General features: G+C 40.5%; 1 protein-coding gene and 1 long non-coding RNA gene across 2 annotated transcripts; both read left to right on the plus strand.

Annotated features, from left to right (window-relative positions):
• Nucleotides 1-484: 484 nt before the first annotated feature.
• LOC128789879 (mucin-5B) lies at nt 485-42,361 on the plus strand. Its single transcript, XM_053946137.1, has 48 exons — nt 485-566; nt 2,236-2,491; nt 3,920-4,034; nt 5,372-5,459; nt 6,355-6,488; nt 7,012-7,237; nt 8,016-8,141; nt 8,856-8,973; nt 10,187-10,325; nt 10,917-11,018; nt 11,220-11,289; nt 11,507-11,644; nt 12,230-12,394; nt 13,285-13,379; nt 14,881-15,007; nt 18,029-18,281; nt 19,244-19,296; nt 19,680-19,780; nt 20,082-20,233; nt 21,941-22,079; nt 22,795-22,905; nt 23,329-23,508; nt 23,903-24,139; nt 25,012-25,168; nt 25,382-25,510; nt 25,931-26,015; nt 26,217-26,254; nt 27,312-27,467; nt 28,343-28,408; nt 28,734-28,826; nt 29,474-29,715; nt 30,232-30,409; nt 30,704-30,954; nt 31,380-31,563; nt 32,096-32,288; nt 32,941-33,119; nt 33,600-33,669; nt 33,824-33,945; nt 34,316-34,347; nt 34,787-34,964; nt 35,569-35,673; nt 36,304-36,344; nt 36,908-37,030; nt 38,265-38,360; nt 39,693-39,821; nt 40,695-40,734; nt 41,410-41,533; nt 42,090-42,361. The coding sequence occupies exons 1-48, from the start codon at nt 485-487 to the stop codon at nt 42,262-42,264; spliced, it is 6,393 nt and encodes a 2,130-aa protein (XP_053802112.1). The 3' UTR covers nt 42,265-42,361.
• A 4,154-nt stretch (nt 42,362-46,515) lies between these two features.
• LOC128789916 (uncharacterized) lies at nt 46,516-52,332 on the plus strand. Its single transcript, XR_008431578.1, has 5 exons — nt 46,516-46,842; nt 46,922-47,009; nt 47,525-47,588; nt 50,561-50,633; nt 52,179-52,332. It is a non-coding gene; the product is annotated as an uncharacterized LOC128789916 (long non-coding RNA).
• The last annotated feature ends 19,757 nt before the right edge of the window (nt 52,333-72,089 follow it).

Below are 72,089 nucleotides of genomic sequence, written 5' to 3' on the forward strand. Positions count from 1 at the left end.
CTGACCTGATAATACTTTTTGCTCTGTTTAGAAGTCACCATTAAAGCTGGTAGAGGCAACAAACATATTTCTTGTGATGGGGGATTCTGCTGATATGCAAGACAGAGAAAAACTCTGAAAGAGGTCAGTGATTGCTCCTAACTGATCAGATGTTATAAAAAATAAAAACTATTGATGCCAAAGAAATAATAATTGTAGGAGGAGGGTGAGGGGACTTACTTTCAAAGGAGGAAAGTAGAAACAGACAGCTCTCTGTCTCCATAAAGCAAGAAAGAACTGGATACCTGTCCTGTCTGAAAGAGAGGAGGTTTCTGGGTGCTAATAATGAATGACTGAAAGAAAATTTAATGAAGCTCCACCTTTCAGGGACCCTGCCATCAGTGTTTTGTTCTCATGCCAACCTCCTGGACTATAAAAAATCTGCCTATAAGCCAAGAAAAAACACTTCCCTGAAAGGATTTTCAAGTTACGACTTCATGGCAAGATGGAAATAAAAAACGGGAGATCATTTTGGATCTTCTGCCTAATTTGGAGTTTTTGCAAGGGCAAAGAACCAGTTCAGATAGGTAAGAAAATAATCTAATTCTTGCATTACTTGCTCTCATATGGCTCTCCATAGGTGAGAAATAGAGTTGACAAATGAAAATGTGTAATATATTCACGGAAGAGCTTTAGACATACCAGATACTGTTAAACATTGTACACTTTTATCCTGATTGTCAACCATTTAGGTATTTATTTTCTTCTTTCATTACTAGGTAGTATGTCAACTGTTTTATATCCTAAGTGACTAAACTTAAAGAGGAGACTCTCTGAATGCAGTTTGCACCAAAAAACAAATTAAAAAAATGGTGACACCCTTTTCAACACATTTCACACATATTCTTCCTAAAAGAAGTATTTACCATATCACCAGCTAGGCTTGACTGACCAGTATGAAATGCTGCGTTAGCAGGAATCACATTTTTTTGTGGTCTGCTGCACTGCTGCCTCCTGGTTTGATTTTTAATGTCTTATACTTTTCCCAGCTGCTTAATACACAGCTGATGTACCAGTTATTGCTGCCTTAGTAATTCCAGCAATTTCACTTCCAGGATAGCCAAACTGTCTCATTTGCCCTCGCAACTCTGTGGAAAAGTGCTAAATTGCCCTACTCCACTTCAGTGCTGCAACCACCTATGACAGTAGCAGTCCCTTTAAAAAGCTTTTTCTGCAAGGACTGACTGGGTGCTTGAGTTTGGGCTGCACATTTATAACATAAGGATCTGAATTTCTCAGTTCTCCCCTGCTGATTCTTAGGCAGGAATATTTAATAAGATTTTAGAGTTCACTGAGTAAATGAGTAACTGTTTTTGATTTGATCTATGGTGGATGTTGCTGTGTTGATAGTCCTAAACATGCTACCTGAACAACACAAAGAAATTTTATTTGTCATTCCTTTATTTGTCATTCTTTCTGAAGAAATGTTGAAAGCATTTTGTAGCAGGCATGTAGAATTTAATTCAAGGTGATTCATGTTTTCTTTGTGAAGTTCAGTGGGGTGAAAATTGCTTTCTGAAGTAAAGTCTTACATGCACTTAGACTATGTATCTATACCTTTAACAGAGGTACAGCTTAGAGGTCCAAAACATGAGTTTTGGTTGAGAAGGAAAACCAAATTTCTCTTAGTCAACAGCTGAGGCTGGTAGCAGCCTCAACCACTGAGATCTGCAGCTGCCACTTTGCTGTAAATTCACGCCACCTGTGAGATCTCCTGGAAAGCACTCAACACAAAGTCTTGCCTGAGTTAAATGAGATTTAGACATCCAGAATGGGATTCTCCTCACTTCACTTTAGATATCTACAGTGCAAATATGTCTATAGCATTAATATAGACACAGCCTTTCTAGACAATGGAGAGATGCATGTGGTTTACAGCATCTTCTTGCTAGGCATATATGTAAGATGAGGAAGCTGAACCTCTTCAGCTTTTCACTGTTAACTTCTGCTTTTCACTCTTAACGTCAAAGGAGATTGGGTTAATCTGCTCACGTTGCAGGTATCTCTGTACTTCAAAAGTCATGGACTTCAAAAGTTCAGCGAGATGAAATTGCTTCCCAAAGGCTAGTATCTTCCAGGAGTTATCATTTTTGCCTTTGAAAATCTGCCCCTTTAATGTTTTTCAGCAAAAAAAGGACAAGCACCTACCTCATATGGGGTGAATTTCTAAGCTCCCCTCCTATGATTTTTTTTTAGTCCAGGTCTCTACTCTCAGTAGGAGTGAATGTGTCACCTGGGGCAATTTCCACTTCCATACATTTGACCATGTAAAGTTTACTTTTCCTGGAACCTGCACATATGTCTTTGCTTCACACTGCAATGACAGCTACCAGGACTTTAACATTCAGATCAGGCGCAGTGCCAAGAACAGTTTCCTGATCTACTTCACTGTCACCATTGATGGAGTGGTCCTGGAGGTGAAGGAGACGGGAATCACAGTGAACGGGAAGAAGTGAGTAAAGACTGAAATATTGTTTTTAGCTGCATTTTTATCGCTACATGTTAGGTGGTCTGACTGGAAAGCAATGGCTGTGTATGAGATGTTCATAGCTTTTGGAACAGGGTATTGTGAAGAGTCCCCCCATAGGGTTTGAGAAGGCAAGAAGCATTTAAACTAAACTACACAGTCCAGGGACCAACAAGTTTAGTAGAAAGCAATATGTATATTATAAAACCAGATGATGTTTTGAGGTTTAAAAAGATGTTTTAAGGTTTCCTTAATGTTGCTTTGATTAGAGAGGGAGGGATAGAGGAAAGTACATAACCCCCAACACTTTATATAAGTTTAGATATGTAGAAGCTTGGTGGTTTTTTCTTTTTTCTCAAAATATTATTTCTGTGGTACTAACCCTACTGTTTTATATTGCTGTTCAGGAACAGATGGTTATTTTAGGGATAGTTTTCCATTTACAGATAGATTAGTCTAGAAAATTGCTCTGCTTTGCAGATCACAACTTGCCCAGGGATCTTCTTATAAGAAAAGAATTTTTAGAAGTCAAAATCCACACCTTTAATTCCAATTCAAAGTGAAGCACAAAGGAAACTGCAAAGAGAAGGGTAAAAATATTCCCGAAGTAAAAATCATATGCAACAATAGCTGAAAGTTGGACACAATATTAAGGGCAGTCCTCATGAGAAGTGCAGAGTCCTGGTCCCAGCAAAAAATTATGAAGGGCCTAGGCAACCTTTGACTCTGGGAAAACCCCTCATAATTTTGTTGAAGAGAAAATTGTAAGCATATGGGCTGTCTTGACAGGCTTCTAGAAACAACCAAATATAGAATAGCACCACTGTGTTGTAATTATAGCACTGAAGCCCATATGTGTCTTCTAAATCAAAGAGGCAAAAAAATCGCCTCTCTCCTAGCCATTTTCTCAACTTCTAAGTTTTTAGACTGTTGCAAACAGAATGGTAATTGTCTTGGTAAGATGGAAAATAATGTAGGTTTGAGTTGCATGAGTACATCCATAACAGAGAACAGAGAGGAGAACAGAGTTGTTTGTGAATCCCAAATATCAAGGAGGTCCTGGAAGGATGATGACAACCTGCAGTGTCCTTATGTGGAGGGTTATTTTCCCAATATTTTCATCTTGCTCTTTATAAACTTTTGGGTTAAGTCCTTGGGTTTGGCTGCTTTCTATCAGCTGAGTGGCTGATGTAGTATTGACACAAGACCAAAATGCATTGTGTAATGGATTAAGGTTGGTAAAAGGACACAGTGGACAATGTAATACATTGTATGGACAAAGTCTGACCTTGCAAAGAGTGTTCCCATGTCTTATTTAGTTCCTTTTAACTCTAGTTTTCCTTCCTATATATCTGTAAGGATTTCATCAGTCTTTTTTTCACTGCAATCTGTTTTGTCCCCTCAAATTTCCAGGATTGCCATGCCTTTCAGCTTGAAGAGCATTCTGATTGAGGACACCTGTACTTACTTCCAAGTCACTTCCAAGCTGGGCCTGACACTCAAGTGGAACTGGGCTGACACTCTCCTAGTATGAACAGTCAGTTAGTTGTTTTCCTCCTGGTGAACCTCATCAGTAATGAAAAGCAGGGCTGGATGCAGGCACTGTGTTGATATATGAGATTATGGGAGGGAGGTATCACTCTATCCATAACCAGATAGAGAAATACCAAATTGGGCAATAGTTTCACAGGCCAGGGGCATGGGAGCACAACCCCATGGTATTTCCAGCTAATTTAATTTGACAAAAGGGTTAATCCTGGATACAGCACATCTACAGTTATTTCCTTGCTCCATGGGGCACTGGCAGCAACAGCCCTCCAGCTCCGCCTTGCTACTCTGTCTCGTGCCCATCTTGTATGGGAAACTGATACGTGTGACCAGTCCAGACCTTGGCTTCTTTCATTCCAAAGTGATGCTATGTGGGAATTTTCCTCTAAACATCTACCCTGGAATATCCTCTTCTGTACCAGTGCATTTACACTTTTGTGTGTGAACACTTATCCTTCACAATCAGGACTGAGATTAACTAACTGGAGATTGTGTGTCATGTTTTGTCATTCAGAGAGATAGAGAAAGGGTAAAAAGGGAATACAGAGAAAAAATATCAGAAAGTTATCAGGTGATATTGAAATTCTGATTTATTGAAGTATCTGCTTTCCCCCTTCCTGTGTACTAATTAATATCTAAAGTTTTAAAGGCAGTATTTGTACATTACTGCAGAGTGGACACAACAGTAGGAAAAGCACTGCCTTTTTTGGGTGGACCTGAGTGGCACCAGTACTGTTCCCCGAGCATGTAGGAGTGATAAGGTGCAATAGTTTTATGAAGCAAGACAATAGTGTGCTAACCTGGCTGTTTATTTCCTCTAAGCATGGGGAAAACAAGTAATACTTGGCAGACCCACGCCTAGAAGTGCTATAAAATTTTCCATCACCCTATGGACTAGAAAACCCATTATACATGGCTAAAAGTTAGTCAGAAGCTGCTTCTTTACAGCATCCAGCATTAGAGCATAGTTTTCTGACCTGTTCAGAGAGGAGCTGGGGTACCCTGCAAGATGTACCAAATGTTTTTATACCAGTTTCTCTATACTGGGAGACACTGGTGCAGGGATTAATCCAGTATTCAACATGCTTCAGTTACCTCTTTAGTGGGCAGGAATGACAATTGCTGGAGGATTCTCTTCACATTTGAATTCAGCCTGTCTGCAGATAAGTTTTATGAGAGATTTGTACCAGAAAAGGAGATTGCTACAAATTGGGAATGGGCATTTCTGCCATTGCACTTTTCTGTTGTGAATCACTTTGCAACAAGTGCTGCTGGTATGGGGAAAAGCCTTTAAACTCTGTGTTTCCTCTTTTGTAGCTGGACCTGGAAGAAACATATAAAGAGAAAATATGTGGTCTATGTGGGAACTATGATGGCAATGAGAAGAATGATTTGATTTTGGATGGTAGGTCATAAATACAACATATTCCACCCAGAACAGACCTCCTTATACATGACATGAAACTTGATATCTGTTTCCTCTGAGCAGACTTTCAGATTTCCTGACAGGCACATGAACATTTCCATATACAGGAGATGTATTTTAAGAGGTTCTGAGATATTTGAGATTTTCTGCTCTTTTCATATTTATAAGAGTCTCCAACCTCTTTGACCAAAATTAATTGCTTGGCTATCATGCAGCAGTATTGCCAGGTTCCCCACTGACAATAACATACTTTCAGGAAATGCATGAGTGCATTTTCTGTTCTTCTTTTTTTAATCATTCTCTTTGTGATTATTTTTACCTCTATAATGAAATGAAAGCATCAGGGAAAACATAAAATATCTTTGAAGAAACTGTGTGCCATCCACTGACACCTTTAGATATTGCAAATAGCTGAGCCTCTAATCCTGCAGCAGGTTCTATGGATGGAAAGAAACCCTCATCCTGGGATATCAGCTGCAGGACTGAATCCAAAGTTGTAGCAACATCCCTTTATGTAATACCTGTATGACTGTTATACATGTTAACAGAAAACTCTGTAAGATCAAACACACCCAAACAAAGAGAAGTCTTTAGAAATGATCCGAAGTAACAGAAAGTTCAAGATTCTTACATGATTTTAAATTCCTGGGCTGACAGCAGGCCTTGATACAAGTGTGCCAGATTCCTGACTCTAGCCCAACAAAAGGTCATATCAGGTTGTCATCCTCTATAAGATATGGATGCTGGTTAAATTTGGGTATCTCATGAAGTGCATATTGCCTCTGAGCCCAGAGAGTAAGTGCATTTTTATAGCCCATTAACTGACTTAAAGAATTGTGGGAAGTTAATGAAATGCACCTGGGATTTTTTGCAGGGTATAAAATGCATCCAAGACAGTTTGGGAACTTCCACAAAGTAGAGGATCCATCACAAAAGTGTCCTGATGTGAGCCCAGATGACCACACTGGAAGACATCCCAGGAGGAAAGACAATAGATGCAGTACATATGTAAGTGTGTGGGACCAAGAAGTACCAGTCCTCCTGACCTACAGTGTTGAAGAGACTGTTGAAACAAATCTTAATTTCAGAGCATGCACTAAGCTGAATTTTTCAGAACTCTACACATGAATTTGAGCAAAATTATAATATTTATAATCTTATAGCTGAAATAATATCCTGTTATGGTATTAAAGAAATAGTTATTGGGAAAATGCCCAACTGAATGACAGCTTCCAGTCCAAAGCAAAGGACATAGAGCCAGAAAGACTGGATAATCACCTGAGATCCCGTTCAACTTGAATTATTCTGTGACCCTGGAATTGTGTCATCAAAACTTGGGGTGTATCTTCAAAAACCTAAAAGGTGGTAAAATGTCAAGTATTGCTTTTCTTTCCCTCCTGTTTGTTTTGGTTTTTTTTTTGTTTTTTTTTTTTTTTTTTCTTTGTTTTTTTTTTTTTTGTTTTGGTTTTTTTTTGTGTTTTTTTTTTTGTTTTGTTTTGTTTTTTTTTTTGTTTTTGTTTTTTTTTAATAGAAAAAAGGATGCAAGAAACTTATGTCCCGTTTTGGAAACTGCCCCAGAGTGGTTGCCTTTGATGACTACATAGAGACCTGTGCTGAGGATATGTGCCACTGTGCAGTTAATTCTTCTCACTCTGATTTAGTTCCCAGCTGCATATGCAGCACTTTAAATCAGTACTCTCGAGATTGTGTCCTGAGGAAGGGAGACCCTGGGGAATGGAGGACCAAAGAACTCTGCTGTAAGTAACTACAGCTCTGGAGATTTATTTCAGACATTTGCACAAGTATTCTGATCCCAGCAGAGCAAAGCTAGGACCTCTGGCAACTACCATGAATTAATCTGTGAAAATATTTTGACACAAATATTGTTAATGGAAAAACTTCTACAAATTTAACTTGATTTTGCTCCTTAAATTAGAACTATACCTTGATGTTGCCCACCTTCTTCTTACAACTAAGTTTTCTTGAATTCTTTTTTAATTTTACTCTGCACAGTTAACTCATAAAGAGCCTTATTTCAACATGGTGACAACTAGACAGAAGTAGTTACTGAGAAGAGCAATATGTTTGTACTTATCTTACCCTGTGTTTTCATACTCAGTAGTCCAGTTACTGAGCAGAAAATCTCTTTAAATCCAGGGGGAAGACCAAATGGCTGGTGTGGATTGGGATAGCAAATTAATGCCAGAAGAATTGATGCTTCAGGCAATAATAAACTGTTATGACTACCTAAAAGATTCTGGTGTTCTTTGCTTGTATTGTGACTTCCTCCAACCTTGAGCTAGTAAAATAATGTGAAATAGCTCACCTTTCCCAGCAGCACAGTTTTGTCCAAAAGATAAAGTAAAAGTGGCCATAAAACATTCCTTTAAGAGGGTAAACAAACACAACATATCTGGATAGAAGGTCTTGCAAACAAGATATGGAGGAAAGGAGGAAGAAGGATTTGGGTAGTGACACAGCAATTTGAGAGATATTATAAATACATCGTTAACATACTCCGTTTTGGTCTTGCAGATCAGGAATGCCCAAACAACATGGAGTACATGGAATGTGGAAATTCCTGTGCTGACACATGTGCAGATCCAGAAAGGAGCAAGATTTGTAAAGCCCCATGTACGGATGGCTGTTTCTGTCCTCCTGGTAAGGCAGCTCACTTCTGCCAATGATCACACACATCAAGGGACAAAAAGGGAGGTTGTTCCCTTACTTTACCATTTCACACTACAAATACACAGCTGCTTCTAGCATAATTCACCAGCTTTCTTCTTGGAAGAGCCAGATTTCTAAAGATATGAGATCCTGACACTGGAGAAAGGAGGCAAACACTTCTAAGGACTAGACAGGGAAAAAATGGTGCAGATATGGAAAAAGAAGAGGTGTTCTCTAGACAGTAAGAATGCAGGTGAAGATGTCTCATGAGATGCCTCCCTGCTATGACACTAAATCTGGCTGTAGCTTAAGTGACACAAAACATACATGCATTTCCAGGTATGTGCATGCGTAAATTTGCACATGAAATAGTCTAAGATGAGGCTCTGATTTCTGTTAGATTCACTATTAGAAAAGGATGGAGACTGGCTCACACCCTTGCAATCTGGCACTTCATTATCCTGCTCACAGCGAAAAATTTTGTAAAAGGAAATACTTTTTGAGTTTTGCATTGCTTTCATTTGAGTTCTAGTAAGAAATATTACCCATCCATTAACATCTGAAAGGGCCTGGGATACATTAAAAGTATCCTATTCATTTTAAGAAGTGCTGAATACTCTAGAGTTTTTTCCATACTCTAATCTTCCTTGATGGCATTTCCCAGACTTACCAAAGGAATATTAACTAGCCATTGTGTCTGAACAGGAACTATCCTTGATGACCTCAGCAGCAAGAAGTGCATCCCCAGAGACAGCTGCCCTTGTACATTTCAAGGCAAAGTCTACTCATCTGGAGGAACTTACTCCACTCCCTGCCAGAACTGGTACTGTTGTGGTTTTGATTGCACTAACAAGGCAGAAATTTTTATTTCAAAACACTGATAAGTTGCATTCTGTACTTTCCTCCTTTTTTTCTTTTTAATATTTTCCTGTCACTTGTCTTAAATAACAATTCAAAACATTGCTCTGAATTCCAATAGTGTAGGAAAACTTAGAGGTATTCCTCAACCACACAGTTATTACCCACCTTCACTTGAAACTGCTTGTGAAAACTGAACTCAAGGTTTCAGAATGTAGAAAAATGAGACTCTTTACTGATTAATTCAGAAACTTTGGCCACTAGAGTGAGATGAGAAGTCATACCATGTTAATAAGTGGCATTTCCAATAACATCTGGATCTCCACAAGGCTGTTTAAAGGCCAGATCTCAGAAGTCCTGATCCTTGAGAATGATTTGATTTAGAAAAAAACCTGGCAGCTTGAACCCATCTCCATCTGCACTGGTGAAAGGTGATAAGATCTTAGGTATATTACTCTCAAAACAGTTTTATTTCTTACTCTGTATGTACTATCTGGGCTCCTGTGACACAACATCATTTTTTGACCATCAGTTAAAGCTTTACTATAGGGAGGAATTAAATATGGTATGGTACATGGCCAAACATTCTGCAAGCCCCTTTGGATTAGAGAAAATGCTCCTCAAATCCCAGAAATTTTGAGTAATTGAACTTAATGGGCTTTGTGTAGCTCCCATCTTACCACATCCTCATTTACTCCCCTCAAAGCCCAAGCCTATGTGGCTGGACTGTTTTCTTCTTGTGTGCACGGGTGTGACAATTGCTCATTATCTCAGGCCCTCCACAATTAGCTGCTGAAACATCATATCAGTGACTTGCTGAACAGTTGCATCAGTAGCACAAGATGTTGCAAGATCCTGCTTGACGGAGATCTTTCTTTCTTTAAAAAGTCAAGTAAACAATTATGCCCAGAAAACCATCTCTTGTTTTCCCATCTCAGTGTGTCCCTGAGGGAGCCAGTCCAAAGCCCAGTGCAGTTAACTCTCTCACTGATAGGAATTCAACCCTTACACTTTAAGGGCCTAATATAAAGGCTTCCACACACAGGGTTTGAATAAGAAGCCAAGATAATGAGTTAAAAATACAAAGAGGCCACATCTGTGCAGATTAAAATGGTGTAGCACCTTTGTTCCCTTGAAGCTGTATTTATTCTAATGGCTGCTTTTTGGGTTTTGCACAGTACTTGCAAAGGAGGCCACTGGAGCTGTATCTCTCTGCCCTGCTCTGGAAGTTGCCATATAGATGGAGGATTCCATATAACAACATTTGATAATAAGAGGTTCAATTTTCATGGCAACTGTCATTATGTCTTAGCTAAGGTATGAGCAATTTCTCTTTTCACTCCTAAATCTCCTGAGTAGCACGAGGCTTTAAACAGTGCTGGAGTTTTATATGACTTAATTTAATTAAATGGCACCATTCCAGCAAAGCACTTTAACACATGCTCAGTCTTAAACCCCATAAATTTTTGAATTTTGAATGGATTGCAAATCAATTGCTGATGCTTAGCTTCAAAGTTTTGCAGCTTCAACATACTTGTACTTTTTAAAAATTAAATAATTTTCTTAATGGATGTATTAGTGTTGATTCAAGCATTTCTTTTGAAGTTTTCTTCATGTGTGACTGTCGGAAGGAAGTAGATGAACCAAAATTTCTGCGAAAAGACTGAATTATCTGTGAATGCCTGCAAATGAGATCCACACAAGCTGATAGCAAGGGAAAAGAGTGCAAAGGAAAGTCAGTGAAATGATTGATTTTGGCAATGAAATAAACAGTTTGTAGTTAGCTATCAAATATCACAGTTCTTTCATTACTCCTTCTTAGCCTTTCAATGGCATGTTTTTCTCTTCAAGCTCCCAGCCTGTAACATGCTAACGATGTCTGCACATACCTTTCTCATGTCTTCTCAGAACACTGATGACACAGTTGTGGTGATTGGGGAGATCATTCAGTGTGGGACTTCAAGGACAATGACTTGCCTAAAGAATGTATTGGTCACACTAGGAAGAACTGTGAGTAACTGCCTTTAATTAGCAATACATAGGAGGTCATTTCTGTTTTCCCTATATTCTTTGTATGTTTTCTGGACACTGAGTTACACTGACCCCAGAGGTGATGAGGTTTTGAATACACTACTTCTCAGTGCTTAAAGAAGCTTGTCAGGTTGCTCTTGTCTATCTCACTACTGTGGGCTTTTTTCCTTTTCCTTGCAGACTATAAAAATATGTTCCTGTGGAAATATCTACATGAACAATTTCATTGTGAAACTGCCTGTAAAAAAAGGTAAATCCCATTCTTCACATCTTCCACAGAATAGCCTATATCTTTTGCAGAGGAATTCCTGCTCCTTTCTCTGAAAAGAACAGGAGCCTACTCACTGTTAGGTGGATACTAGGTATGGGAATCTTCGTGTTACTGCATGCACTGGCAAATGGAAGTTCCTGTTTACTCAGCTTTGCAAGTGCATACAATATTTTTTCTTTTTCTCTTTCTTCTTTAGATGGCATCACCATCTTCAGACAATCTACATTTTTCATCAAAATATTGAGCTCAGTTGGAGTGCAGATCCGAGTGCAAATGAAACCTGTAATGCAGCTCTCCATAACAGTCGATCATTCTTTTCAGAACCTCACATCTGGTAGGACACATAAGGCTAAACCCTTCAATGTGCTGAAGAAAATCTCTGTGATGTTTAGTGTGTGCAAATCTTTTAGACACCATCTGTTTAAACAGGCCTTCATCAGACACTTGTGAAGTGCAGACTCTATTCTTGGTTTTGCCTGTTTACACCATTTAAGATTTTTGTGCTTCTGCTTCCTGTCTGTGCAATGGGATTACACCCTGTCTTTCTGACCCACTTTGTTTTTCTTTTGCCATTTCCTTTATTTATAAGCCTTTGGGGAAGATCTTTCTGTCTGCCAGTGTTTACTAAAGCACATTTAAGCAGTTCTAATCCCTGTGCTATCACTAAGTGCTACTGCAATGCAGAAAAATAATAAATATACTCTAAACACAGGGTCCTATCAGATTTGTGCGAACATCAGGAAGTCTCTGAAGGAAAATGGATTTGTCTCAGGCAAGGTCCATTACAGAGCTAAGAGTGTTCATCTAGAAGCCATTCCTTTTTTCATGCATCTAGCAATTTTTTATTTTCTTTTGCTTTTTTTTTTTTTTTTTTTTTTTTTTTTTTTTTTTTTTTTTTTTTTTTTGCCTCTCACACAAGGTCTTTGTGGCAATTTCAATAACATCCAGACTGATGACTTCAGAACAGTCACTGGAGCTGTGGAAGATTCAGCTTCTGCTTTTGGTAACTCATGGAAAACTAGAGCCAGCTGTTTTGATGTTGAGGACAGCTTTGAAGATCCTTGTTCAAACAGTGTGGATAAAGGTACCAGGCTTTTAATCCCTGACTTATCAGTCTGAAATAATTTTCACATGATGGATAATCAAAAAAACTTTAGAAATCTCATAAACATCAAAACCCTCTGCCTTTGAGGCTATTAGTAGAGAAAAAATATTGTGTTTTGAAGGTCTTTGAGAGGATAGCTTTGCTTTCAAAACAAAAAGACAGCACTGCTGGAGAAAGAGCCAACACATTCACTGATGACTTGAAAAGCACATACAGCATCAATGACAGTAATTTAAGTTTAAGGCAGAGCACCATTGGTTGCCAATATTTGGGCAAGTTCTTCATCTAGTCTAGGTTGTTACAGCTGTGCTGAAGTCCAGAGGAGGAAGTTACCAACAGTACTGAGTTAAGCAAGCATTGCACTGCACTAGGTATCCTGTCTGATTTTTCACTCTGACTGGATTTGGATATATATAGTATTTGGACTGACTTCTCCTAGGTACTGCCACATATAATTAAAGCTGCAGCCAATGGCTACAGCAATTAGCAGTGGCTAATCATAGCCACACAGCTCACTGATTATTACATGCTTGATATAATTGCTTGACTATAAGGAATTACCTTGCTGTAAAAAATTAAAAAAATTTGATGAAAAACAATGAAAATGGAGATGTTCTGTACATGTTCTGGAAATCCAGCTGCAGTAATAATGTTAATACTTAGCAGGTGAAACCTTTCTTTTATGAAAATGGCTGGTCATCCATCCAACTATAGTTATCCCTTTGATAAGTTAATGACCTGTATTTCCATCCAGCATTACCTAAACACTTCAGGACGTTCTAGTTCAATGTGATACCTGATAAGAATATTGATTCAGACAGTAATGTGGTTTATGTGACTAGGGACAATGATATTTTTTCCCACTTCAGAAAAATTTGCCCAGCACTGGTGTGCTCTTCTGTCCAATACAAGCAGTGTGTTTGCTGCCTGCCATTCTGTTGTAGACCCTTCTGTGTACATCAAGGTAAGGCACTGCTCCAAATGGGTGGTTTAATCTAGTCCAGAGACTGATCCCACATGAAGGTTGTCTGGCCTAGGGGAGTGAAATAGGTTACAGTAGTGACCGGTCACAAAGAAGTTCACTGATGCTGATTAGAAAAGTTATAAAATAAGAGTTTGTGCAAGACGGGCCTTTTTGGCTACAGCCCAATAAATAATTGATTGGCATCACTGGCTTCTGTTGCATGACCCAGAAGCAAAACGAAAAAAATCAGTTCAACATTTCAGTTTCAAAGAATGAAAACTGTTCACTCTTCAACTAACAGAACCAGTGTTTCTGTGTGGAATTGAATTGAGAGTTTTACCAGCCCTATGGATTCCCTCTGACTTGGTTCAAAATTCACATTGAGGGAGAGAATATGAATTTACATTGTTTATATCTCATTTATTACCTTTGAATCTTGTTAGTCTCCTTGAGTTTTGAATGCATGAAGCTGCCCATATGTTCTCTTGGTGTAAAGCTCTATTATGCTGCTGAGAAAGCTGTCTGAGCTAGAGACTTGCCACATTTATGTGGATGGTAAAGAAGTTCCTGTAAAACCACAGAAAGTTCATGCAGGGTGTTTGTGTTTGAGTGATACAACTTACTGAGAAAATACCTGAGCCTGAAATTTTGCCTAGAATGTAATATGTCTTCAAATACCTTGACAAATATGGCTTATGTTTTACCTCTCCCAGAAGAAAATATATATACTTCAGAATTCATGTAAACTATAAATAAAATAGGATTTTGCAATTTTCAGTTAAGGAGAAGTAATAACCAGTTTCTTACAGATGTGTCTGTTACTCCTGCTGATCTCATCAGATTTTAAACCACGATTCGTGAAAGCCTTTTCCACATCATCAGTAATGGCAGGATAAGTCACTGTCTATCCAGTATGATCCTACTGCTCTAGAGTGACTAGCTGTATTTGTGCTCTTTTATACACCCACAGTGTTAAAAGAACTCAAGCTTTAAATTCCAGCTATACTTATATAACTAGTTCTTAAAATGTCATTACATATGAGTGACTGTCTATAAACCATCTTCTGTCATCCACCTGTCATGTCATTGGGTGCATCTCAGCTGCTTACTAGATATGTACACAAAGTGTCAGTCATCACTGTGCAATATTTTCAGATGATATATTTTGACAGGTCCTGGATTGTGCATCCTCACAGGAGGCTGGTAAAGACATTTCTTAGTGCTTTAATGAACTCTAGGTGCCTCTATATTTTTAAATATTCATCTATTAATGAGTGTTAGACATAATGTCATTGCAGTTTCTGTAACTGATTTGCTGTTTCTCAGGTTTGCATAGTATTTCATTAGCATACATTTTCTCTTAGAGATAATAAGTTTCATTGGTAATAATACTTTTTAAAAAATATATTGGTTGACTGCTTTTTTAATTGCTACATGTTTTGCAGTTTCTTCTATAAGCTAGACATAATAATAACCACATCCGTCCTTTTCTGTCCTTTAGAAATGCATGTATGACACCTGTAATGCTGAAAAGAGTGAAGTTGCACTGTGCAGTGTGCTCTCTACTTACTCCAGAGACTGTGCTTCAGCAGGCGTGTCCCTGCAGGGCTGGAGGCAGGGTGTCTGTGGTATGTGAACTGAAATTCCTTGGGCAGGGATATGGGGGAACAGCTTCAGGACAGCCCCATTTGTGGCAGTCAGTGTCTTTTGTCTTTAGTCATCAAGTTAGAGAGCCTTTGAAAAACAGAATAAGCACTTATTCTATAAAATTCAGTTTGTGACTGCTTCATGCTCTTACAATGCATGTCCCTTGTGTAAAATCTTAGGTGAATTCAGTACTCAGAGAAGCAAAATAGTACAAGGCATATTACTCAAAATAAAAACAGGGTTAGTTTTAGTTTAGGTTTAATTAGCAATTAGGTTACTTTTGAACACATGGGCTTCCCCATGTATTTTAAGTCCAATACCTTTTTTGCATTACATTGAGTGCTCTTGTCCCAGACAATACAAAATACATCACTCTCATTAACCACATTTTTCCATGTTACAGTAAAATAATAAATTTTTAAAATAAATATATATTGGTGATATTTGAGAATGTGAAAATCTTTAAAGGCATTTTCAGCTCAGGATTACATAAAAAATGAACAAAAGTTTCTTGGACATAAACATTGTCACCAAATCCTGAGTTCAGAATCCATGTATGTATGTATTTTCCTTTGGCACTGCCAGAATTTATTACAAGATGGCATAAGATCTGAGAATAAAACTCATTATCTTGGATCTTGATTTTTGCTTCAACAATCCCAGGTTGTCATTGATGGTCAGATAGTTCAAGTGAGATTTGCCTCTGTTGACATGAAAATAGATGTATGGGTTTCTTGACTAATTGCAGATCTGAATAGATAACATAACAATGATTATGTTTTTGGATCTTGATGCAGCTATGATCTACTTAATTGCCTGACTTAGGGGCCAGCTGGGATACTTAATAAGGCAAACAATATAACTGGTGTGATGCATTGCCAGAAGCATTTAAAACTGTGATAAGAACAATTTCACAAACCTGTGCTGAAATAATTCAAAGGAACACAGTGTAGTTCACAGTAAATTGCCCAGGAATCCTGCAGACTTATGCACTAGACACAGACACTGTTTATTGAAAGCTTTGCTCCCAACATGGAATTACTGACATTTTTTATGGCAAATCAAGACTGGTTCAAAGCATGGGTTTGGCTGAAATTTGTGTTCTTAAGGTACAGTAAGTAATATTGCCTCAACAGTGCAGTAACCTTGAGAAAAAACAATAATGTTTTAATCAGAACAATCATTTTAGGCCTTATTTAAGAAGTAATAATCTTTTGAGTACATGGCTGTGATAAGAGAATGGTTGTTTATGACTCACTGTCCATGAGTGAGACTAAACGGGCCACAACCTTCACTCTGTGTTCTGTCCCATTGTGGGGGCTGGAAAAACTGTTCCAGCTCCTGAAGCTGCATCCACTCTGCCAAGCTGCAGGCAGCATCCAAAGCAGGTAGTATCCCAAGCAGATGTCCGCACTGCAGTCAGCAGAGTGTGTGAAACAAGCAAATCCTGCTAGGTAAACCCTGGGCATGGGTGTTACACACTCTTTAGCAGAAGCATGAGCCATTACTGGAGTTGCTGGTTGCCCAGCAGATCACTGGGGTGAGCAGTCTTGGCACTGCTTTTCTAGTACTCCCTGTGCAAGCTAGCTTGAAGGTATCTTTGGTATGCTCATGTTCTCTGCTCTCATGCCTCCAGTTGTGATTTGTATCTTAGACATGTGTCACACCTGTGACCATGAACACTACAATCAAATACTTTTCTCTTACCTTTCTTACCTTTCAATCACATACCTTTCTCTTACTTTATCAAAAGTGATCTTATTCCTCTATGAAAATTTAAAGGGAAAAAGTAAATAGCTTATTTTACTGTATTAATAGCTAACAATTGAGACAGATATAAATTTATATTCAACATCTTTATGAATATCTTTTTTATTTGGTGTATTTTGACTTACAAATACCATTTGCTGTATCTTCAAAGAATAAAAAGTAGGAGGATATGCCTTGCCTGACTTACACACAGGATATCGTGTTTGATCCAGCTAGGACCAGAAAACCAACCGGTTTATGGTGGTAGAGGTGCTGGTTTTGAATGTGTACACAAGTGAAGCACACTAACTAATCTAAAAAAGTGTGCCATGGTCATGGACTGGAAAAACATACAGAGCTTTATTTAAGCATGGAACCTATTGTTGGTAAGTTCTTAGCATTGCTGCAAAGCTGATTAGCACAGGTGCCCATGATCAACACCCCTGTACCTTCTAGTGCATCCGTGTGTATCTGAAAAACAGCTGCAGGGTTAAATCTGCAGAAAGAGGCCCAATATGACTAGATCTCCAGTTTTCACTCAATTTCAAAGAAATCTGAATGCTAGACTTTCTTGCAGCCTTAATATGGGTCATGTTTCCTGACCAAATTTAATGTCATCCCTATGGGTCAGTACTGTGGATTTTATGGCAGACCTTTGACAGTGGTGTATACTGTCAGCCTGTGAAAATTAACCAGCTTTTTACTATCTTACCAGATTAGTTGAGCTTTTTAGATTTTGGTATTTACCTGTTGGGTTCAGCTAGAAATCTTAGAAACTGTGGTTTCTCATTTCCCCAGAGGATGACAGCATGAGTTTTCCTCATGACATCTGTGAGAACTGAAAGACCCTTTTCTTGGTAGCATCAATCAATTGGCAGAGTTCCTTGTCACTGCCATTTAATGTTGAAATTTCTCTCTTACAAAATATGGTCATTTCTTAAGTTATCCTCAGCCAAAGAAATCATTAGGAAAGATCAGAAAATAAAATTTTAGCAATTCAGAAGTTACTGGGTTCAGTTCTTGGCATAAGATAGAAATGTAAATTGTGGAAATTACAAAAACTTACACCCTGCTGAGTATTTCAATGTTCAGTGTCATATATGCTATGCAAGTAGATTCTCCCAGAATCCTGGGAGACAAGGTAGTTTGATAAAAGCATGTTTATGGCTACCAGTGTGCTGAAATGCATTCTAAAGTCATAAGAGATGATTGCACAAAGAAGGCCATACATCCCTTTTATTTCTCTTGCAAAGATCCCTCTGAGGAGTGTCCTGAGACTATGGTTTATAACTATAGTGTGAAGTACTGCAACCAGTCTTGCCGCTCACTGGATGAACCTGACCCACTGTGCAAGGTCCGGATCGTGCCCATGGAGGGCTGTGCTTGCCCAGAAGGCACCTACCTTAACGATGAGGAAGAATGTGTGGCTCCAGATGACTGCCCCTGCTACTATAAAGGCAAGATTGTTCAGCCTGGCAACTCCTTCCAAGAGGATAAACTCATGTGGTGAGTTGCTCTGATGATGCAAAGGCTGCTCTCCAATCCATGAATGGCATCATTTTACAGTTAGGAATAATGGCAAATTTTTCCTAGATTGTATCTTCCCCTGGCAGGAAGTGCAGCCACAGCAAATGTCAAGATCCCATATTCCTGCTAGCAAACAAGAACCTGAAAATATGTTAAATAGAACAATATTTGTAATCTATCTCTTGCAGAGTTCATTGTTGTGTAAAAAATATCCACAAAGAGTGGGAGCAAGTTTTCTAAAAGACAGAAGGCTTGGAGGAGTTTCAGGCTTTGAAATGAAAAAGCAAAGTGAAAACCACCACACCATCCTGCAGACTATTTAAAAAATAAAAATGGTCCATGAAAAAAACCACCCAATTTTCAGTTTTTAAACTGATTTTTTTAGAAAAGAGAGAGAGAGAAACTGGGTGGGTGGGTGGGGAATAATTAAAATAATGTAATTAATTTGCATCTGCATTGAAAAACAATTGTCATTATTCTCATTTTCAACTACCTTAGGGCATCAATGGAAACAACTGCCAGGGGAAGGAATCTTTATTATCTTTAGATGTTTACATGTTCTCTCTCTAGCTGTCTTCCAGCTGAGGATTCTAGACTATTTTATAATCACATATTCATTTAGTAATTTAAGAGATCTCTTATTTAAGAAAGTATTAGTCTTATCTCATGGAGTGGAAAATGGATGCTTAGGAAAAACTTGATTTAAGGAAAACACACAATAAACCCATGCCAGATGAAGGAAGAGTATTTTAAGAGCTGGGTTTTTAACCTTCCTTCTGGGGATTATAATGCATGTCTGTGAAACTGATAGCTGTAACAAATATTCATTTTGATAGGAATTTGTTAATCATGTGACAAGTGAAGCTTTGCAGTGCCTTTCTCCCTGGTGAGGTAGAAAAGTGCAAAGAGCTGATGTATTCTGTTTTATGGAATCTCTTTAGCAAATGCATTCAAGGAAGATTAGACTGCATTGGAGAAACTGTCTTGGTGAAAGGTGAGATTTTGTTAAATAATGGCATTATGGTGTCAGACAGTATTTATAATGTTTTTCTGTGTTATCTTCACTTTCTGTAACATTTTAGTATTCTGCACATTTTTCCATTCTCCCTGAAATGTGTTAGTTATTGATAACATTTGTCTTTGTAAAATGTCACCAGACTTACTAGACTCTTTAGATTATGAGAATATTTCCCAAAGCTTAGCAGTTATCTGCCTTCTTCTCCCTTCACTGTTATTGGGCAGAAGCAAAACTATTAGAAACTTTAAATGATAGACACCTGCTGCCCTCTGAAATCCTCTGGCTAGTTTTGCAATTGCTGATGTCATCCTTATTGCTCTCTCTAAATTACCTTCCTGAAATGTTTTCTCCTACTGCAGATTGCCCAGCTCCTATGTATTACTTCAACTGCAGCTCTGCAGGTCCTGGAGCAACTGGATCAGAGTGTCAGAAAAGCTGCAAGACGCAGGACATGCACTGTGTAAGGAGTTCACCTCCCAGCAGGGGCACAGCGCAGCATGGCTGTGCATGTAGGATTGTCCTTATCAAGCACTGATGGGAACATGCCATGCTGGGCACACACCAATTGCTTCACTGATAACACAGCAGTTGTAGCTAACAATGTACCTGTGATGCTTGTAGCAGGATTTCCACTAGCTTGCAATTAAGGAGTTTTTTTAAAAATCGAAAATCTTGGCATCCAGAGCTAGCACACCTCTGCTGGTTCCCTGTTCTTTCTGTGCACTAACAAGTTGTCTTCTCCTATATCTTCTAACATGCAGTATGTCACAGAATGTGTTTCTGGCTGCATGTGTCCTGATGGACTGGTATTGGATGGCAGTGGAGGATGTATTCCCAAAGATCAATGCCCTTGTGTTCATGGAGGACACTTCTATAAACCTGGGGAAACCATCAAAGTGGACTGCAACACATGGTAAATTATCCCAGCGAGTCTTGTTTTATAGCAAAGTTTGTTAGAACTATCAGTCCATAGTGCACCCATGGGACAGGGTGTGCTTTGAAGCCTTCCTCTTCATCATGAGAGCCATTGGGCTGCTAGTAAAAATAAAAGGGGAAGTATTTCTCTGCATCATGCTGCATGAGCCTGCACTTAGGGAGAAAAAGCACCAATATCTTCTGCTAAATAATTTCCATCCTTTTCTGTTTCCCCACCAGCTTCAGAAACATCAACCTTACCCTGGCTGGTGTGTGGTTGCTCATTCAATAAGGGGGAATTGAGTCTGTGTGTTGGGCACAGCTGAACCCTGGAAAATGATTGAATTTAGTCAGAGGAATTGCAATGGCCCTCCCTTGAGACTTGCAGTGCTTCCAGATGCATAGTTCTCAAGATAAATTAATACTCAAGTTGCTCAAATTTGGTGCCATAGATTTCGCTGTTATTACTGACCATGGTGGGTAAAATGCTTTCAATCCTTATCCATTATTTAGCAAGGCTGAAATTGTATAGTTCTGCCAAATGGATGCACAGAAAATAAGAGCTAGAAACACTTTGGTCTAATCACCATTGGTACAGGCAGTCAAGTTTAACCCGTGAAGTCAAAACCTGATAAGCTGTTGTTGCTATCACAGAGTCATTAAGAAGTTTCAGTGCAGTGAGGGCTTAGTTTTCTTATGAGAAGAGGACACACATGGGAAAGAAAATGCAGTCTCTGTGTCATGGCTATAACAACTAAATTTTCTGTCTACAGTCCTCCTGAACTAGAGGTGAGGTTTGTCAAGGTGTGGTGGGTGGACTTGGCTGGACATTAGGTGGCCACCTAGCTGCTCTATCACTACCCGCCTCAGCAGGACAGGGTTGGGGAGAAAACAAGATGGTCATGGGTCAAAATAAAGCAAAAACAAAGACTGTGTGCAGAAGAAAAGGCAAACCAAATATTTATCCCCTTGTTCCCACCAGCAGGTGATGTCCAGCCCACTTTCAAAGGAGTAGGGCTTCAGAAAACAAACATCATAACATACACCACTCTGTTCCCACCCCAATCTCCCATTCTCTTAACTTTTATTGCTGAGCAGACATCACATGGTTTGGAATATCCGTTTGGCCAGCTTGGGACAGCTGTCCCGTCTCTGTCCCCTCCCAAAACCTTATCCATGCCCCAGCCTACTGGTGAGGGGGAGAATGCTGAAGAGACTGCACTGATGCTGTGGGAGTGCTGCTCAGTAGTAGCCAATAGACTGAGATGTTACCAACACCTTTGTAGCTGCCAATGCAAAGCACACCTCTGTAAGGGCTGATGAGGGAAAAAAAATTCTCTCCATCTCAGCCAGACCCAAGGAAAGACAGATAATATTTGTTCACACCACTGTAACAGAACTGCAATATGATCCCTCACAGGTTAAAATTCAGAAATGGTAGAAATATTCAGTTCTTCACCTTGAATTTGTCTCCTAAACCCCCACTGTCTGCTGCCAGGACTCAATTATTTAAAATATATTTGAAGGAAATAATAGAATAAATGTTTCAGGGTAGTAAACGGGAACTTTCTGATTGAAATGGATCTTAGAGCAGTTGCGAGGACACTGCAAACAACAAACCTTTTAATTATTCTGCCCCTGCTTGGGGTTAAGGAAAGCCCATATTTAATGAAAACGTTGTTATTCTTTGCATTTTGCCTCCCAGCACCTGCAACAAAAGGCAGTGGAACTGCACGGACAATCCCTGCAAGGGAACCTGCACTGTGTATGGAAATGGGCATTACATGAGCTTTGATGGGGAGAAGTTTGATTTCCTGGGAGACTGTGACTATATCCTAGCTCAGGTATCAATTTATTTTCAATTTCCCATGCATATGCTTTTCAGAGCCCACAGTGTAGGCTTCAGTCTGGGTAATTAAAAGGCATTCCCATACAAAATAGGCAAATTGATGAGCAGAGCCTACTCCCCTCCTCTTGCACCTAGATCTGATAGTGAGATTTTCCAAATAACACAAGGCAAATTGACTCTCAGAAGTGACACAAGAGGGCACTGTGTGATCCCAAATGATTAACTCCTTGGTTGGACTGCCCTTTCCTGAAGGCATTCCAGCAATTTCAAGGGAAAGGAATTGGTGTGGTGTTGAAAAGTGTTTCCATCAGCCATCCAAGACTGACATTATTTTTGTTATGATGGAAGTATGCAGAGGTTAACGTGTAAGCCTCATATATAATAATTGCATGTAATGAGACAGCACTCAGTGAGACATTTTGTCATCCCCAAATTACAGTTGGTTTTGCTAATTTTAAGAAAATATATTTTTACCTTTTTGGACTGTTGCTATGACAAGTTCATTCCTTCCCTTAGTTTTTCTTTTTGAAAATCTTGCTCATATATGCATCTGCCACCAGGTCATCTTCCACCAGATACTTCCAGAATTCTATCGTTTTAGTGAATAAAGAAGTCAGATCAGTATGTCATTCATTTAGAGCTCCTGAAAATGCTTATGACTGGTCTAGTTGCCTGACAAGATCTAATAGAATGTTATCTGTTTTCCTAAGGATTTTTGCCCTAATAACATGGATGCTGGCACCTTCCGGATTGTGATTCAGAACAACGCCTGTGGGAAGTCACGCTCCATCTGCTCCCTAAAGATCACATTGATTTTTGAGGTTTGTCTAGAACTAGTTATAACCAAGGAGCTGTAGTCTTGATTTTGTAGTAATTACTGTATCATTCTCTTGTATTCCTTCTCAGTTGCTGCTAAATAGTACCTATGGAAGTCAAACAGCCAGCAAGCTGAGGCAGGGAAGTTGGGAAAGGCTTAGGTATTTGATGTTAACAGGGATTGAACACTTCTGTGGATGAGGAGAAAGATGCATGAAATCAACAACACTCTGTGAATGTGCATTTGTGTGTGTATTTGCATTTGTGACAGTAGGCTCAGTGCATCTGTGTCTGTGGCTCACCTATCTACCAAGACAGAGTGTGAAGATGACAGAAAAATAAGACGAAGAATGAGGCAGAGTGCCAGTGCTGTTGCACTAAGTTTTCTATTTGATTTCCTTCCATGCAATGTATCTTTTGCTTTGTAGAACAGTGAAATAAGGCTCTTGGAAGGAAGAATTCAGGAGATAGCCACTGATCCAGGAGCTGAGAAAAATTACAAAGTGGACCTCAGAGGAGGTTATATTGTAATTGAAACAAATCAAGGGATGAACTTCATGTGGGACCAAAAGACTACTGTTGTTGTTCACGTGGCACCATCTTTCCAGGTAAGTAGGGGGTGGACTGGGAGTTATGATTTCAAAGTCAGAGTTATGCACCAGAACTAGAGCCCCAGTTTTTCCAGGGCTTGGGAAAAAAGGCTTGCAAAAAGTTTGGTGTGGTGGACAAGAAGAAACAGCAAGCAGGCCATACCTTGTGTTTTATTGCACTGTTCAGTTAGTATAAAACACTCCAGAATATTTGGGGCTAGAAGTATTGGTACCACATTAGGAATGTTTAGGTCACTTGAAGTCCAACTTTTTCTAAGCCATTTTTTTGCTTTCAGTTTAGAAACTTGCACCTTTACTTTTGCCTTTACAGGTTCTATAGTTTATTTCTGTCAAAGAGTGGGCTGCACTCAAAATAACCAAAGCATTAACTGTGCCTACACCCCTTACACAGGGAAAAGTCTGTGGTCTTTGTGGAGACTTTGATGGCCGCACAAGGAATGACTTCACAACCAGAGGGCAGTCCATGGAGATGAGCATCCAGGAGTTTGGAAACAGCTGGAAAATAACAAGCACCTGCTCAAATATAAACATGACAGACCTGTGTGCAGATCAGCCGTTCAAGTCTGCCCTGGGACAGAAGCACTGCAGCATCATTAAGAGTAACATCTTTGAAGCTTGTCACAGCAAGGTAATCCTATTTGCTCATCCTCAATAGTTTCACACTAGATATTTGTTGCTGTTTTGCAGCACATTTGCAGCATATTTTTAGTATTGAAGCTACTACACAGTAGTACTTGGCTACCTCTCTCAAAACCTCATTTCACAGCTATGCCAATTAAAACTTGTTGCACAGTATTGAGGAAGCAGCAGTGCCTGTTTTGAACAACTGAAGATAAAGAGGATAATATTTGGCCACCAGAAGTAGAAAGTTAGGTATCTGTAAAATGTAGAGATAAGTTAGTCTAGAACTGTTTGTATGATGATCCTTGGGAAGTTCATTCAAGTTATCTAAAGAGACTAATTATTTTGTTTATTTGAGTCACAAATTGAATTAATTTAAACAGAAACAAGGCTGATCTTCTTAATTAGAATGTCTATACAAAGCTTCAGTGCACTTTAGTAAACAATTTTAAAAACAAACTTGGCTTAATTTCCTTTGTTAGTTTATGTTGGCAGTGGTTAAAAAACAAGAGACAGGAAGTTTAGTGGAAATAGGATTTCCTTTCATACTCAATCACTGTCTCTCAGTTGAAGAGTGCACACACTGTTGTAGTTGTGCTAAGCCAAAACAAGGTAGTTCATTCCTGCAGAAGCCACACTGGGAAGGCGTTTTAAGTGTAAGTGGCAGCATTACACATATAAGAATAGGAAGATTTAGAGTCCAATTCTACCAGGCAGGTGAAAATAGAAAACTACCTGTTGTAAAATACCATAGCTCCTTCATGACAATCCCAGTCTGTCACAAACCATGTGCATGAGAGAAATTCAGAGCCCTTTCCCTCATTAAAACACAGTGCAGCAGACACAGCTGTGGTGACAGCTCTGTTGGTGCTTTGACAGGTGAACCCAATTCCATATTATGAATCTTGTGTGTCTGACTTCTGTGGCTGTGACAGTGTGGGAGACTGTGAGTGCTTTTGCACCTCAGTTGCTGCTTATTCGAGGAGCTGCAGCAGAGCTGGTGTCTGCATCAACTGGAGAACCCCTGCCATTTGCCGTAAGTACTGCAGGGAAATGCACACAGAAAGCAGTGCCCCTTGTGCTCAGTCACACTGGGTACAGAAGAGCAGAACACCTACATTGCTATGCATGTGTGACTGAACAAGCTCTTTTTATCATGTTTATCTTATTAAAATATTTTAAACAAGATTTTAAAAATTGTCCCTGCCCAGTGTCTGAGACCTAAATGTTTTCTATTCTTCTGCTCCAGCTGTGTTCTGCGATTATTACAATCCACCTGACAAACATGAGTGGTTCTATAAACCTTGTGGAGCCCCTTGCCTAAAGACCTGCAGGAACCCACAAGGGAAATGTGGGAACTTGCTGTACAGTTTAGAAGGTAATTCTTCCTTGACTTTAATGCAGTTTATGGGAGTTGCAGCTACTAGTCTGGTTTTAAATGTCTGAAGCATCAAGGTGACTGAAAGGTTATCCCATCTGTCCCAGAAGCTCATTGACCATGCCCTGATAATTCCCTGAGTGATGGTGCCATTAATAGCATCATTTGCCTGCTGCTTTTAAATATATAAAGAGATAAAACACCATTCAATATAAAATTGTATAGAATAATTATCTGTTGACAAATGTAGTAAATGAAATCTCTGGGAACAGAGGTAAAAAGAGGACTTGAAAAAATAATTGGTAGTAAAAACAACATTCATACTGGAATCACATTCATTTGGGGATCAAATCTATATTTGGTATTTATGTGCTTTCCTGTGTCTGTATGACTCAGACTAAGAATACTTTAATTTTCCAGGCTGTTACCCAGAGTGTAGTCCTGACAAGCCGTATTTTGATGAGGAGAGCAGAGAATGTGTCTCCCTCCCCAGCTGCACTTCATGGTAGGTCAGTTGATGGTGAGAAAGGTAGAATAGGACTGGAAAGGACAAACTAGGAGATGTTTTGTTAATGTTTATAGGCAATGGCAACTACCATTAAATCCAGGAGTAGGTTTTTTGTAAAAGTAGGTACAGTTGCAGACACTGTTATTCAAATTCAAATATACAAATTCATTTCAATTCTTTTTTACTCTTTCTCTTCAGCGATCCTGAAGAGAAACTATGTGCTGAAGACTCCAAAGGTAACTTTTCACCATCCTCACCATGCACTGAGTGATGGTAGGACTGCAACAACCTAACATCACATGTTACTGCAAACGTACTGGTAATAGGAGACCAGACAAGTAGTTTAATATGTGGGTGCAAAGCAGCACAGATATACTTTGATAAGCAAAATGCAGCCTTTGACCTCAATAACTGTGTAAATGATAATCATGAGGAAGAAGGAGACAGGTGTGATATGTAGGCTTCATCTTACGCATGTTAATACCACTTTTCCACTTTTCCACTTCCTTGGTAGTCAATGAAGACAGATTGTAGTCTGTAGCAGGCCATTCATGCTACCTCTTTTAATAAGTACTTTTAGAACAGGGAAAATCTTGTAGAAGTGCTGCTCCCTGACCATTCATTTAATAAAATAGACCGTTAGCTTATTAGATATGCGTTTGTGTGCCTAAATGACACATTTGGTTAAGGTACAGTGTCAGTTCATTCTCATATCTGGGAGAAAGCACATCCCAAAACACCGGGCTTGACCCAGCAGATAACACATTTGCAGTTTAGCTGATTTTGTTACAGTAATATATACACTTCCTTTGGTTCCTACATGTACAGTCTCCAAAATCTGGAGAGCTTCTAATATATTTAATTGAAATTGTGTACCACTGCATGCTCCTCATTTGTGGATGGAAATGGCTGTGCAACAGCTCCTGAGCCAGTGTCTTGTCACTCAGAGAGGCAATAATCCCAGTCACATTCCCTGCCCAGAGAGATTTCTCCTAACTCCATGCTGAGTTAGGCCAGTACCAGTTCTCACACTTTTACCAACCAGTAATTCCTCCATGCAAGCTGACTCCAAGAAACACCAGCAACCAGAAAAATCCAACACATTTTAAATAAATGAGATAGACTCACAGTGCAGCTTCTCAAATAGAAACTAAGAAAGTTTCTTAGTCAGGTAATTCATGTTTGATGTTGTCACCTTCAGAAGGGTAAATGCAGAGTGTGGTTTGATTTTCACTTGTATTTATATTGCAAGTATCCTCTGTTGCCATGGCATTTTCTCTTTTGCTGCCTCAGTTTGCCTGTGCTGCTACAATGGGAAGACCTACACCTTAAATGAAACTGTGTACAGACATGTGTATGGGACCAAGTGTAGTGAAGCTGTCTGTGGCCCTAATGGACAGATCATTAAAACCCTTACCCACTGCAGAACTCCATCTATACCAGCACAAGGTACTAGATTGATAAGAGGCTTGGTGGTGATTCTGTGGAAGTCCATAATGGTAATAAGATTTATCCATTCTGGGAAAAGACTCCTCCAGCATGCCTAGGATAACAGCTGAATTTGAGACTGTTGAAGTTTCAAAACTGTGGGTCTTGTGGTGAGGACCAAAAGTGCAATCTTATAGAATCTTGCTGACCTTACTGTCAGTGAGGTTAAGAGAGACTAGAAAGATTCAGCAATTTTTTCATAAAAACTTTACAATAAGCTTGAGCATATCACAGTTGACACTCTGGTGTTGTTAGTCTCAATATTTCATACTTCTAAATGTTTTTTTTTTCCTTCTTATCACCCATAACACACTCTGTTTGTTATCGTACTGTTTTCTGCATTGGAAAAAGTGAGTTTTATAGGGGTCACTGGAATATGAAAATAAAGCTTCCTGGCAGTTAACTCCAGTTCAAAAGACATTTTCCAGCATGAATGGAATGTGAAAAATCAGAAAATTTCTTTATCTCTTTTTCCTAAAAGATATAAAGAAAAGTGGGGAATTTGCCACATGATTTTTACAAATAAAAATAAGTGGTTAAAATACATACATACATATACATATACATATACATATAATATACATATACATATGTGAATAATCCCAGTAGCAAATTATACAAGGGCAACATGGAAAATGAAATTTTAGCTTCTCTACTCATGTAAGTAGAAGAGCTAAATACTTGATGGTGAACCCATGTGTTTGGTATTTATTGAAAATGTTTAAAAATTGAATAAGTACAGTGGAGTAATACCTAGTAAAGGCAGGATTATTGAAAGCAGACTGCAGGTGGCATAGTAAAATGTCTACATGATCTGTCTGTATTTAAACCAACAGTTTCTTTGAAAGAAAGCATTAAAAATCCAAATGGAGTGCCACTGGAAATCACCTCTCCAAAGTCAGGTGAAGTACTGTAGGACTAGAAACATTAAATTGAAATGAATAAATGACAGAAGAAGAGCTGTTTATTGTATTCTGTATAGGGAAAAAAACCCTAGATGTGGGAGGATGTGTGTATACTATTACAGCACCATATTGTGTAATAGTGGGAGTGTTTATAAATAGAGAAGATGGTTTCAGTGTGGATGTGTACGGAATGTAGTGGGGGTTCAAAAAATATTTTTTTAATTCTTTTTTTTTTGTAGTTGTAGAGAATGTAAGAGATGTCATAGGGCTTGAAAGTAGAGTAGTCGAGGATTTAAACACTAATTTATTTGATTTCCTGCAGAACCACATATGCAATATGTAACGTCTGCACCTCCCTCATCAGAGGTAGCCACTCCCTGCATCTGCAATGACAATGGACAATTGATACAAATGGGTGAGAAATCATACCGTTTTTTTTCTGCACCATTGTTGACATGATAAGATGTACAGATAGATAAAAATGCTTCGGCAAGTGCTTATTCTGCCTGTCACAATTAGACATTACCAGAAGTCGTTACATCTTTGAATTGCAGCTAACACCTTCAGAACTACAACTCTCCCATACCCAATAACTATGTTCTGGTTTGAATACCCCTGGTGTAAGGAAACTTAGAGCAGTTGCTGATGTCAGCAGAGCCTTGAATCCCAAACTGCTGAACATGAGCTTGTAACTGACAATAATATTCCAAAAGCAGGGGAGGAAAGACTCTTCTTCATCTGTTAGTAGCTCCTGCTTCACTTACCTCCTGGTATTTGTGAAGAGCAGATGCACTTGGTGATGTACTCAGTATTGGCTCTTGTACTCATTTTCAATTCCTTCCACTGTACCTAAGAGCAGAATTTCAGATTGGGCCTTATGGCTCTCCCTCCATCTTTGCCATTTGGATGAATTGCTGTCCAGTTCAGCCATCGAATCCCCAGAGCTGCAGACAGACAGTTCCCTGAGCGTGGCTGTTGGGTAGAGATAGTTAAATGCAGGGCTGAGAATGCAGCTGCTTTGTGATCAGGCCTCAGGCTAACACTCGGGTTTTGCCCTTGCAGGAGAAAATGTTTCTCTGCCAGTGAATGTATCAGGTCATTGTGCTTACTCTGTCTGTAATAAATCGTGTCAGATTGAATTAATTTGGGCAGAGTGTAAAACTGGTCATACTGATAGCCTCAAGGTCTGTGATCCACATTCTGAAACCTGTCCACCAACACCTGCTCCTGGTGTAACAAACCAAGTTCCTGCTCCCACAAGGACTTCTGTGAGCGATTGTCTTGCACTCACTCCTCCCAGAAAGGTGAGAGACTCTGAAGAAGATGTATTTAATCATTCCACCATTCATGCATTGCCTGCAGCCAAGGTTTGGTGTTCTCTGATGCTGGTATCCAGCACTACAGCTGGACTGTAGGTGTGGCTGAATGACATCCTTTAGAAGTATGCCAGAAATCCCTCACTGAAAGAATAAGGTGAAGATTCTTCTGTTCACCTGAAACACCTAAATGACTGTATGTGAGCAGAGCTACCTAAGCTGAACAAAGACTAAGAAGCCACATCTGGCAGTGTCCTACTATCAGAAGTGACCAGGACCCTAATATATATACACCAAAAAAGTAGATATCAAAGCTCTCTGTATTTCTATATGGTTCATATTGCCTGGTTTCCAGAGCCAGAGTAGACACCAAATTTTGCCATGCTAGACAATTAACTGAATGGAATACAGTTGCTGTGTGTGATTTTAAAGATTTTGTGACATTACTTTGTTATTTGCCTCGCCTCTTTTTTTTTTTTTTTTTTTCTTTCAATTACTCAATAGTTTAATGAAACATGGAATTTTGGAAACTGCCATACTGCCACTTGCCTGGGAGAAGGAAACAATATCAAATTGTCTGTCATGACTTGCCCACCTCAGCAACTGAAACTCTGTGTCAATGGTTTCCCGTTCACAAAACACTCTGATGAAACTGGTTGCTGTGAAGTCTCTGAATGTCAGTGTAAGTGGCAGGAGCATTCCTGAAATGTATGTTATGTTCAGCTGGGCCTCAAAAAAGAAAAGTCTATCTCGTCAACATCAAATATTATGTTCATATCAATTCAGTAGGATACAATGGAACAGAAATCCCATCTGAAATCTTGGCTGTTAAAAGTAGATGTCCTTGCTAGAGTAATTTTTCTTCATCAAACTTGATATTTTATCTCTCACTGGAAGCAAGCAAAAAGGTTAAAACCAGCTTGTACTTACAGGTAGCTCAGAAGTCACACTTGAAGCCTGTCATTCTGTCTTCCAGGTATTTGCAGTGGATGGGGAAATGAGCATTATGTGACTTTTGATGGAGCATATTACCATTTTAAAGAAAACTGCACCTATGTCCTTGTGAAGTCAATTCATCCTGACTCTCACAACTTCTGGATTCACATAGACAACTACTACTGTGCTGCCACTGGTGGAGCAATTTGTTCAATGTCCCTCATGATTTTTTACTCCAACTCTGTTGTTATTCTGACACAAGCAATGGAACATGGAAAAGAAACAAACTTGGTAAAGTATTGTGTTTAAATGAATTCTCAAAATTGTTTTGCTGTAGCTATGTTACTCTACTTCCAATTGTCCTGTCATGACAAAGGATTAAGCTTGTAAAATATGGAATGGGTAAGAAATGCAATTTGCTTTGCTTCTTCTCTCTCTTTTTTGCTTTGTACCAATAAAATCTGTGTATTCTAAAAATCTGGGAAATGATCACATAACTGAAAGTTGTGGTTTTTGTCCTGATATGAGTATTCAAATATAAATTGTAACATATTAAAAAGGAATATTAGACAACTGCTTAAATGACTGCCCTTGACAGACATCATTTGGTGCACCTAAGGTCTGAATTTGTGCTGCTCTGCTTTCCAGTTGCACTAATCATGTTCCTTACTCATTGAAGGAGTGTCCATAAAAACCTTTTGTTTCTTTTCTTTTAGATTTTGTTTGATAATAAGAAAGTTGTTCCAGACATTTTTAAGAATGGTATCAGGATAACCAGTTCTGGCCTTTATGCCATAATCGAAATACCTGAATTAGAGGTTTACATCTCCTATAGTCGACTTGCATTTTACATAAAACTCCCTTTCAGCAAGTTTTATAACAATACCATGGGACTCTGTGGTGAGTGTTCCCATCAGTTGACAAAAATTATTGCTCTGAATTTTCCTCCTTCTATCTCTCATTCCCTTGCAAAATCTCTAAATGCTTGCAACTTCACTATTTCTCGCAAATGTTAATAAATTTATTTAATGGAAAGACACTGTCAGGAAATGTAGTTTTAAGTCATATCTTTCATTCTGTCCACATCCTCAATCTGTTGGGGGATGGAGATAGAATTTTTCTAGGCTCTTCTTTTTCAGCATATCTGCTTCATAAAGGAATGTAGGAAATGTGGAGAGGAGAGTCCTGTGCCATCTCAGTTTCTCTGGCCACCAGAAGAAATGTATGAACCAACACATCAATTCTGGTTTCCATGAGCAGCTGGCAAACTGTTTCTTTGAGCCTTCAATTTCTAGAGACAGTTTGTGTGAATTTTTCCAGGACCCCACATGTTGCTCCCTTCACACAAGGAGAACTTCCCCCCAGATTTTCTCTAAAAGCAGCTTCATCAGCATCAACTGTTCTTGAACTGTTATTTTTACATTGCTACCAGGTACCTGCACCAACCAGAAATCTGATGATGCTATGAAAAGGAATGGTGAGGTTGTCAAGTCCTTCAAAGAGATGGCATTAGATTGGAAAGTCCCATATCCTACCAACAGATACTGTAACCCTGGTGTCTCACAACCATCGAAGATTGAGTATCATCAGCATTGTGTGCCTTCTAATCTGTGTAAAATCATCTGGTAAGACAACTCCAAAAGTATCAGAAAAATAAATCGACAGGGTAATTTCGTTCTTCACTAAATGGCTTGGGTGAAGTGATTCTAGGATATGAAAAAAATACAAAGTCTTGCATACATTGTGAAACTGAGCAGTGAACTGATGTGTGTGTTCTTGAGCTTGGCAGATACTTTTCAGCTGCATCAGCAAAATCAGTCCTCTCTTAATAGTGTCTGCTACTTGGCAGTCCCTCTGCCTGTCAGTTCTGGAGAGGCCAAGTGGGAACTAGGTATAATTTGGTATCTGAAAGCTCTGAATGATATGAACATAGTCAGAATATAGTAAGCAAATATGTGTCTGTTTTTAAAATAATTTTGTGGTTTAAAGCAGGATTTTCAAACACACTAGCATAAAAGTGTCAGCATATAGACTTACAGCTATGAGTTGTGCGGGAGCCTTTGCAGGTAGCAGTCCAACAAAATATTGTTTTCTTTCAAAGCATTGTAAGGAATGGCAGGTAAAGCTCATTCTTTATTAAGCTGTGGGGGTGTATTGCCTATGAGAACAATTTGTAGGTGTACCTTGAGGCTTTGCCTGGGGCAGGGGGGATGTTTTGGCTCTGAGTTGAATTCTTCCTTGGAAGTAGCCCAAGGTTTTTCTCCTTGCTTTGTGAAGGACCCTGACGGAGTGCCACAGCGTGGTGCCCCCCCAGCCCTACTACGAGGCGTGTGTGGCCAGCGGGTGCTCGGAGGAGCACCCCAGCGCCGAGTGCCAGAGCATGCAGACCTACGCGGCGCTCTGCGGGCTCCACGGGGTCTGCGTGGACTGGAGGAGGCTGGCGAGCGGGCAGTGCGGTGAGCCTGGGAACGGGCAGTGAGTTAAGCTCGGAAAACACCCCCCGGGGTGAAGCAAGTCTGGTCTGCTCTGTCCTCCCCTGCTGCTCTGGACCTGAGAAAAAGCAGGAACAAACCTGAGGTTGTTCCAGCCCAGACCTGGTGCAAAACAAGGGGGAACCAGGCCCACAGCGTCTCCTGCGTAGTTCAGCCGAGGAGCTCTGTGTGTTCCCCGCAGCTTGGGCACTGCATGGCAACGCACCGCTTCTCTCTGTGTGCTTTGCCCTGCTCGGGCCACCCCGTGAACCAGGGCGAGCACTGCTGGTCCTGTCGCTTGCACCCTGCTGGCTCCATCGGCCCAGCTTGCTGGAGCTGCAGGGCCCCTTCGCCGGGCTGTGGGAACCGCGAGGTTGCTGCGGGCACTTTGTCCCTTCGTGTCCCTGCATCAGAGGGTGCACCTGGGTCTGGGCTTTTTAACTTGTGTGTTGCAATGCTCCACAGAGGCCAGCTGTCCTGGGGATCAGGTGTACAAGCCATGCGGGGAAGCAAAAAGAAACACTTGCTTCAGCAGGTGGGTCATCTCCTATAAGGCGTTGTTCAAGTCCATAATGTGGAGATTACTGGGGAAATTTGAAGTTCACATTCCCTTGGGATTTAGGTGTCTTGATTGCCCTGGGCTACGTTTTTGCCTCTTGTTCATTCTCATTTATATTCTGGTTGTGCAGAGGAGTCGTTATGGACACCCTTCCTTCCCAAAATAGCACATCAGTGTTTGTTGAAGGATGCTACTGTCCTGATGAAAAAATTCTGCTGAATGATCATGATGGCATTTGTGTGTCTGTTTGTGGTAAGAAATGGTATAAATGGTGGGAAGTGGGGGTAAGAGCCTGACTAGACGTGCATATTCAGGGGGTTATTTTGGGTACAGAGGAAATGGGGGAGACCTTCTTACTGACCCTTTCTGGTGAAGCTGGAAGCATTCCAGATTCAGAGTTTCTGCCTGCTCTTATATACAAAATACGCAACTTTCAAAAGAACGAAGAATAGCATGTTTAAGATGTTTTTATGTTTACAACCTGTAACTTTGCACTCTGAATTTCTCTTTCTGTTGGTGTCTGTTTCTCAGATTTCAATACTTTCCTTCTGTTCCTGTTTTTCTGCTTCTGTTGTTTTCCCTGATGGAGTTACCTTTAAAGTAACATCTAATTCATTTATAGGTTGCACTGCACAAGATGGGTCAGTGAAACAGGTAAGAGAAAGGACAATACTGTCTTTATCTGTGTTCTGTGGCCTTCTGCAAAAATGACTGCATAAGTTGTTTCTTTTAATTCTAAGCTTAAAAACCAGTGAATTGCAATGACATTGGGGAGAAAATCAGAAGATGTTATTAACTCCAGAAGTTGTTTAATCACTTGAGGTACAGAAATAGAAAGAGCAGTTTGTGAGAATCAGTTTCTTGGTAGAACTATCAGGCTTTCCTCCTGGAAACACATAAACCTCCAAAGGAAGGTGGCAAATAATGACATTTTTTCTTATTCTTCTGTTCTTCTCCCTCTGGGATTTGAATTGCAATTTTCCTACACAATAAATTATGTAAACTCAGTCCTACGCTGGCTTGCAGCAGGCATTCATTGATATAATGCTTCCAGGTTTTGCTCTCTGAACTGCTATCCCTCTTGTTTTTAAAGCCTAGAGATGCTTGGGAACATGACTGCCAATACTGTACTTGTGATGAAGTGACCTTGAACATCTCTTGCTTCTCCCGCCCTTGTGCTAAATCTCCACCTATCAACTGCACAAAAGAAGGCTTTGTACGCAAAATAAAACCACGTTTGGAAGACCCCTGCTGCATAGAGACAGTCTGCGGTGAGTAGCTCCTTCACTTGCCACAATATGACAACATTTGCCTTCATCAGTAATCCTAAAGTGAGATGTGGTGCCCCACAGGTAGCAGATTCAAATAAGCACACTGGAATGGTCATTTCTTCCATCTACATGCCAGGAGCTCTTGCAAGCAGAAAAGAACTCCTCTGGTCCAGCTTGTACTCTAAATTAGTGCTGTGACCTGACAGATATTTACACTGGAAAATCTCCTGTGGATCATTGGGACCAGCAGGTGCCTTCCAGGATCCTTTGGCTCTTGTCCTTCTGAGAGGGTGATCCTTCCACCACAGAGGTTTCACCCAGTAAGAGAGGTTGTGTTCATCTTCCAGGCTTCCCTAAGGTTTTCTGTGGAGGCTCCTGACATATGTTTGCCCTCAGCTTTGCATTTGCACCCTCCCAGTCCCAAATGCTCACCACAGCACAGGAGTAGCCTCCTCCTAAACCTGGCCATTTCCAGTATCTATACCAAGACACAGGACAGAGAATCCTGGCAATGGTAATAGGATGGTTTTTTTCAAGGTCTGTCTGCAAGTAACACTGCTGCATGGGATGCTTTGGCTCACTTTGTCTCTGCTGTCTATTGCAGAATGTGATATAAAAACCTGCATTATCAACAAAACAGGATGTGACTTAGGTTTCCAGCCAGTGGTTGCTATGTCTGAGGATGGTTGTTGCCCTATCTTCTCCTGCAGTAAGTACCTTGTTTCCTTAGGATGTTTTATTTATTCTTTGAAGTATTTGATTTTCCTAAATGAGTTAACATCATGGCAGAAGCCTCTTCCCTTCCCTCTCAGCCTTTACAATTGGGCTGGTTTTTTCTTTTTTTTTCTTTTTTTTTTTTTTTTTTGTAATTAGACTAACTGGTTCAGGGTCTCTATATTCAGTATTCAGGGAGTGTAAGCTATTGACCACATACTGAATGATGGTTAAACTGAACCCATCCAGAAGCTCTGCTGCCAAATTATATTTCCAGATTCACACACATAAGCCCATTAGCTTTGTTACCTGCACAGTGGTTAACAATAAAGAAAAGGTCAAGTAATTTCAAGTATGGGTAAAAAAACCACAAGGCAAATAGATTTTACATTATGGAAAATACCAGGGTATAGAATTATCCCCACTTGATGCATAACATCTAAGTAGATGCTACATGTGGACTTCTGAATACCAAATAGCACCATGTACTAGTTGCTTTTTCCCCTCTCTTTTGTGGGCTGTTAAGTTCAGCTCTACTCTGACTTCTCTAAATCGCTCACAATTCAAAGATAAGTACAGAAACTGCATCATTCCTAGCACAACCTTTTCATTTTTTTCCTTACAGTACCAAAAGGTGTATGTGTTTCTGAAGGAGTTGAATTCAAGGTAGGCCTTCTTCCAGACACTTCTTCCTACGAGTTAATGTTGCCTGAGTCAGAATTATTTGAAGTTATTGTTTTCAACACTCATGCAAAAAGCAGGATTAGAATGGTTTGTAATTCTTTCCTGCCAGTAGTTTCTCTCCCAACACCAAGCAATCTGTGATTCTGGGATAGGTTACTCAATAGGTAATGCTAGAGACCAGTAACTTGCTTACTAAAAGAGATCTTGCCTATGCTTCGGAGTCACTGGGTCAGAATTGTGATTGAACACAAATTTTAAATCTCATTGAATGTTGTAAGATTATTGCTTGGTCAAACTGACAAAAAATAGATGCTTGGAATTTATGAGAACTCATTTAACATCACTGATGCACCTGGAAGTGTCAACCTTGCGTTCATTTTGTGATACCAGTGGTGAAGTTTTAGAGATCTGGATGTGTATTCATTTCAGGAAATTCTTCCAAAAATAAACCTCATAAGCATTAGTTTTTTTGATAGGCCAGGGGATGTTTCTTCCAGAACCCTCTGAATTCTTGTCATGGTTTCCTCTCTCCCCTGTATTTCCAGCCAGGGGCAATGGTGCCTAAAAGCTCTTGTGAGAACTGTGTGTGCATGGATGAGCAGGATCCCATGACACAGACAAACCGCATCCAGTGCCTTCCTGTGCAATGCCAAACCACCTGTCAGCAGGTCAGCACCTCCTTGACTACAATGGCTGTTGAGTTGAAATAGGAACAGTGTAACTGCTTTATCTGTGCAACACAGCAGGATAGACTCTTCTATTAATTGTTTTGTAAAGTCCTTTTTAAGGTGCTGTTACTTTTGCTCCAGAAAATTTAAGAGGTCACCCTTGGAAAGGTGCCCTGAGGGGAAATGATTGCAAACCTGTTAGTCTGACAAGATGTTTGTGTCATTCTGTTCATGTTGTCCATTGTCAGCTCATGAATGAAGATTGAGCAAACTGCACAGTGCTCTATATGTTTCCAGACACTTTCTCTTGTGGATGGGGAATACTCAGTTACTTTTCAGTACTTGTGAGAATTAGCACTCAAGTTGTTCAATCTGTTACTGAATATAAGTAGGGTGGTTGCTTTTCCATGCATACCCAGATAAGGACAGATGCACCACCAATGTTAAAAATGGACAAAACCTTTCATTACACTTTTTTCCTGAAGCCAGCCACACCCACAGTCACCAGAAGACCAGTGCATACCTAAAACACAGGGGAGAAAATCTTTGCATGACTGACAGCAATAGTTCTTATAGATAATGATACTAGACCAAGCAGTGGTGGCAGATTGTGCAAGTAATCATGTGCAAAATTAATTTATTTGACCTTTTTGTGTGTTAGTCTGAAGAGAAGAATAGTCAATTGTGGATATTCTCAGCTCAGAGAGAAAGAGAAAGGTTTTCTAACCAGGCAAGAGCCTGGGAAACAGTTGGGAAAGAATGTAAATAATTCTCTAATCTATCTTGTTATTCACATTGTTTATAGATATGTTCTGCTACTGTGCATCATTCACTGCCCACCAATGGTGTGGGATGTTTTTACTCTAAGACCAATGAAATTAGTCTTCTCGATGTTCTCTATATATAGAGCGGTACATTTGAAATAAAGGAGAGAGTTCATTTTCTTAGCCTTCTGATCTGGGGTTCTGTGTTCCCATCCCGCTCAACAGCGTCAGTCAATGACAGGGTCTTCATGGCAACTGAAGTACCCAGAAGTCATTATTCAGTAAGGTAGAAAAATTACCAGCTTTGATTGTCAGGCTTAATATGGTTCCAACAGATTTCAAAAGACATCAAAATTGAAACCAGAAGGCTGGCTCATTTCTTCTGCCATCTTCAGTGTAGCTTTGATCCAAAGATGCTTCAGCAACAAGACACAGATTAACATGGATAAATGGAAACTTTATTCCCACAGGGTTTTCGCTATGTGGAAGAGAAGGGTCAGTGCTGCAGCCAGTGCCAGCAAGTGGCATGTGTGGCAAATTTTCCATTTGGCAATGTCACCATTGAGGTAAGCACTCCCTTGCTCTGCACACAAGGCAGAACTATCAAAACGACCTCAGCATTTTTTAACCAGTTTCATGCATTTCAAGGCTGGGAGAACCTCAAGGAGATGTAAAAATGTCTGTGTTTCCAAAGTGAATGTAGATGTTTATATAGCTGTTCCCTATATAGCTGCTGTGTGCATTTCATAGGCACTACCATGTTGACAATTATATTCTCTGGCAGGAATGGAAATCATGTTACCTCCACTCTCATGACATGAGATAGCAAGAAAGAACTTGGAAGGGATGGTGACATGGTGTAATACTGCTCTTGCACAGATACATGTGCTGACTTCACATCACATTGCTCCCATCTGAAGCAGTTTCATTATCTTGCCCTGAAGATACAGGGATACAGTCTGAGCAAGCTGATAGAGCTGTGCTGCCACTAGTTCTGGATTTGCTGAGGCAGAAATCAAGTGACACAGCTGTTGTATTGTTGTGTGACTTGGTAACACACACAGCTAATACATCATGTCTTGTGAATGTAGTGTTGTGTAGGCAGGAGCTGAGTCTCTAAAGAATGGGCTTGATGATCCCACCCTCAATGATACTATGGCTTGGTCTTTTCCACCCTTAATGATACTGTGATTCCATTATTCTGGCCTTTTTTGGTTTTATTTACAGCCGGCTATTCCTCTGTATGGTTAATGATGCTGTTTCAACCAGTGGCTTGTCTTACATGCAATTGCTTCTCTGACAGCTCTTGTGTTCTACATATTTTCTATTTCATCCTTTTATTCCTTGATAATTTATCTTACAAGCTAGATTTTTCTGATCCAATATATACTTTTTATCTCCGCATGAGGAGGCTTTGCAGTTATCCATTAATCTCTATTGCACAGACTTTTTTTTCTCTTTCATTCCTTTTCATTTTCTTCCATCTATTAAAAAAGAAAACTGTTTAAATCCTTTGAAAGAGTTATTTTTCTTTTGTGTATATTTTAGCCCACAAACATTAGCATACCTACCTTCTGGCATTTCTGCTAATACCTTTACGCTCATTCTGGTATTCTTTCATTCTTTCCCCCTGGAGTGAGGCCACAGAAGTGATTTTGCATATACTGGTAGTGGGCAAGCTTGGTACATAATTTGTAAATCTGAGTTGCAGACTTCTCTGCCCTTTCAGAGTGACATGAGCAACCCAGTCTCTGCCAGTTCATTGACTTTATTACTATTTCCGTTTTCTAATTTTATTGCTATATTCCATTGGCTTGTGGGGTTTTTTTTTTGTGTTTGTTTGTCTTTATTTGTTTGTTTTTGATTTTGTTTTATAATTTTTTTTCTGTTTTTATCAGGTTGGAAAGAGTTATAAAGATCCATATGACAACTGCACTCAGTACGCGTGCACTGAATCAGCAGGCCAGTTTTCCTTGACTAGTACAATAAAGGTCTGCCTACCATTTGAAGAAGCAAACTGTGTGCCAGTAAGTATTTTACAGCCAAAAAAAGACTTCTGTAATGAGCCCTGATCCTGGCCTGGCAGTTATATTTGCTGTTTTGAATGAGTATTTCTTGATCTTTCCTTGTTTGAAGGAAATGTGCTTTTCCAGCCCTGTGTCCTGTGGAAATAAGCCAAAAATATTTGCAAACAAGCCCACACCATTTACATTGTTGTGGGATAAGCATTAGAACTTGAAAGAGAAGGGTATTGAATCAATAGCAAGGAAGGATTTTTCATCACTTGAAAAACATCAGTGTTATAAAATGCAATTGTACAAGTGGTAACACACCATGGATCCTTGTGGGACTGATGAACAAAGTGTTTTCTGATATGTGGTGTACCATTAAGTGAGGAGGTGGAACATGAATGAGCAAGGGGTAATATTCATACCCCGGCTTTCAGCTATTGGTGGTTTCCAGTAACTTTCAGTAGCATTTTGGGACTTCATAGCAGATCAAAGCAGGGACTGGGACAGCCATATACTTGAATTAACTCTCGGGTAGGCTCTGCCTAGGCCAGGGTGTTCAATTCCAGGGCAGCTGTCAATCTCTGGGGCTGGGGTTTTTATGCTGGTTTCAATAGGACGTAAATAAGATCAGGTATGTATTACAGGGTATCTTACCTGGCTTGTGAGAGGATATATAGTTCTAAGAAAATTCTCTCCTTCCTTGCTGGATGATTTGTTTTGGTATGGGTTTGTAAGCAGCTTTATATATAATTGGTACACAAATAGGTCTGATGAGGAATTTGTGTGGATTAGAGATGAGGGACTGTAATGAACTCTCATAATTGCTACTGTCTGCTATTGTCTGTCTATATGCATCTCAGCTGACTGTTCTGGTTACTTTCAATACAGGGGACAGTTGAGGTGTCTTCAGATGGCTGTTGTAAGACATGTGAGTGCATTAAATCACTGCTTCTCTGTTCCAATACTGTTTGGTCCTTCCCTGCTTGTAGCCCTATTTCTGCATGCACTGAGAGCCTGCACATTCCACAGACTGAAAAACAGTTTTACAGCAGCAGAACTGTTCTGTACCTCACAGCCGAGACTAAAAATCTGCCTCATTCTTCCAATGGGAACACTAAAATTTTTTATCTCCTTTTCTGTGTTTTTAAATAACTGAAATACTGTTAGCTTGAACTATAGTCCTGATAAGAAAACTTGTAGAAAATATTCTCTGTGTTCTTGTATCTGCAAATTGCATGGAAACAAAGTTTTGGGTTTTTTTTTTTCTGTAGCATCTACTCAGAAATCCCAGGTTGTTATAGAGCCACAAATGTAATTTATAGCAATTTTAGAAAAACCTAAACCCTTCATGTCTCCTTTAGGTCTTGATTCAACAGTATCTTTACATGTTAAAGCTAGTCCACAAATGGAAAAGTACATTGACCAGTGGGGAATAATTTTGCTGAATTAATGCCTCTTTGCACTCTCATTTGTGGTTTTGGTTGTGCATTTGAACTGTGAGAAGTTTTACTAGGATGGATTGTCCTTGGTTTACTAGCAGATACCTTTCAAAACATTTGTTCCCCAGTCTGAAGAAGCCTAACAGAAGTATTCTTCTGCCCAGGTATTGACCTACCACACAAATGCAAACGCAATGTGAAGGAGCAGTACATCGTCCATGGCAACTGCAAGTCAGCTGCTCCTGTCCCAGTGCCCTTTTGTGAAGGGATGTGCAGTACCTACTCTGTGTAAGTAGGAAGCCTTTCTCTGTCCTCTTCTGTGGCCTGTCTTCCTGGGTTCTTGTCACCAGTAGACTGCAGCTTCTTGTCCCCTTCCTGCTGTTTGAAAGGACCCGGATGGGAAACTGGGCATGCAGAAGAGCAGTCATTAGCAGTGGCTTCAATGTCATAGAGTGCCTTAACTTATCTGCCAGGAAAATAGATCCCCTGGGAAAGACATCAGCTAAATTTATTAGACATGCTCTTAAAACATGTCCTTGTATGGTTTTTGAACAGCTCTAGGAGGCTTTCCTGCTTTTTGTTCTCTGCATGAATTGCTCCTTTCTGTCTTGCTAGAATGGGCCTAATCGAAAATCCACTGAAGTTACTGGGATTTTCCCCACTGGTGTCAAAGCATCTGGCCCTGCATGGCCAATAGCATCCTGAGGAAAGGCTGTTATGAATAAGCAGAAAAATAGATAGGAAATTTTGTTCCTTAGTAGTACATGCATTTGGAGCAGCAAATACAGATGAGTTTGGGAAGACAACAGGCAGCAGACTGATATGAAAAATCTCATTTCTGTAGGTATTCTTTGGAGGCCAGTGAAATGGAACACAAATGCACTTGCTGCCATGAAAAAAGAAGTCACAAAGTGAAGGTGGAACTGGTTTGCCCAGACCATAAAACAGTCCAGTTCACATATGTGTACGTAGATGAATGTGGATGTGTGGAAACAAAATGCCCAAAGAGGATAACATGAGTATAAACTAAAGGAAACATTTCATCTCCCATTTAATCCTTCCCTAGCAAGTGAGTAGTTTAGAAAATAGCTGTAAGTAACCTTCAAATGACCATAGTGGCGCTTTTTCTTTCTGGTATTATATGCAGTTATGGAAATTAGCTAAGATTTTCCTCTAAATGTTTGTAGAATAAACTGCATTTCAAAGAGGACTTGTTCTCCTGTTTCAGTGATGCTGCTAACGGGGCAAAGTGGCTGATGTCTTCAATCTCACACTGATGTATAAACCAAGGTTATTACAAGACACTCTAGAGACAAGTGATGCCTTTCAAAAGTCCTGCCTGAAGAAAGTGCACATTTTTAAACCATAACCACATGTATTTAATTTCCCTTAGAAGTGAAACAACAATCACTTCCACAGCTGCAGTTCAGGCAGAGGCAGGACTTGGCTCAGGGCCACATTTCTGTTCCTCTCCCCAGTGGCCCCAAATCTACTTTGGCTGTGACTCTGGGTCACTGGAGGAAGTCAAGGTGGTTTTTTTTCCTTCTTCACAGTGAGCATTATATAAGGAGTGTAAAAATATGGATCTTACATATACACTACAAAATGAATATATTTGCACCCTTATTGGGAGTCCTTATCTCACTGGGGGTTTTTGTTATTTGCCAACATCAAGCTCTGATCTGTGTGTTAGTTTAGTCTCACTACTGGTTACATGACTATGATTTGTGTTACAAATAATTGATTCCCAGCTAGCATGCCCAGTGGTACTGGTGATTGTATTTCAGGTGGACAGGGATGAAGATGATCCAACAATGTCTTGAGAGTAGACAAGGAAGGCAGATGGTTCTGTTATTTGAGCAATTTGTCTTTTGTGACCCGAAAGAGAACTGAAGACTGTGACTTTCTTTGTGTCCTGCAGCCTGCTGTGGAGGCTTTTTGAGAATTGTTTTGCAGGGAATGCTTTTGAACTGACCAAGTTGATATGATATTCATTATACTTTAGCTTTCCATTTTTTAAGTGTTGGAGCTCTTGAGCCCCAAGGAATCTTTAATTTGCTTATTTTTCATAATAAATCCTTTCAGCAGATGTCAGGTTTCTTTGATGTGTATTGTTTCATCATTCTGTTACTGATCTTACAATTGTGGGGATCCTTGACATTGCTTGATTGTAAGTTATAGGAACCTCCAAATAATTCAGTTAACTCTGTGCAATGCAGCTCCCTTGGAAGGCACAATTGCTTGACTAAGGCTTATGTACAAATTTCACGTTAGTCCAGAAAACTGTTTTTATTAATAGAAATGCTTTTGCAATGCAAAGAACAGCACCAAAAAAAAAAAAAAAAAAAAAAAAAAAACCCACAAAAAAAACCACAAAGAAACAAAAAAAAAAAAAAAAAAAAAAAAAAACCACAAAAAACACCCCCAAAAAACCAAGACATCCCTTTCTTTCCTCCTTGCCTTTCCCTGAGGGGGAAGAGGTCATTCTTGAGTCATCAGAATAGTCATCAGAATAGTAAGTAGACTCATCAACCAGCCAGCCAACCCTGCAAATTGATAATTTTCAGCAAGATGACTTAGCAGGAACAGGATCAGAAACCTTTAACATCTCTGCATTATCTTCAGGTGGGAGAAGGCAATAAACCACAATCTAATCATACCAGCTGTCTTTAGATTTCTATTCTCTTGTCTGTTTCAGTGATGATGAGATTTTGCACAGAAGCTGAGAATGGCATTGATTTAAAGGCATGCTTTCTTGCTCATTTTTGGCATGCACTTTGCTTTTCAGGCAAGTGAAATGCTTGAACCAAAGGCATATTTCCATCTCCAGGATGCTTTTGATCATGTGAAATCTCACATGCTCCTTTTTCATTCCCAGTTACACCTGGCATTCCATGTACTCACTGAATCCAGCATCTAACTGGCCTATGTGATACTACTTAGAGGCCTGATGGCCAGGTTTTAAAGAGAACTTCCTGGTTCTCTGTTTGGAGGTGCAGAGTCTTACTTAGCTGCCAGCAAGGTAAAGCCTTTTTAATGAGAATTTCAGCTTATTCAGCTAAAAGACAATCAGTAAATAAAGACAGTCAGTAAATATTACAAAACCACAGAATATGCTGAGTCGGAAGGGACCCACGAGGATCATCAAATCCAACTCCTGGCCCTGCACAGGACATCCCCTGGAGTCACACCATAGGCCTGAGAGCATTGTCCAAGTGGTTCTTGAACTCTGTCAGGCTTGTGCTGTGACCACTTCCCTGGGGATCCTGTTTCAGTGCTCAGCCACCCTGTGGGTGAAGAATCTTTTGCTAACTTCAGGCTGTTCTCTTGGGTTCTATCACTGGTCAGAGAAGTCTACCCTTCCCCTCACGAGGAGGTTGTAACTTCAATGAGGTCTCCACTCAGTCTCCTCTTTTCCAAGCTGAACAGACCAAGTGACCCTCCTCATACAGCTTCCCCTCAATGTCCTTCACTTTGTTGACCTCCTTTGGACTCTCTCTAATAGTTTAATATCTTATATTGTGGTGACTGAAACTACACACAATACTCAAGTCAATGGGTCAAACATCTCCCTACCCACAAAACCAAAAATCAGTCTGGAGGCTGTTTGATCAAGATGCTGACAAGCTGGCCTTTCTTGGTTAGAGCCTGTGCCTCTGCATGCAGCAGCAGCACTTCTGCTTGTACAGAGCAAGCTGGACTGCAGCAGAAGTCTGTGTGTCCTTCTTTAGGCTGTTGCCACAAGCTCCCCACCAGAACAGGCAAAGTGAAACACAGGTGACTTTGCTGGAAAGAGCTTGATTTGATCATGATCCTGCTGCTGTTGCTGTGTGGCTGCTTCTCATGTGTGCAGGGTTGAGCCTTCATCTGTAGCCCAAGGCCATCTCTTTTGGTTACTGACTGGTCTCTGCAAGTCAAACATTTCCCAGGTGGAACTCAAGAAAAATCAGTGGCATGACTCCAAGTACTGTTTCTTCCTTTTGCATGAATTCTTTGCACTGGCATAAACTTCAGTAGGGTAACCCCAGGAGAACCAGTGCTCAGCTGAGCCAGCTGGGCCAGGGCTCAGCTGGTTTCAGCCTGTAGCCATTCTTTCCTTATCATGCAAGGATGGTACTCCCAACTCACTGAACAGTTCTTAGCCAACACACCAGGAAGTACTGTCACATATTGCTAAAATAAATATTTGTCAGAGATACTGCCTCATGTCAGGTGAACAATTCCTAAGACACTTTATCATTTTACTGGTGTGCTCTGAGTCTGGATTGCTGTTATAAGATGAACTCTGACTTGCCTATTGGTTTGAGGCTTGGAAAGGTCAGTTCACAACACTACTTTCATGTAGTTTCGCTGATTATGTATTTTGCTTTTGTTACCAGTTGTTGGCATTTGCAAGGAGGAGAAGAAAATTCAGGTTGTACTCTGAATTTTTATTTGGGGAGAGACGGTATTCTTTGACCTAGTTCTCTACTGAGCGATCCCCTGGCTGTGGAATCCAACCTGTGGTGTTATCTATGGTGTGCTTTATTGATATCAATCTATTCTGATATCTAGAATCTTGAGCTGAGAACAAAGACGGTGAACTGTAAATGCCCTCTGATACAGAAGGGATTGTTTAAAAGAACGCTACACCTACTTTGTTTCAGTGTACCAGCTTAACAATTGGAAAGTTGCAAGGTAAACATGAAAAAAAATTGTCTAAATATCACTCAGGAAAGTTATCTGATTAGTAATGAACCAGAAAATAAAATAATCTGGCAAATTCGATAGATCATCGTTTAGGTAAGGGGGAGAATAAAGATTGAGTGGTCCGAGAGCTGTGTCTGATGCTTCTACAGCTGCATGTGTTCAAAGACATGTTCTTGGCCTTGTTTATATTTCCCTCCTGATCTAAGATAAGGACAAAGGTAGGCCTCTGTTTCTTTTATGGGATTGTTTATTTCATATGATTGTAACATTTAAGTTCATAAAGCCTTCATGCAGTGATATACAACATGGTATTTGCTACTTACCTGGCATCCAAAACATCCTTTTGGAGAAAAACTGTGACAGTTTTCCAGAGACACCAAGACAAAGGTATCAGTTGTGAAAATCTTTCTTGTTTTTACACTTCAAAGGATCTGATTATTCAGTATCTTTAGGGCAACAATAGAGTCTCAGTTTACCTTGTACAAGGCCATTCTCACAGCCATTTAAACCTCTGACAATCGAAATGCCTCTCCTCTCTCAGGAAAGCAGCCTCATTGGAGGCCTGCCTGGGTAATTGGCCTTCTGTCAGGAGTAAGCCGCAGTTTGATCATGAAGCCACAGAAACGTTGTCATTTCTTAAAGCCCTTTACTTTTCTCTAAAGAAGGTGAAGGTCCAATTTCCATCAGTAGTCTGTAAAGCAGTTTAATTGATACTCCCTGGCTTTAATTATTTTTTAAAATTCAAATGCAATCTGTCCAGTGGTTTCCTGTAACTGTGGATTGACACTTCCGGTCACAGATATTTCTCCAAAGGCCTGTTTTTAAACTATCCTTCTTGTTGGAAATAAAATTATTTAACTACAGATTCTCCAGAGCATCCAGTCCAGAAAGCAAGAAAGACTGAATAGGTAGGCAATGGTTCATCCCATTTAGCTAAAAAAAGTCTGTAAAAATCAGAACTTGAAGCACTGTACTCTTTCTGTTTAGTTACTGAAAATTGCTATGCATCTTACCTCAGCCCAGCCCTCCTCTGGAAATGTTCCTACCTCTCCTTCTTTTGACTTCCTAGTATGAGGTAAGTATAGCCCTACCTCATCTGAATCCTTTAAGCAATGTAAGGATTTGATCCCAAATGCCAATATTACATATTTGTGACAGGAAGCACCAGATATTTGCCACAAATTCTGCCAACCCTATATCCTATTTTGAACATCTCAACCAGCAGCACTTTCAGCGAAAAACTCTTTCGCCCTGATTTTTACTAAGACTAATGCTTAGAACAGTTTGTAAGGGTTAATCTGACTTGCTTTTAACATTTATAGTCATCTTCTGAATTTTCCCTTCACTGTTATTTTTGTGATTTAAATGTAGTCCTTAGAAACTGATCTCATTCTCAACCCTGACACTGAATAAGTCGTATTTTAACCTACATTAATGTCCCTTAGCATGATTCCAGCAAATCAAAGGGAGCTTAAAAATGGGCTAAATTAGCAGTGAAGTTAGTGCCATTCCTGTGTGTTTTATTTATAAGTTATATTCAGCTTCAATGTATGAAGGTCTCTGAAGTGCATAAACTGTTTTGTGTTCCAGCTCTGAAATGGTTTGTTTCATGTTGCCATCTCTCCCTAAACTGCTATTCAAAGAGAATCTTGAGGTAAGTCTATTGCCACTCCTTTACAGCATCTTGACTTCACTTCTTCACGTATCTCGACATTATTCTGTATTGACTGATGTATTTCCTGTAATGCCATAAAAACCTGGCTTAAAACCAGAGTTTAATCTGACCTGCAGTGCACATTGTTCTATAAACAAAAAGCTACTAAAGTGCACTGTAGCCATACCAGCTGCTACTTTATGGCCTGAAATTAGCCTTTCCACAAGGGCTGTTTCTCTCAAGGACCAGTGCACAAAACTTAACATCCCCAAATACCCCAATTTAGTTGTAGCATGCCTACTTGAACTTTCCTCTTGATGATGTTTTCTGTTTTTTCAGACTTCAGGTTAGGCATGGAATAGATTTCCTGGGTATGTGATATATGCTATAAATCCATCTTTGTTCACTGTTGCTCCAGGAAAATTTTTAGGAAGTGCTATCATTCACCACACTATTCCTAAATAGGTAGTTTGGAAAATCCTTTCAAGAATTTTTATAGCTTGCAGTGCTGGTCTGTATGGGGAAGTTGTTGTCTGGTGTCTGTTCACTGAGAACCAGAATAGCTCCCGTAGCTCCTGTGGATGTTTGTTCTTCTCCATCACCAAATAAATTGGACTGGACATCCTCCTGGAGATGCCTGTGCCTTTCCAGGAGCAAGTAGTTGACTGGGTGACATTTTTGTGTCCTATGTTGTGCTGTTCACAGTAAAACATAATAATGACTCTTATAGCCATTATAGAAGGAAAATCAGTTTCAAAGACATTGTCATCCTACATCTACACTTTCTTAATGGAATAATTATTCAATGCAAAGGTTTCTACCAGATGGAGAAACTATGCCTCTTAATTCACCTTTCCCTCAAGTTCGATGACTTGAAAAAAATCTGAAAACTAAACCCCAATCAAGTTGAAAAAAGTAAGCAAATGTTTCCCAGCAGTCTCATATTTTGCTTTCAGTGCAATGCTCTCAAGTGTGTTCAACTTTCCTGACATGTTTTTATTAATGGCTAATGAATTAAGCTGCTTGCTTTTGATGTTGATTTTTCACTGCAGAATATGACTCAGTGAAAGGAGCTTCTTTGCACTCTGGGCATATTGTGGGATGGCATAGCACTTCTGATAACAAAATTGTCTGTTCTATTAAAATGAGTTGTTATTTTATCTGATGAACAGTTCTACAGCATTGTGTAACATCATCCTTGCTTGTAGATACTGTGGGATTCCGTATACACTTCCATTTCAATGCTTCTTTATCACTTTGAATTCCCTAGTTTCTAATAGCTTTGGGCCTGATTCTCTTCTACTTTCTATTTTATAAATATGTGATAATTCAGGATTGTTTTTCTAAGCACAGCTTTTTACTACAGCTTTAAAACTGAACTACATTTTTTATTTTTATTTTCCTCCTAAGGTGGGCTGCCTTACCTAAGAAAGTCTTCCAACAAAATAATAAAAAAGTTTTTCATTATCATCAGCAAAGAGGAATTACTCTGTACAAGGAGCTTGTAAAACACTGCAGGCTTGGCTATTTGAACAAAATAGGCTGTTAATAATGCATGCAAGGGATTATTAGTAATTAAGAACTGTTTCTTCTTGTTCCTGCAGTCAAAACAAGGGAGCAAACATTGAAACATGTTATCTTTGTTGCTAATGAAATCTGTCTGGACTAGCAGGTCCTGCGTCATCTGCACAGCTTTCTTTGAAAGAAAACGAAATTAGTTATAAATCCAGACTGCAGTACAGCTCAAGCCCTGAGATGGGTCAGCACTGTCCTTTAGAGTGGAATATATGCTTAACACCAGCAGAACCTAAAAGTGAGAAAAGCCTTTGCTTTCGCTGAAAATCCCAACCTATCATTTGATGCAAGAAGACATTGAAAATGGTGTTATGATGTGACAGAAACATGGTGTGACAGGATCCCTAGGCAGCCAGTTCACTGAAGTGGAATGCTTTTAATGTAAAAAGGGCTCTCCCTTACAAAAAAAAAAAAAAAAAAAAAAAAAATCCCCCCCAGAAATCTTCCAACTGGATTTACTAGAGCACAGAATAATAATCTGCAGCGGGATGACCCTGAGAGGGAGTGCAGAGCTCTGAGGTGAATCTGTTTTAAAAGGTTTGATTAAACAGGTCTCCTGTGAGCTCTGTTCATGAAGAGTAGGAGCTTTCCCCCAGTCCAGCCCCTGCCAGCACCTCTGATTTGTCAGCTGTCTTCAGGGTCCCTGGGAAGCCTCCTTCTGTCCTTCACCTCTCAAATCTGGCTTTAGGTCTGCCCTCAGCTGCAGGGAGCCCCTGCTCCTTCTCTCCCAGTCTACTCTCCTTCTGCAGGCTCAGCTCCTGTATTTCATACCCCCTCTGTATGCATTTGCCTTCCCAAACCTTCCCCCAGATAAATCTCTCAGGAAAGGAGCCATCATCCTAAAGAGGGATTACTTCAACTAGTTCTGCAACTAGTACTGGGCAATTCCTGGTATCTGTGCCATCCGTGTGGTTAATTAATGGTGAGTTATCCCTGCAGAAAAGGACTGAAGGATACTGGGGGATGTAAACTTGGAAATGAGCTGGCAATGGGCCCTTGCAGCCCAGACACCCAACTGCATCCTGGGCTGCATCAAAAGAGGTGTGACAGCAGGCTGAGGGAGTACTACTCCATCCACTCTGGTGAGACCCCACCTGGAGTGCTGCATCCTGCCCTGGAGTCCCCAGCACAAGAAAGACACAGACCTGTTAGTTCCAGAGAGCTGGAGTACCTCTCCTATGAAGAGAGGCTGACAGGTGAGTTTGTTCAGCCTGGAGAAGAGAAGGCTCCACGGAGACCTTACAGCAACCTTTCAATATATAAAGGAGGCTGATATGAAAGGTATAGCAAGACTTTTTACCATGGACTATAGTGACATGACAAGGCACAACAGTTTTAAATTGAAAGAGGTTAGGTTTAAACTGTAGATAAAGAAAAAAAAATTTTTTTTTTAATAGTGGTGGTGAGACACTGAAACAAGTTACCTGAGGAGGTTGTAGATGCCCCATCACTGGCAGTGTTCAAAGTCAGGTGAGATAGCACTTTGACCAACCTGTAATGAAAGATGCCCCTACAGGCAATTTAGACTAGATTATCTCTGAAGGTCCCTTCCAACCCAAACCACTCTATGAATGTAAGATTCTATGTTGTTCTCTCCAGAGACGCATTCTTTATCAGAACATGCAACAGAGTTGTTTTCACCAAACTGAAAATCTCTAATAGTTTCTTTGGGGTTTTTGTTTGGTTAGCTGGGTTTGTTTTTGGTTTTGTTTAAAAAATGCAAAGACAAGTGCAGAACATGGCAGTGTTTTGCACCCCTTTTCGGCAGAGAAAGCTACTCCAGTACCTTCGCCACTACCAAAAAACCCTCCTGCTTGTTCTCTGGGCCTGTGGCTCTAACCTGCCAGGGCACACTGACTGACTTTCTAGTTGCTTAACTTGCAGCTGGTCTCAACCTATTTACCATAGCCTTGGCTTTTGTGCCACAAAATATTAACAAAATAACTGCAAATTATAGTAATTTCTGCTGTTATAAATTTTTGTGTGTAATTACATCACTGGAACAGAAACCCTTTTGCAAGTCTGTCTTTTCCCTTCAATGATGGTGTTACTACAGGGCTAACTACAAACACTGAGCAAAGCATCTTTTTTACATAAATCCTGATTTTCTTTGAGCATAGGTTTATAATACTATGTCAGAAAATAACCTTGGTCTGAAATTTTGCAGTATTTTTAAATATGACAAATTGGCAATGTGTAAAAGCTCCCAAAGTGATTTTTTCAAAGGTCTTAATTTAGATTGCTATGCTGCTATATTAAAAATATTTTTGGGCTCTGGCTTTTGAAGAATACCAGGAGTATAGTAGGCATTCCAGAAATGAAACTTTATAAAGTGCCAGTTCATTCACTCTGGTAGGTCTTAATCTTTCCTTTACAATATCGAAAGATGAGAATTAATACAACAAAGCTACTAACAAAACAAATTAAAAGTCAAAAGTCTATGTTGCACCTAAAAGCATTGAAATGCTTTCTCATATTTTGATAAAGTATTAGACTAAACTGCATCCACAAAGATTGCATTTTAAGAAAAAAGCACCACAGTTTGACCACATGTCAATCCTAGGTTAATATTTTCTTGATTTACTGGAAATTATTTTCGGATTTAAGGGAAACATAGGGAAAATTCTTTTTTAAGCCGGTTCTGAAGATAACATGATGGTCTTCCATTCTTCCATTTCATTAAATATCAGACTATTTAGCATCTAAGAATTTTGTTTATAGTCATTATGGGTATGCTTACTGTTCTTAAATCATCTTTTATTTCTGTATATAGAATTTATGATTTCCTAAATGTATTTTGATAACCATTTCCCCCTTTCTGCTTGCACCAACCTATTGCCCTCACATTGCTATGATATTCTGTCAATACATTTCCATCATCAGTTATTGAGCATAATAACTTTACATCAGTTTTAGCATAATGTATACAGATAGTGAGAAAGTATCACTCATCAAGCACTGCTGATTGTATTACCCTTTAAGTCTCTTTGAAACAATGCTGTGTTTTTGTTGCAGGTGTTACTGCTTTTACTTAGGCCAATATAAGGCAGAACAAAATTCACTGAAGTCAGAAGAACTCTAGTGAGACAATAAAGAAATGGTGCGAAGAGAGAGTTATTCTTTTAAGTGTTAGATTTATAAGTAAAACATCCATTTGATTGTATATCAATCCTGTTATTTCATGTGTTTTGTGCTACAGTGCTCCTAATTCCTACTTACAACAATAGTCCTTCTATTATGTGCCTGTAGAAATGAATGTTTGTAGAGAACCAAACAGATCTGATGCTGACAGCTTTCTCAGATGAAAGGTAAAGAGCCCATTTGCATATTTTTATGCACATATCATCTGTATCCAGAAAGTCAATACAAGAAGGGTGGAACAATCAACAGATTTTACAGAGCTATTTGCTTTATAGTCTGTAATTTGAAATAGTACATATTTTTTAAGCCATCAAATATGTAAGGCCCTGTAACAATTTTTTTTTAGGAAATGGCAAAGGTAGAAAACCTATTTGGTCTAAGGCAGAGATCAATAAATCTATGAGGGATTACCTGATATTATTCTTTCTAGATACCAGAAGGTAATCTGATGATCTCAGAACTGTCTTTCACTTGGAGAGTCATACTAAATTTCATGCGTAAACCAGATGCATGAGTTTTAGTGGCATGAGTCAAGAGGCCACCTTGATACTTTCAGTGCATGTTGAAGTCCATATTGCCTGTTTGAACAACATGTTCCTGACCGTTGGTGTATTTCTGTCCAAAGAGCCAAATTAAACTTCGTCCTCTTGCTTTCAGTACATGATTTGACATAAATCATGATGGTAGTGGCATGTCCAGGACTTTTGCCAGACTGAGCACTTAACAAAGTTCATGTCCTGAACTAGTGTTCCTTACTCAGCTCCCACACTGGACTTTTAACACTAGCTTTGTAATCTCTGTTATAATTACTGTAATGTTGCTGAATGTCCCCTTATTGAATCTGTGACTCTTTCTTCACCATGAATATGACAATCTCAAAGCCTGAAGTTAAATCAAGAACCTGGATTTTTTTTCTGTGCCTGGCAGGGATTTGTGGAGGTTTGTAAGACTGCCTGTTTCATGAATCACGTTTGAAATTCACTGTCACAAATTCAGACTCTCTTTGGTGTTCATACTGCAGAAAAGTTGACTGTACCTCCTTTATCCTAGCACAGTCACATTTTCTTCTCAGGATTACATATCCTGTGGGACCAAGTGTTACTCCAGTGGTATTCTGCCATGTTTCGTGAGGTCCTAAAGGAAAACATTAGAGAAGCAAACTGCTGTGTGTCACTAGTGGTGATATTGCACTGAACAATGTTTGCTTTCCAAAACCCATTTTCAATAGAAGTAATAAATCATTTAATTGCTTTCCACAAGTCTGCTGCAGCACAGTCAACCTCCTGCTTAACTGGCCAGACAGACTTCAGCAAACACTCTGCACAGGAGAGGTGAAAAGGGGCCCTAACATAATGGCAGGACAAAATTTGTTTCTGTGTTGGAAAAAGCAACTATTTCTCCCTAAATCACATGCCATTACAATGCAATCACCCCAAAATACAGCATATTGTGCTGCTCTTAGGTTGTAGCATGGGAGTCTGAGCCCTCATTGTTCTTTCCCATATGCCAGTAAGCAGTAGTGTTTACTGTACAATTTCCAGGGGTTCAGCTTTTGTGCCTAGTTAATTACAAGGAAGCAGCTACAATTTAAAATCCCTGCACTTCTGAAAGCAGGACAAAACACTACTGGACAAAACTTAGATGTTTTGTGACTGAGCAAGTGCTTTTGAACAGCTTTAAAGGACTGGAATCTTTATTCTTCCCATACACGTCCAGCCCTGAGTCTTTTTGTCACATACCACTGAGTTCCACGACAAAGATGAACAAATGTATGGGTTTGGTAAATATGCAATGTCACTGTAAGTGGCAAGAGCTACCTGGGGAGCAGCAGATCTACAAGGGGTCTGGAGAAATCCTGCAGCCTGTTGCTCAGAACACACAATGGGAGATCACAGGGGCCAGCACTGCAAAAAGGTAGGGATGCCAAAGGCTTTCAGTGTGGTCACTGGAGATGATAACAAAGCAGTAATGAGACAAACCCAGCTCTACTAGGACTAGGACTGTTTTCCTGCAAAAATGACCCAGAATTAAAGAAACAACTTAGTTGCAATGACAATGGACCCATCTCCTCCTTCTTAAGTTGCAACTCCTGTTCACAAACCAGAAATGCTCCTGTGCAGTACACATTCTAAGAAATAGGCTAAAACTAGCTGCAGTCATGTTTTTTCCTCCTGATGTTACTAAAGATTCTGTAGAATCTTTAGAGAATTTAGCTTCTTTTGATAACTCACCAAGAGTAAGTTTCTGCAGAGGCAAGAGTTACATCAGTCACTGCAGAGTTTAGCTCTGAGCATATCAAATGTATTGTCTACATCACCCAATGTCCTGAGTGGTTCAAGTATATTACAATTTTGCAACTATTTTATGGCTTGGTTCTTAGTTTATTTTTTTGCCTGAGCTTATGAGCAAATATTGGCCTGTTAAAAAAAAAAAAAGTTTCTGATGTAAATTAGCATGGGAGCTAATTTCATTCCACTTTTGACTTCAATTAAATGTAAATCCTGGAAAATTAAGCTGTGAAATCACACCTCCCATTCTCTTTCTCCATTTATACTGGTTGATTAGTGAACTTGCAGAAAGCTTATCTCCTTATGGAAGTGAATTTGTGTTAAGGGTGTGTGTATGAATTTAAACTGTGCTGCTTCTCATTGGTTGGCTCCCTAGGATATTGTTCTTGTCTGGGAAGTGAGAGGTCTGTATAAAAAAACAATTCAGAATAAGACACTTTTTAAAGCTTCAGAAAGCTTTATTTTCACATTTGGCTTCATCTGCAAAGTACTGGGTCAGACAGGGTGGAAGTCCCAGAATGAGATGTTCAAAAGAGGCAGGAAGGGTTGGAAGACTAGGGCTGTGCTATTGGCCCTACAGAGCATCAATCACAAACCCACATCCTTTCTAACAACCCACAGGAGCTGATAATGGCTGAAGCAGTGTTTGCTGCTGTTGGGTCTCTACAGGCCTGTGAGTAATTTGCAATCTTGGACAACATTTAAAATTCTGCCTCATTTGTGGCCAATACCATATTTATGGTGTCTTTCAGAGGGCTCATAGTGCTAACACCCTGGCATCCTGTATCTATTCCAGCATGCATGCTTCCAGTTTGTTTGCCCATGCTAGCCCTTTAGTTCCATCTTCTGTAGCCAAACCACTTGCTGCTTCTTGTTCTAAACTGGAAAATAAATGCCATGTTGTCAGCCTGTTGACTCACAGGGCAGGGCATTCCTACAGCTTGCACTGTTATTACACCTGTCTTGTAAAGAAGGCTTGTTATATCACACATGCACAAAACATTTTAGCTGTCACCATCTTTCCCTCATTCTTTTAACTATTCAAACATTTACCTAAGGAATGGTCATTTTCCATTCTTGGCCAACATGAGGTTTGGGTTTGGTTTTGTTTGTTTTATTTTTACTGGAAAAACAGTTTCCAGACTTCGGGATTTTTTTAGAAATGCAGTTTGACTACCTCCTCTGACATTTTTTCAGCGTGGGTGGTTGACATCCTTCCTCTTTTTCCCATTTTCTGTTTTTTACTTATGATTAAAAGGGCCAATAGGTACAACTAAAAAATTAACTCTTAGATCAGAAAAAAAATCTACACCAATAAGAGTAAAAATTTATTATATTTGACACTGGGCCTGTGAGCAGTGCCAATATTGACTACTTCTACTATTTACATTGGCTAAATATAATAATAATAATAATAATAATAATAATAATAATAATAATAATAATAATAATAATAATAATAATAATAATAATAATAAACAACTCAAAGATCCTAAGAGAGAAAAATATCAATAATTTCTCAGCATTCTCAGGGTAATACTGATCATGTGTTCTTATACACTCAGAAAAACTAAGGCAGTGAAGGGACACACTCTATTTACAATGACTTTAGGCCATACATGGTGGAAAGCATTTCACTGTCCAGTGTCCAGCAAATTCCTCCAAAGCATCTATGTTTGATGCTTCAGCAGAGAGGAGTCATTCACATTAAGTTTGTATTGATTATTGATATGAGCCTTGCAAAGCTGTCTAGTTTATTGAATCAAGAATTAAAAGGACTTTCATTAGTTCATCTACATGAAGATGTAGGGATTTTTAAATTTTTTTTTTTTGAGATATCTGGCCTAAGTTTCCAGGATGTATAGTCTAATAATATTTGGCAGCAGCACCTGCTTTTAAGAGTGTTTTTCTCAGGGTTTACCTCACATATGTTTCTTGACATGCTGAAAACCAGCACGCACCTTCCTGCTTCACGCAAGACTGGGCAATGAGGCCTTACTTCGTATTTTCTGCACACCCAGATTGTCAGCACTAATAGCTGAATAGAACCACTGAAATACTAATTTTGTTGAGTAAGAGTCTCTTTTTCACCGATGATTTTTAAACTGTTATCTTGAAAAGCAAGGGAAATCAAAATTACCCAGAATCCTGTAGCAGTGAAAACAAATATAGAGTTCTCCTAGGAAGGTTGCCTAATGCTGCAGATTTCTTACATATTCATTTTGGTGGAAAGCATCTGGAGGAATAAGCAGAGCCATATTTAACAATAAAAAGGCACTGAAAATGCAATAGATTGGTAGGAAAGTTAATCTCCTTATATTTTAAAGCATGATTTACAGGCAGAGCTGTGATGTCGGATATATTTTCAGATAAGATAGTGTACACACAGTACAGTCCTTTTATTTCATAAGAGCATTAGGATTCTTGGTGAAGAAAAGCTCTATTATAAATGCAATACATTATTATAATTATTAATATGTTAACAATTGTAAGAATTATTGCAAAGGAAGTGAACTATTTGGTCAAACAGTATTATTTTATCATCAGTTCCTATCTATGCACAATATAAATGGGATTGAATCCAGTCCATAATGTCAAAGTCCAACTGAATTTCATTTACAGTGCATTAAGCAGGAAAGAAAGATAATTTGGGAAGTGTGGGATGTTTGCACTTTGCTTACTCATTCCTATAAAATACATTCCTGACTCTCATTTTTGCAGTTAACATATGCGGGTCTTTTTCAGTGCCATGAGATCAGTGTGCTTCTTACAAAACAAGGTTACATAATGCTCCTAACACATGTGTGCCAAGGGGAAGCCCCTTTTATTCCATGTCCTACAGCCTTTTAAAGCAAGTGTTGGCATTTTTTCCATTCTACTGCATGTGGTTAATTTTTTTAACTTGCTGTAAGTAAGGGAAAAAAAAAAAAAAAAGCAGTCCAATGTTTGCAATGAGTGCATCTATCAGAGAACTAGGTGGTGCCCAGCCTGACGCATTTGGGCCCTACACTGAGACTATTTACCGCAAAACATCCCAGGTGGATGGAGATATTATTGCTAGCTTTATCCTTTGTCCCTCAATTACATGTTCTTGGCATGTCCTCTCTCCCAGAAGGAGTGAAAGATCTCCACCACTGCTTTTTCGTCACCACCCCCAGCATCACCACCTGCTCTGCATGGTCTCCAGCCCAATGGGTGCTCTGGATTTACAGCTGTCCCAGTCAGTTTTTGCTTAGACTTGTCAACACATTTCCTCTTTAAATAGCACATAAATCTACATGGTGGGAAGAAGGGGAGGAGAGTGCACCCTGAATGATTTTGCAAAAGCCTGATCTCCTTTCCCTGACCAGTTGGGAGCACTCTGAGAATGATTCCTGCATCCCAGCTGCCTTGTTTGCATGGGGCTGGAGTGTTTAGTGGAGAGGAAAGGAAGGGAGGGGCAACTACAAACTGTTGAATATATTCAGAGGACCTTCTTGCAGGCCATGGATTAATTTCTGGCAGCTCCAGGTGTAAGCAATACAAGCACTACCTGGGGTGCTGACCTTCTGGGAGTCCTGTAGGCCATCTCTATCCCTCACCAAATTACATCTGGCCATCACCAAATTACATCTCAGCAACTTCACAACATGCATGGAGATTCATCCCCCACCTTTTTAGTATTTGGTACTTTGTATGTCCCCCAGCCCAGGTGCCAGCAGATGGAAATTGCTGTGGAACAGGTGCAGCTATGGCATGGACCTGGTGGCTGTACACTGGCTCACATCTTGTGGGACTTGTGGCCACTAGGAAACTTGAGGAATTTCTCCTGTCTAAACAGATGTCTTCTTCCTTAGAGAGGTGTGGATCAGGCAACGTGAGGAGGCCAGAGCAGGAAGAATGGCAAGGCAGTGGGGGATGCCGTGGGCCTTGTGTGACCTGGACAGGTCTGGCCAATCCTTCTGTGGTGTCATCAAAGTCCAGCTTCCTGGAGAACTAAAGGCTGTACCTCTTCACTGTAGCAAGTACAGGATCTTTACTGCAGCTGATCTTTTAATAATTGACACACTGCCCTGCAAATAAACTTTATTTGACCTTGATTGAGGCTTCTGAATGGACAGAATTTACTTGCTCTCACTCCTATTGCTACCCTCCTAAGGTAATAGGAGTATAATACCTAAGACATTCAGTATTATAATCTCTCACGCATATCTGGGGATTTTTGTTCTGCTTTTAGAAAATTCCACTGCTCCAAACTGTAGCCATTTTCAGGAAAAGGAAAGTAAGTAAAAATTGGTTATCATTAAATTTGAGTCATTGTTTAGTCAGACCTTAGACTAGCTGCTAACTGATAGTTTTTTATGCTGGTCCCTTTTGAAATGAGAGTTTTAGCTGCCACTCCTTTCCTGCTTAGTGCAAGCAGCAGGAGGTAAGAGGAGGAGGTAGAGAGAGACTTTAATCCCAAAAAAACCTCTCATGTTACATTTACAGAGGAATTTCTCTATTTCTTAAAGGGTCACAGCACACAGTTCTGTGACTTCCAAACACACAGTACCAGGAAGTTGCTTTCATTTTTGCTGTTACCATATCAAAAATATTGAGTGTTTGATGGACCATGTCTGACCTAATAATTGAAAAACCCTTTGTCAGTGTATTTGCCTTTATAGATCCTAAAGCCAAGTAAATTTCAGAAAAAAAAACCCAAATTTTTTCCTTTAAAAAGGTAACTACTGAGCTTCTAGCCCATCCCCTCTTGATTGAGGTTTGTTCAAGTCATGGAGGGTTGGTGTTAAACAAATATCCCAATGAATTTTTTACGTCAGTCATGTTCACTCCATTGTGTCTAATGCCAAAGGTATTGAGGAAATTCCATCAACAAAATCATTTTCCAGTCTCCCTGCGTTCATTTGCCAAGAACAGCATCAGCACAGCTGATAAACAGAGCTGCCATTTTCTGTAACATTCCTTTCAAAGGAAAACCAGAGCAAAACCAGCAGAGTCACTGAAATATAAATGGGGAAAAGAAAAGGCTTAAAACATCACTTTTGTTGTTCTCTGTTGAATGAGACTTTATGTGATGTTAGTGGAATTTAGCCCTAATTTGAAACAGATGCTAAAATTTGCTTCTTGAATTAAGACCCTGCCCTGGTTGGAACTTGCTCATCTTTGGTGTAATAAAAGCCATGCAAAGATGTTCAGAACTACACTGTAAGTGAAAGGCTCGTCAGGGTCCAGTGCCCTTCCTAACAAACTTCATGCATGGTTGTTACCCTTACATGACGTAAGACACATCTACCTCCCTCCCTCCCGCCCCAAATTATGGTTCTCTAATGGCTATTCCTATTTTGGTTGTTCCATCTTTGCAAAAAAATAAGGATGCTAGAATGAGATAGATACTGTTTTTTCATATTATTTGGGATTTATCTCTAGGAAAGCAAAGGAGAAGATTTAAAACTCATGAAGTTCAAAGGGAGAATAATTAGAATAGCTTTCAGTGCACACCATCTTCAGTTACTAAATAAACAGAGGCCCTATGTGCACACAAACTGTTCCTTATGCCTAAGGCCAGAGCCTGTTCTCTCAAGCAAACCAGAAGGACTTCAGGTGTTTTTCAAGCCAGATAATGGAACTAAACCTAACCAACCTTTAAGGTGTTCAAATTCTGCATTCTGATTTTCCATATGGGACATTTCCCTATTTCACAACTTCTCTAAAAGAGAAAATAGGAGAATGTGGCTTTGCATTTCAGAACCTAAACTCCTTTTGAATTGCCTCTCCCACTACTTATCTTCATTCCTCTACTCATTCTTTCCTATATCATGTGCTTGTGATGCAACTGCAGGAGCAACATGTGGGCTCACAGCCTATGCTCACAGCAGAAATGTTGTAGCCCCAGGATTACAGCATTTGTGGAGCTGGAAGAGTTAATGAAGAGTAAATGGCAACAGGCAAGTTGAGAGGAGGGAGAGATGTTAAGAATCGAGGCATTGTTTTCTGGATTAATGGTTTGTACACAGAAAAGAAAGTCAAAACCTTTCCTGCTATAGGCAGTTGGGATTGGTAGAACCTGGTTACACCTTTAGCAAAAAAAAAATTCTTAGCAATTTACTCCAAACAATTCCAAGTAAACTGAAACTTTCCAGGTTACTTTCCTGATGTACCATTCAGGGAAAACTTAACACTTGTGATTGGAGTTGTAATGTTTAACATCTGATACTGGAGCTGTAGCAATGGGAAGAGAGAAGTGTGCTGGATGAATGGATGGATACATGTAAGCCTGAGTCCTCCTGCTCTGCAAACTCTGGAGGACAGTAGGCTGTGACTGACCAAAGCTAAACAGGCTGAGTGTTAGGAAGGGTAACCAAAGCACCTAGAGTTATACATTGAAAAAACAATCTTAACAGTGAATCATTAAAAGTGGTTATTCACTGTATTATCCTCTTAAATCCTTCTTCTGACAGTTATCTAGTTGATCAGTACAATGTTAGCTGCTATGCAGGGCTATCTGGGAGAAAAACTCAACCTCTAGAAGAGATGAGTCCAGACAATATCACCAGTAAAAGTGTTATGCAGATTTCCCAGTAAGAAACAATAAATGACAATGTTTTCACTTACCTGCAGATCAGTAGAGCTCATTCTCAGTCTCTTTTCTCTCCCACACTCTGCCTTGTCTTTCCCTGGATGACTGCTTCTTCCCAAATGTACCTAAGATTATTTCTAAGTGCTTGCATTCTTCATGAACGTACTTGGTTGTTCAGTTCCATAGAGACACAGAAATTCATTTATTGAGAAAATACAACCTGCTACTTGGCCTACTGTCCTGGTTTAGGACAAATTAGGGGAAAACACCTCCAAAGGAGCCCCTTATAGGAAACCAAACCCTCCGCAACCTCCCCCCCACCACCGGGTTCGGGAGGAACTCCTTCAGAGGGGAAGTGGAAAAAACTTGTTTATTAAGGCACAACAAAAAACACTCCCCAGCACAAGAGAAATAGCCCAAGATGACCACAGATGTTTTCACCAGTCCAAGGGGGTTGAGCTGTATCTCTCTTCGCCGCAGAGGGTATGCAGCTTCTTTCGCAGACCCCGGGGGAGCTCCTGCCCGGAGTAGGTCCGATGTCTTCGGGGGGTGGGGGGAGGGAACAACGGAAACCGGGAAAAAGGAAAAAAAAATGGCAAAAAAGCAAGCCAGCGAAAAGCAGAGAAAAAAGAGAGGAAAGCAGAGCCAGCAAAGCATGCAGCCAGCAGCAAGCAAAAGCAGCAAGCAAAAGCCAAGCGGCAAGCCAGCAGCCAGCCGGGGAGGGGGAAGGAAGACAAAACAAACTGAGGACAGGGAACAGAAACCACGATTGGGATAATGAGCATGAAAATGTCCTGTCCCCACGACATTCCACCCCTTATCCCATATCGTGAACATGTTACTGAACTTCCTTCCCACCTGCTCAAACCTTCCACACTTACACATTCCCTTCCATTCTCACTTGCTCTGACTTTCGACATTTACACATTTCCTTCTGTCCCATGTCTGTGTGGTTTAATGTACAAACAATGGCAGTAACATCCAGCAAATTGAGATGTTTGCATATGAGTCTCACCCCACAATCAGGTGTCCCTGAGGTACACATCGTGTTCTTCCATCTTTCTGCATTATCCACCATGTACAACCTGGTCCCTGAGCAAAGACAATCCCACGAATGGGTTTGTCTGTACTCGAGGCAGAATTGATCCACACTGTCCTCCCTAACAAACCTCTGATATGTGCCACTGGGACTTTATCTCCATCTACTATATTCAGGGACTCAGACTGGGCAGGACCTGCTTGATTGGTAGAACCTCGGGTGTTAACTAACCAGGTGGCCTGTGCCAAATGCTGCTCCCAGTTTTTGAAAGATCCCCCACCCAATGCTTTCAAGATGGTTTTTAACAGTCCATTGTACCTCTCTACCTTGCCTGCAGCCGGTGCATGGTAGGGGATATGGTACACCCACTCAATGCCATGTTCCCTAGCCCAGGAGTTGATAAGGCTGTTCTTAAAATGAGTCCCATTGTCTGACTCAATCCTCTCAGGGGTACCATGCCTCCAAAGGACCTGCTTTTCAAGGCCCAAGATGGTGTTACGGGCGGTAGCATGAGACACAGGGTAGGTTTCCAACCATCCTGTGGTGGCTTCCACCATTGTGAGCATGTAGCGCTTGCCTTGGCGGGTTTGAGGCAGTGTGATGTAGTCAATCTGCCAGGCCTCCCCATACTTGTACTTGGACCACCGTCCCCCATACCATAGGGGCTTCACCCGCTTGGCCTGTTTGATGGCAGCACACGTCTCACAATCATGGATAACCTGAGAAATACTGTCCATGGTTAAATCCACCCCTCGGTCTCGTGCCCACTTATAGGTGGCATCTCTACCCTGATGGCCTGAGGCATCATGGGCCCATCGCGCTAGGAACAACTCCCCCTTGTGTTGCCAATCTAAATCTATCTTTGACACCCCTATCTTTGCAGCCTGATCTACCTGCTGATTGTTTTGCTGTTCTTCATTAGCTCTACTCTTGGGGACATGAGCATCTACATGGCGAACCTTCACAGGCAGTTTCTCTACCCGGGTAGCAATGTCTTTCCATTCTTCAGCAGCCCAAATTGGTTTTCCTCGACGCTGCCAGTTAGCCCCTTTCCATCTCTCCAGCCATCCCCACAGAGCATTGGCTACCATCCATGAATCAGTATAGAGGTAGAGCTTTGGCCACTTCTCCCTTTCTGCAATGTCTAGGGCCAGTTGAACGGCTTTGAGTTCAGCAAGTTGACTTGATCCACCTTCTCCTTCAGTGGCCTCTGCGACCTGTCGTGTGGGGCTCCATACAGCTGCTTTCCACTTCCGATTCATTCCTACAACGCGACAGGAACTGTCAGTGAAAAGAGCATAGCGTGTTTCCTCTGCTGGCAATTGGTTGTAGGGTGGAGCCTCTTCAGCCCGTGTCACTGGTTCTTGTTCTTCGTCTGTGACACCAAAGTTTTCACCTTCAGGCCAATTTGTAATCACTTCCAAAATCCCAGGGCGATTCAGTTTACCAATACAGGCGCGCTGCGTGATGAGGGCAATCCACTTGCTCCATGTAGCACTGGTGGCATGGTGGGTAGTAGGAACCTTTCCTCTGAACATCCACGCCAGCACCGGTAGTCGGGGTGCCAGGAGGAGTTGTGCTTCTGTACCAATTACCTCTGAGGCAGCTTGGACTCCTTCGTAGGCAGCCAAAATTTCCTTCTCTGTTGGGGTGTAGTTGGCTTCAGACCCTCTGTAGCTCCGACTCCAAAATCCTAGCGGTCGGCCTCGAGTCTCATCAGGCACTTTCTGCCAAAGGCTCCAGGACAGACCATGGTTCCCGGCTGCAGAGTAGAGCACATTCTTGACCTCTGGTCCCGTCCTGACTGGGCCAAGGGCTACTGCATGAGCAATTTCCTGCTTAATCTGGGCAAAAGCTTGTTGCTGCTCAGGGCCCCAATGGAAATTGTTCTTCTTGCGGGTGACCAGGTAAAGAGGGCTCACGATCTGACTGTACTCAGGAATGTGCATTCTTCAAAAACCTATGGCGCCTAAGAAAGCTTGCGTCTCCTTCTTGTTGGTTGGTGGGGACATAGCTGTGATCTTGTTGATGATATCCGTAGGAATCTGACGCCGTCCATCTTGCCACTTCACTCCCAGGAACTGGATCTCTCGAGCAGGTCCCTTGACTTTGCTCCTCTTGATGGCAAAACCGGCTTTCAGGAGAATCTGGATTATTTTCTCTCCTTTCTCAAACACTTCTGCTGCCGTTTTCCCCCACACAATAATATCATCGATATACTGTAAATGTTCTGGAGCCTCACCCTTTTCTAGTGCAACCTGGATCAGTCCATGGCAGATGGTAGGACTGTGCTTCCACCCCTGGGGCAGTCGGTTCCAGGTGTACTGCACTCCCTTCCACGTAAAGGCAAACTGAGGCCTGCATTCTGCTGCCAGAGGAATGGAGAAAAACGCATGAGCAATGTCAATAGTGGCGTACCACTGTGCTGCCTTGGACTCCAGCTTGTACTGGAGTTCCAGCATGTCCGGCACAGCAGCGCTCAGTGGTGGAGTCACTTCATTCAATGCTCGGTAGTCCACAGTCAATCTCCATTCTCCTTCAGATTTACGCACAGGCCAGATGGGGCTGTTGAAGGGTGAGTGGGTTTTGCTAACCACCCCTTGGCTCTCCAGCTCACGAATCAGTTTGTGGATGGGGATCACGGCATCTCGATTCGTTCTATACTGCCAGCGATGCACTGTCGAGGTCGCAATTGGCACGCGTTGCTCTTCCACCCTTAGGAGCCCTACTGCAGATGGGTTTTCTGTCAGTCCAGGCAAGGTGTTTAATTGCTTAATGCTCTCTGCTTCTACAGCGGCAATTCCAAAGGCCCACCTGAATCCCTTCGGGTCTTTGTAATAGCCGCTCCGGAGGAAGTCTATGCCCAGAATACATGGAGCCCCTGGGCCGGTCACAATGGGATGTTTCTTCCATTCCTTCCCAGTCAGGCTCACCTCAGCTTCCACCAGGGTCAGTTGTTGTGATCCCCCTGTCACACCGGCAATGAAAACAGGCTCTGCCCCCACATATCCAGATGGTATTAGCGTACACTGTGCACCAGTATCCACTAAAGCGTTATATTCTTGTGGCTCTGATGCGCCAGGCCATCGGATCCACACCGTCCAGAAAACACGGTTTTCCCATGCCTCTACCTGGCTAGAGGCAGGGCCCCTCTATGCCTGGTTATCCTTCTTTCCTTGGGCATATGTCTTGGAGGTTCCCTCAAGGCGGTCAGACATGTCATCATCATACCTGGCTGTTCGGCTACGGGCAACTGGGGCTGCTTTCCTTTTCTTACCTTCCTTCAATTCACGCACCCGTTGTGCCAGAACAGCAGTAGGCTTCCTATCCCATTTCCTCATGTTTTCTCCAGACTCACGCAAGAAGAACCACAACTCAGCTCGTGGGGTGTACCTTCTCTCCCCAACAAAGGAACGTCTGCGTTGGGTGCCAGGGGCTCTAATTTGCACAGCTGAGATTTGGAGGAGGTCCTCCTTAATCTCTTCCCTGAGTTTCTTGCGGCTTTCCTCTATTTTTCCTTCTAATTCCTGCAGTCGTGTCTCCACAGCTGCAATTCTGGCATGGGTCGGGCCATGTACAGCATCCGCATATGCCCAAAGCTTCTTTGCCATATCAAGCACAGTCTCATATACCTCCTCCCGCTTCATTATTGCTAGAGCAGAAGCGTATTCAGGTGGCCCAAGTCGCACCAGTTTTCTCCACATTACAGGTATGCATGGTACAAGGTCCAGATTCCTAATTGTTACGTCTTCTGAAAAAATGATCTCCACCACTGCCATCTCCCTCAGGCGCTGGATCCCCTGTTCTATGGTCTTCCATCGTGTCTGCTGGACATAGAGGTCATCGGCACACAGATATCTTTGTGCTACGCTGTCCAGGACCCGTTCCCAGAGGCTTTGAGGGCTAGCGCCCCTCATCATGCCTTGGTCGATGACAGGATCATGTGACAGGGACCCCAAATGCTTTGCTTCAGTGCCATCCAGAATGGTAGCCTCCCCTGCCGCATCCCAAAGGCGGACCAGCCAACTAATTATAGATTCGTCGGGCTGTCGCCAATAATCCTTCCTTAGGTCTCGGAGGTCCTTCAGGGAGAAGGAATCAATATTAGCCTCTGATCTTGTGCCACTTGCTTTGACTCCTGATTTTATGTCAGGAGGTGTTGAGGGTCCTTCTCCTGCATCGTACTCATCATTGTCATCCACGGGTCGATCAGTCTTCTCTGTGCACTTTCCACTTCGTGTGCTAGTAGCCACGGCCATTGGTTGAGGCTTACAGTCTGGTTTAACTACTGGGTTCGAACCTGGGCTGTTGGCTGCAGCCTGGGTGACTGGGATTGCTGCTGGTTTATCTCCCTGCCCCCCTTCCTCTGTCTGCTGCCCTACAGTATCGAGCAGAGTACGATAAGCATATGCCAGGGCCCAGCTCACTGCAATGATCCTTTTCTCCTTGGGGTTATCCTGGCATTTCCCTTTCAGATACTTCGCCACCTCAGCTGGGTTCTGGATGTGTTCGGATGGAAAGTCCCAAACTACAGGATCAGAAAACTCCTTTAAAATTTTGCCCATATCCTCCCATTTCCCGCACCACTCAGGATTTTTCACCCTTGGTTGTACTCCTAAATCAGAGGTCTCACCAGCCCCTCTAGAAATCTCAGCCTTCATCTTATATAAACTGCGGACACTATAGAGAAAGGTTATTAAATTAAATAACAGAAAGATGGTATCCTTGGCAGTCAGGGAGGACAGGACATTTCCTAATAGAGATGTAAACAATTCGGAGCAGGAAAAGGAAAGCAAAGGCTGAAAAACCTCCTCCCCCATAACAAATTTAGTACACAGCCACAACCACGAGTTATACATTCCTGGAGCCGATAACAACATTTTTATAAGCCCCTTGCAAAGTATTACAGCCAAGCCCAGCCTGATAAATATTCTCGTTAGTGCCCCTCTGCTACAAAAGCTACATATTAGGGACAATACCGGAGCTACTTCTGGATAAGAAAATAACTCCAGGGACCATAAAGCGATCAAAACTTCGAAGAACCCTAATGACCACAAATAGAGGCAGGCTTTCACTCCCAATGACATCATAACTTTAAAAAGAGACATACCAATATTCCCGCAGAACGGTTAAAGCCAAAAATATTATTAGAATAAAGTTTTTTCCACTTTGTCTGGGCCTCCCCGTATGGGCCACCAAATTATTTGTCCTGGTTTAGGACAAATTAGGGGAAAACACCTCCAAAGGAGCCCCTTATAGGAAACCAAACCCTCCGCAACCTCCCCCCCACCACCGGGTTCGGGAGGAACTCCTTCAGAGGGGAAGTGGAAAAAACTTGTTTATTAAGGCACAACAAAAAACACTCCCCAGCACAAGAGAAATAGCCCAAGATGACCACAGATGTTTTCACCAGTCCAAGGGGGTTGAGCTGTACCTCTCTTCGCCGCAGAGGGTATGCAGCTTCTTTCGCAGATCCCGGGGGAGCTCCTGCCCGGAGTAGGTCCGATGTCTTCGGGGGGTGTGGGGGGAGGGAACAACGGAAACCGGGAAAAAAAAAATGGCAAAAAAGCAAGCCAGCGAAAAGCAGAGAAAAAAGAGAGGAAAGCAGAGCCAGCAAAGCATGCAGCCAGCAGCAAGCAAAAGCAGCAAGCAAAAGCCAAGCGGCAAGCCAGCAGCCAGCCGGGGAGGGGGAAGGAAGACAAAACAAACTGAGGACAGGGAACAGAAACCACGATTGGGATAATGAGCATGAAAATGTCCTGTCCCCATGACACCTACCTTGTGTTATCATAGGTTGACATAATACCAACATTGGTCACAAGTGTTGTGGAACCAGATGTGCAATAACAGGTAGATTCTTGCTCCATTTGCTCCTAATTTTACATGAGGTGGATGCCTAAGAGGAAAAGCTGGGGCACAGGTTTGCTTGGTGTAGCAAGCCTACAGATTTGCATGTTTGCTTGTTGTATGATGGAGAGGCAGGGGGTCATCAAATTAGATTTTGGTTCTAGGATCCTCTGTAAGTTTTAGTCTGTATAGATGAGGTCACACTCTGAATGCCCTAAATGTCATTTTGGGTTTATACTATCTATTTAAGGGCATTAGGGAGTTAAGGTCCTTAGTTGCCCACCAAGTCAATACCCCACCAGGGCAGTTCACCCAATTAGAGACACAAATCTCCTTGCATCATTCTCCACTGACTCAGGTCCTGAATTAAGTATTTCACTTAGGTAACCACATCAAACTGAATGTATTTAAGGCCCTCATATTTTATTGGCAGGTAATCTTCTGACATCCATTAAAACTAGAATTTGCCGTGAATGCTCATTTAAAGGTACTTATCAGGGCTCCAGCCTTTGAGCACAAAGTGTTTCCCTGCCTCCCTACCTGTAACCCATCATATATCTGTTGGTGGCCTGCTATGGAGAGAGATCCCATCAGGAATATGCACCTGACTTGACCAGTCTTTATCCTGCAATTTATTGTCCAGACACTTTGCAAGTCCTTCAGTGTGCTCCTTGGAGGACCTGAGTGCTTTGTAAACCCTCTGGTCCACAAAGCTCACAGTCTAACCTGCAATTTCATTCCATCATACACAACAAATCCTGTGACTGGTCTGCATGAAGATTACAGATTCTCAGGGATGATTGGAACAACAGCATAAAACTGGCAGAGTTCAGTTGTGCTATCATCAAATGTCAAGTTAAATACTACTTTGATTTCTGAAGGCAGTCATTGATCCCAGCTCCTAGCCCTGCAAAGCTGCCCAGTCCTAGCATCACCCTTGTCATGTGTGATCTTGTGATTAGTGGTTGTTCATGGAAGACGGCTCGAACCAGCAGATGTGAGGTCCAGGAGGGACCATATTTCAGTATCTGGGGGTGGTTTTCAGCATCCTGAGTGAAGCAGCTCATTCAATACAAAGCTTCAGATATCAAGGGCAGAGAAGTCAAGGGGAAGATCGTCATTGACTACAGATGGATTAGGATCACATCTGTCATCTTCACTGCCTCTGGTGATTTTGTGTATCAGCTGACTCCAGAATAATGTTGTGATGTGATGCAGGGTGCAAGGAGGGAAGTCCTGTTCAGGGGCTATAGGAAATCAAAGGACCTTGTTTAGCAGAACTGCAACAACAACTCAGCAACAGAGAGCCACACATTACTCAGTAAGATAAAGGCCAAATTCCTCCATGTCTGCACTTAATATCCATAACTGGGAACAATGAAAGTGCTTGTAAACACATAGAAGCTTCCTGTAGCATGACTAAAATTAATTATAAAGAATATTTATTTTTACAAAATGTCAGGAGTTATCATCAGTTCATCCAACCTCCTTCTATCCCCTGAAGAACTTAGAATTGTGAATTTCCTTCCCAACTCTCTCTCAATCCCATCCATCACCTTAAGCTTATACTTCTATGAAGTGTCCCTTAATGAAGGCTACTCCTATTTTAAAATATGATCTACCCACTAAATTCAGCTACTGGGTTTTTATCCTTCTTTTTTATCTTCTAAATATCCTCTTTAAGTATTATGAGATGCAGGAAAATGAAACCATTCTTTATGGATCAGATTTTGCTGTCAGCTTTGGGAAATAATAGTATAGGGTACTACTAAGTTGTTGGACTTCTAAAAAAGTATTATAACCCACCATCTTTACACATTAGGATTTTGTTGATTTTTTCAGCCAGTGTTTCACAAGAGCATGTCTTTCCTTGACTTTGTTTCTTATCTTAAAAACATCCTGATTAAGAAGAACTTAAGGAAGTGCTCCTATAGTTTGATATGTTCCCCAAATTGTTATGCAAAATTAAATGAACACTGGTAAATAGAAATCACTTTACTTTCAGGGGGGATGAAGTCATAGATAAATAAAAGAGAATAGTTAGGTAATACTTCCACAGTAATAAACAATGGATGTATGTTTGCACAGCTGTACTCAGACAAGAAGATTTCCCTAGTTGAGACACTGCCACCTATGTAAGAAAAATTTGCTCAAGTCTGTGCTAAACTGCCTGCTTTGACTGACTGGATGAAGCAGATTCAGAGTGATTAGAGATGAGTAAGAATAGGGACAATGGTCAACTGTTATATCAAAATCAATCAGACATCTGTTCCAGAAAAACAGGAGTGAAGGAAATGTGATCTATTGTAGCTTGAGGATCCTGCATTTTCCCCGAGGGAACCCTTCCCCAAAGCCTAAGTAGTTAAAATGCACAACATTTTGTTTGCTTCACAGTGGCTACTTACGTGACAGGTCTCAGGGTTAAAGCACCATAAATCGTATTTTTATTTTGTCAGGATGCTTAAAAATCTGATATAAACAGGCTTCTGACAAAAATGTTACATCACTGGAATGGCCAGGAGTCATTGATTTTTATGTTTACAGGTTTTCTTCCCCAGATTCAAAACAATCCAGTTTACAGGCAAATAAGAGTTGTCATGGAAGCAATTTCAAACTTTGAAAGCCACTTATATAAATGGCTTAACAGGGACAGATGAGCTAGCTTAGGAAAACTGAGATGCTCATTCTTCATTATAATAATGCCCATTTAATTTTAAATTATTTCTCCAAATCATTAACCTAAAGGCTAAAGTGCCTCTTACTTCAAATCAGTCTCAATTTGTGCTGGAGCTGTCACAGCACCACTGTGGAGCAGAACTAGCAAGTCCACAAAGACAGAGAAGGTAAAACAGCTAAACCCCGATTACAGAGCAGCTGAAGACTGTACCCAAAGTAACTCTCTTTATCTAACAAGCACGATCCTATTTTCTATTGCAGTTCATAGAAGGTAGCAGTACAAAAGAAAAGGTACCCTAAGATCTACTGTAACAACTTTTACCGAAGGCTATGTGAAGTTATGAATGGGTTGAAAGAATGGGTGAAATAAATGTGTGAATGGGTTAATGAATACATTGAAATGAAGGGGTTAAAAGTTCAAGTCCTACAGATATTAGGGAGTGCAGAGAATTGAACAAAATCTGAAAAGGTTAAATTTCAGGATGATATTGTAATTTGCAGATTTAGTTCAAAGACATGGAGGGGATGTTGATTTGGCTGAAGGGCAGTGTAGTTTGCCTGAGAGGTAAGGCCACTCTGCCTCTGTGTGTGTGTGTGTGTGTGTGCTCTTTGCACTGCGGGAAAATGGGACAAACAAAATCTAAGCAATAAATTGATTTTAAAGATCTGGCAAAAAATATGATGACCAAAATCATGTACAAAAATTAGCACATTTAGGAAATTACCAAATGCCTGTACATTCCCACTGAGGCTCTCAGAAACATGGTAACTGCACAAAAAGGTTTTCCTTGAGTTTCCAACATGAAAATACAATTTTTTTTTACTACAACAAACAGCAAATAGCAAATTTATATGAAACCAATAAAAAACTTTCAGAATCTACCTCAAACATAGCAAGATTACAAGAGAAAAAAGATAAAGCATTTACAGCAATTATGTGCCTCAATGGTGGTTTATCAGGTTATGTGAATACCAAAGATCACACCAGTGCCAGTTAAGATAGTAATAAAGTATGTACAATAATAGGCTTTAGCAATATTGACACTTGCAGGGAAGCAGAAGGTAAGCTGTGTTAAATAAATCTTAATAAATCCCATTAAAGTAAGCACTGTTTGCTTGCCATAAAATCAAATCACTAACTCAGCTGTATATGCAGAATATTATCCACATGGTTTCAGATAAAGAAGACTTGTATCTTGATCCTTCAGTTTTCCTTGACAAATGGACAGAGTCCCTCTTCAGCAATTTGTCTTTTGTCAACACCTTCTGAACGATGAAACTTTATAAGCCACACAGCTGACAATTTTGCTGCTAGGACTTCAACAGAAAAACTAAACCAGATATCCAACATCCAGCTAGATTTAAAATTAGTTCTT

Source organism: Vidua chalybeata, chromosome 6, assembly GCF_026979565.1.
Source record: "Vidua chalybeata isolate OUT-0048 chromosome 6, bVidCha1 merged haplotype, whole genome shotgun sequence".
Taxonomy (NCBI): Eukaryota; Metazoa; Chordata; class Aves; order Passeriformes; family Viduidae; genus Vidua; species Vidua chalybeata.

Coding starts and splice junctions, on each gene's coding strand:
- LOC128789879 (XM_053946137.1), top strand. CDS start 485: ATGGAAATAAAAAACGGGAGATCATTTTGGATCTTCTGCCTAATTTGG. Junction 33,946..34,315: donor CATTTGTGTGTCTGTTTGTG/GTAAGAAATGGT, acceptor ATTCATTTATAG/GTTGCACTGCACAAGATGGG. Junction 39,822..40,694: donor AAGAAGCAAACTGTGTGCCA/GTAAGTATTTTA, acceptor CTTTCAATACAG/GGGACAGTTGAGGTGTCTTC.